The following is a 57,356-nucleotide window of genomic DNA, read 5'->3' as shown; positions in this document are numbered from 1 at the left end:
TTCTGGAAGATCATAAGATTGATGTTATTCCTCCCCCAAATGTTTGATATAATTCACCAATGAAACCATCTGATCCTAGAGATTTTTTATGGGAATATTTTTGTCAAATTCAAATTATGGAATAAATATAGGACTATTTCAATTTTTAATTTCATCTTGGCTTACGTTTTAAGTAACATCTTTATTGAGACATCACTCACATATCAAAAAGTGTACAGTTTTGAAGTGTATAATTCACTAGAGTTTTTTTGTTGTTGTTATTACATTCACAAAATTATGTAACTATCACCAAAATCTAATTCTAGAATGAAGTTAGTTCCCATTGAGTTTCTTGCTTTACTCTGCACTGCCCTCTGCTGTCTTCATCCTCTGGGGTGAGCCTCACCTAGTTCCACCTCAGTTGGGGATGGTTGCATCGGATGACTCAAAATTTTCACCATGGTTTGTCTGAGAATGACCAGGAAATTAAGTATTGGTTTGAGGGTTCCAAATCAGTTTTATTATGTGAGTGAATTTGGAAACACGGAGTATAATGAGGATCGACTCTTTTCAATGGAAGCTCAGGGCTTCCCTTGTGGCTCAGCTGGCAAAGAATCCGCCTGCAACGTAGGTAGACCTGGGTTCGATCCCTGGGTTGGGAAAATCCCCTGGAGAAGGGAACAGCTACCCACTCCAATACTGTGGCCATGGAGAATTCCATGGACTGTATAGTCCATGGGGTCGCAAAGAGTTGGACAGGACTGAGTGACTTTCACTTCACTTCACTTCAAAGAAAGCTCATACGTGTCAGCGGTTCCATCCAATACGCCCTGGCTCTCTCCAGCCTCGAGAGCTGGTTCATTTTGCAGATCATCATTCCTCTGGCATGCAGTGATGTGGGATGGACTGATGCTTAGTAAACAGTTGTCCAAAAAAATGTCAGATGGAGGGCCAAGTACACACAATTTAATTCTGAACCCTAATTACCAAAATTTTAACTTTTTCTGATTATACATAGTATATATGTCTATCATACAACATATTTTGGTATTTGTAAAATATCAAAAAGTAGGAAGAGAAAACAAGTCAACTCTCAAGGAAATCAACACTATTCATTGGAAGGACTGATGCTGAAGTTCCAATACTTTGGCCACCTGATGTGAAGAGCCGACTCATTGGAAAAGATGCTGATGCTGGGAAAGATTGAAGGCAAAGGAGAAGCCGGTGGCAGAGGATGAAACAGATACATCACCAACTTGATGGATGTGAATCTGAGCACACTTTGGGAGACAGTGAAGGACAGGGGAACCTGGCATGCTGGACTGCAGAGTTGGACATGACTGAGCAACTGAACAACGAAGGAAGAAGAAAAAACATTTTTACCAATTTTTCATTTTTTTTTCAGGAACAATCACATATAAACATTTTGTGTGTTTAAGACTTTTTTCTGTCTGAACAATACATGGACCACCCATTCTGGCAGACCATGCTGCAGCCTCGGGGTGCCCGCCAGTCCTACCACTCCTTGGAGGTGGTTTGGGGGCTTGGGAGTGACTGTTCCTCTGGACCCGGTAAGAGAGGAGTCTGTACCTCTGAGGTGATCCTGGCCCAGAGATCCAGGCCTGAGGTGGCTCCAGCCAGGGGAGGGACATTTTGGTCCAACTGATGCTGTCCTGGTTCTGTGCTGTGGATGCCCAGTGGACTGGGGTCTGGGGGGCTCAGTGCGTATCTAGGTCTTGAGAGCTGTTACATAGTCCACATCTAGGAACACAATGAGAGGGGTGGGTGGCTGCTGCAGATGGACACTTCCTGGTGACCTGCTGTATACCCCTCTTCAAGGAACCTTGCTTGGCCTGACCACCAGTGCATGCTGACTCCAACCTGCTTACCAGGTGTTGCTGGCCTGCCCTATGCACATACACATACACCTGCCTACATGTACACAGAAATGCGCATTCACACTCAATACACACATTTACACGGCAATTCACAGATACACGCAAGCACACGTGTGGACACCCATGCACACAGGCACATGCACTCATGTATGCTTCTGTGCATGCTGGCACACACACACTAGTTCCACAGTATGCTGAAAAGGTAAGTCTTAACAGGCAGTCTGCCTTCTGGAGCAAGGTTTGTCTTGCTTGTATCATTCCCTGCAGGAACCCCACCTCCACACCCCATATACTCTTCAGCTCACAGTGAAGAGCCCAGTGGGCAGCTTTAGGCTCAGGTGGGCCGGCAAGGCTGTAAGGAACACAGATCTGCCTGGGAGGGAGCTGGTCTCGGGCAGTGCCTTCATGGGAAGGAGCTAGATGCTGTGTGGCCCTGCCTGGAGCTGAGCTGCCAGGTGTCACTGGTTAATTAACACAATGAGCAACAGAGAGTAACAATCAAGCCTTTATTCACTTGTTGCAATAGCAGCGCGAGAGACCAGAAGGCAGGTGCTGGCTCCCCTTGTTCTGTTTCCTCCTCCTGTGGAAAGGCACTGTCAAGGTCAGTGTGGGTCGGCTGGCGGGGATGGGGACGTCTCACTGCAGAGGGGGCCCCAAACAAAAGGCTCCTGTTGATTCATGGACTTGCAGCCCCCGGGAGCAGGGAAGGATGGAAAGTACTGAGCAATGAGTCAGAGTGCAGGAAAAGTGTCTTCGAGATCCCTCAGGAAGGACCTCTCGGCCAAGAGACCCCGAGAAGGTGCCTCTGAATGGAGACAACCTGGCTAGGAGTAAGCTGCACCCAAGAGCACAGCTGTCCAGAGGGTCTTCAGCCTTGCGTGCAGTTCCCCGTGGAGGCAGAGGCCCTGGCTGGGCTCCCGTGGGAAGGGTGGCATCCCAAGAGAACAGCAAGGAAAGCGTCCGGAAGTCACCACTAGGGGGCAGCATCTCACACACCACCCTGGCCTAGAATCCTCTCTCCTGCAGGTGAGGGGAACAGGATGGAGCCCTGGGAGGCGGATGCCAGCCCCCTCCCAGACCCCCAGCACTGTCCTCCTCTCCCACAGCGCCAGGGTCACCCGGGCCCGCCCGGGGCTTTGGGAAGCCCTGCCGGTCAGCTGGAGCGCCTGCTGGGCGCCCGTATCTCCCTGGATGAGGGCCCGGCCGTCGCCGCCTGGAGTAGCCAACTGAGCCCAGGAGGGGGCAGCACTGTTCCAGCACTGTTGGGCCACTTGCATCTGGGGCAGAGCCAGACTTTGGGGTCGGGGATCACCGAGGGGCAAGGTCGCTCTGCTTCTGCACAGGACACCAATCCGTGTCCGGGTAGAGAAGGCAGTGGATGGACTTAAACCTGGGAGGGAAGTGGGGGTCAGGCTGCGGGAGGGGTGGGCTGGCCCTAGCACTCCTCCCCACGGCCGGCTCACCGCGTGGGATCCTGCTGCAGGCTGAAGCCCCCAGCCACGTTCACCACATTCTGTGGGTTCTCAGGTCCCCCGTAGCTCAGGGTGACCTGAGGGAGGAGAGGAGGCAGAGTCACTCAGGGCTGGCACCTCCCACCTTGCTCTCCAACAGAGACGCTGCTTGGCCTCCTGGATTCCAGGGCCCCCGCTGCCCCACCCCAAGTCAGCATTCTTAGGGCAAGCTCAGAACACCACGGAAAGGTGATGGGGCTTGATGGGGGCTGAGAGGTGTGGCCAGCACAGCAGATACCTGGGGGAGGCCGCTGGCACACGTGTAGGGGCGAGAGATCCTGAACCCCCTGCCTGGGCCAGGTCTGTAACACTGGTCATGCCCAGACCACTGTCCCTAGCCCTGCTGCCCAGGGCCACCTTCTGGAAGCTGCAGCAGCTGCTCTTTACAAACAGGCCCTCATGTGAGCCTGGGGGTCTCCATGGCTGGGACTCCAGGTCCCAGTAGCCTGGATTCAGGGTCCACGAAACTTTGCTGCCATGCTGGGACCCACGGTTGTCTCACCAGAATCCCTCCCTGAGCCCTTGCTCAGTTGGGGGGGCCACGGGGGCATGGCCCCCATGTAGGGACGGCCATGGAAGCGGCAGGGGCCCAGCTGGCCTACCTGCTGGAGCAGGGTGTCGGGTGATAGCTTTTGTAGGTTCTCCAGGTGGGAGTGGAACAGCGAGCTGTGCAGCAGGCGAGCGCCCAGCAGCCCCTCCACGATGTAGCCCACCGTGCAGTCGTCTGGCAGCCGTACCCGCTCGGCTGTGCTCATGAAGCCACCCAGGCTGGGGAGCAGAGTGGGGACAGGTCAGCGCCTCTCCAGCCTTGGGGAACCCCAACCCCCAACAGCCAGCACCTGCTTCCCCCCCGCCATGCTTCCATCACCTGGCCCATGGGCTCATCTTGAGAGCAAGGCCTCTACTTAGGCAGAACCCGGCCCCACCGGTAGCGAACCAGAACTTGACCGTGGTCACCTGAAAAGGAGGGAGCCACTAGTCAGGGTCCCTCATCCTAACTCTTCATCTGGACACCCTGAGAATTGTCCTTAAGCTGCCCCTTAACTGCTCCCAGGCCCAGGGGCAGAAGCTTCCCAAGGCATGAGAGGACAGGGGCTTTCACAACTCAGTTGCCTGTGGCTCCAGCCCCTCCTGTCTTGCCCCAGTTCCCAAAACACCCCATCTGGGTGGACTGGGCATCAACCCCAGCCCTTCCTTGCTGGGGTCTCCATACTCTCAGCTGCTCCTCCCCGCTTCGCCCCAGCACGCACGGTTCCACCTCCCTGGATCCTCTCGGTAGCCTCGATGGGGTGGTCCAGGCTGGGCCGCCCCAGGTAGATGTCCTGGCTGGGTGAGAAGGTGGACAGCAGCTGCAGCAGGCCTTTGGGGTTCACATAGTTGTCATCATCCACGTGGCAGAACCACCTGGGAACGTGTAGAAGCCTGGAGCCAGGCTGGGCCCAGAGGGTGGGGGTGGGGAAGCCCCTGACCCAAGTTGGGGCCCAGCCTCCCTTGGCCCTGGGCCACCACATACTTGCGTCCGGACTCAATAAACTTGTCATATTCCACTGACATCTTGCAGCACAGAGCCTGGCGGGTGTGCACGGCAGAGCAATTGGTGTTGATGACATGGCCACCTGCCCATTGGAGAAACGGAAGCACAAGGGCCGGGGTAAGACCTGCTGCCAGCCCACCCCACTAAAGTTGGGCTAAATGCTGCTGGCTGGCCGGCACGAGGCCTGTCCTGTTCAAGACCATGAAGTCGGACCCAATCACAGTCCTGTCTTGGCCTTGCTCATTTGACCCTGTTGCCACCATCCGAGGTCCAGGCAGATGACAACTCTTGGAATCCCATGAAAGCAAACCCACCAGGAAACAGGACTGACAGGCTGGACCATCCCCATCAGGGCAGGCCTGGAAAGCATGGTTCCCTGCTGGCCTTTCTTCAGGGGACGTGGCTCCAGCCAGAGGCCCTGGGAACTCAGCCAGTGACCAAAGCATGGCTGGAAGGGTAGACCCTGGATGCCAGGCTTTCTCTACCAGCTGTATGACCCTAAGCAGGTGCCTTAACTTCTCTGGACCTGTGTACACAGCAGGGGGCTGCGTGGCACTGGATCGAGAGATAGCTGAGGAGACCCCTCAGACACGGCAGCCGGGCTGGGCTGGGGAGGGCACTCACCTCCCTGGAGCTGTAGTTCAGGGTCATCCCCGTCGGTAAAGATAAACGTCTGTAGAGAGATGACCTGTGAGGTTTCAAGGGGCAGCCCTCCACCCCAGGGACTCTGGGCCTGGCAGGGCCTTGACCTGGTGAGCAAGGGTGAATGAAGCTGGACAGGTGAGCCTGGGTTTGGGGATCCAGGAGAAGGGAGGGTGGTGAGCCAGGGACAGCCTGCTCTACCCGCAGCATCCCCAGTGCTGCTAGGACCAGGCTTCCTCTTGCTGGAGGAGTTTCTGGGGTCTCAGCCCAGTGTCATCCGGGAGAACCCACTCAAGACTAGAGCCCGAAAAGGGGCAGGAGCGGGTGGGCACTGGGGGTCCTGGGTCCCTGCATTCTCAGGCCTGGGCCTGACAGCCATGCTGGGGACACATCTGTGGGTAGGGGGTCTTCGGGTGGATCCTGGGTGGGGTCCAGGGCAGGATGCAAGTTTGAGGATGAAGGAGCGGGGATCTCAGGGCGTGCGAGTTGGCCAGAGGCGGGGGCTGGGGTGGTGGTGGGGGTGTCCCGAGTCAGCGGGGATTCCGGAGTCGGCGGGGTCCCCGAGCGGGACCCACTTGCCGTCGGGCCCGGGAGATCCAAGTGCGCAGCAGTAGCCCCAGGCGCGGCCCGTGGTTTTTTCGGGTGGTCTTGACCGCGATGAAGACGTCGTCGGGCCGCAGGCGGGGGGCGGTGGCGGGCCGGGCAGGGGGCGCGCGCGGGCCGGAGCCGGGGGCCAGGGCCCGGCTCGGGGCTGGCGCGGGCGCAGGCGCGCGGGGCAACGGCAAAAGCAGCAGCGCACCCAGGGCCGCGGCCAGCGCGAGGCAGGCCCGGCAAAGCGCCCCCCGCGCGCGGCTCATGCGGCCGCGGGACCCGCGGGCACCGCCCGGCCAGGCGCGCCGCGGCCCCTTTAAGAGCCGCCCCGCCCACGCCGCGACCCGGAAGTCGCGGCCGCGCTGCCCCGGAAGTGGACGGTGCGCCGCGGCGGGGTGGGCGAAGATGCCGCTGCCGGTTCAGGTGTTTAACTTGCAGGTAACGAGCCGCGGCCGGCGGCCCCTCCGCGTCCCCGCCGCCGGGCCGGAGCGGAGCCGGCCGTGCGCGCCCCTCGCGCGGCGTCCTTCTCGCGCCCGGGCTCCGGCCGCAGCGTCCCGCCCGTCGGCCCCGGCAGGCCCGGCGCGCTAACGCTCTCTCTCCTTCAGCAGCCAGCCAGCTCTGTGTCAGGGTCGGGGGGTGCAGAGAGTCAGGACAGAATGCAGGGTGGCCCGGCCCCCAACGCGGCCGCGTCGTCAGTGGCAGATGTGCACTGCACCCCTCCCAGCGGTAGGTCAGAGCTCTTCCTGCCGGGCACGGCCGGGGACTTCAGCCTGAGCGCCAGCCTGTCGGCCTGTACGCTGCTTTATGAGGTACCTTTCAGGACAGGGGCCAGGACCAGCCCGCCCGCCCGCCCGCCGGGCCTCGCAGGGCGCCCAGGTGCCCCACTCCCGCCTCCCGGCCGCGACTGCGGCCCGGTCCAGCCGCGGGACTCGCCCGGCGCTGCGGCTCCGGCTGCTTGGCCGCACCGGGGTCGAGGCCGCCCATGTCTTCCCCGTGGCTTGGAGGAGGCTGCTGTCAGGATGGCGGCTGGGAGCGCGTAGCGACCCTTGGGGGTCCCTGGGCAGTGGTCCTCCGGCGTCTGGTTCCCGCCCCAGAGATGGGCCATCATGGTCCGGCCGAGCGTTCAGCTCTTGAGCCAACAGTCTGGCCAGGAGCCCCATCCCTGGTGTGGCGGCGCGGGACTTGGTGGGCAGTGGGGAAGGTCTTGGGACAGAATCCCGCCCGCCTGGGAGATGGCGGGCAGAGCTGAGCTGGGCACAGTGAGGGCCTCTCGCCCTCCTTGGGCTTCTCCCTCTCAAGGTGCCAAGGTGACCCCCCGTGTTGCAGGGGGCCGTGGAGCCCATGCAGATTGACGTGGACCCCCAGGAGGACCCGCAGAATGCGCCCGATGTCAACTACGTGGTGGAGAACCCCACCCTGGTATGGAGTCTGACAGGCTCTCTTCGGGGTGGGTCAGGGGCTGGTTGAGTGTCAGTCCTGCCGGGAAGGCCAGGCTAGGCTCTCTGACCACGTGTTTTTCTAACTCAGAAACCTTTAGACTTCCTTTGTTGTTGTCCGGTTGCTCAGTCGTGTCTGACTCTGCCACCAAATGGACTAAAATATCTAGTTGCCCGTTTTTAATGGGTTGCTGGCCTCCTCCAGACCCTGCAGCTTCTTCTCCCCCACATGGAGAAGCGCCTTGTGCCAGGCCCCCTGAAGGTCAAGTCTCACTGTGAGGACAGGTCTTCCTTGGGGCCCACCTTGGGAAGCCCTGCCTCCTCATTGCTCAGCCTGGTGACTGGCTGCCTACATGGCTGTGACCATTCATCCCCAGGGCAGAGCTTTACTCCAGGCCCGTGCACTGGCCCATCCTGAGTGGTCTTTCCTCAGACCCCAGACAGTGGTTGATTTGGTGCCCACGTGTCCCGGCTCCTGATCCACTGGTGGGGGCTTGGGGTCCAGGGTTCCAGCTTGCACAATCCACCTCTGCCCCCAGGATCTGGAGCAATATGCGGCCAGCTATAGCGGCCTGATGCGTATCGAGCGACTGCAGTTCATTGCTGACCACTGCCCGCCGCTGCGAGTGGAGGCCCTGAAGATGGCCCTGTCCTTTGTGCAGAGGACTTTCAATGTGGACATGTACGAGGAGATCCACCGCAAGCTCTCGGAGGCTGCCAGGTGAGGCCAGGGCTCAGCAAGGTGGGGCAGGGACAGGGTGTAGTGTATGGCCAGCCCAGGCAGGGGTCTTTCTTGTGCTCCTGCAGCATTTGGCTCCAGAACACAGTGATCTGGCTTTCTTGTTGAAAAGCCAGGAGGGGGTGGGGAACGGCTCAATGGGCGAGATTCTCACTCTCCTTGCTGAGCGTTCAGGCTCTCTCCACATCTGCACGCGTGTGTGCGCGTGTGCAGTTCTGACACCGGGCAGAGCCTGTGGAGACGGCAACTTCTTGCTTCTCGGCACAGCTGTGTGACTTATTTCTTGCTGGGCTTTCCCGCCAGGCTGCGGGCTCCTGCTGTCACAGCTGCCCCTGTGCCAACTGGGCGCTCTCCCGATGGGGGTGAGGGCCGCTGGGAGGCACCCGCCCCCCCTGCACGTGGGCCCCTGATGGCCAGGTCCTCCCTCAGGGAGCTGCAGAATGCACCTGATGCCATCCCTGAGAGTGGCGTGGAGCCCCCACCCTTGGACACAGCTTGGGTGGAGGCCACGAGAAAGAAGGCCTTGCTGAAGCTGGAGAAGTTGGACACAGATCTGAAGAACTACAAGGGCAATTCTATCAAGGAGAGCATCAGGTATGTCCAGGGGGCTGGGGGGTGGGCTTCATCAAGAGAGCTTCAGGTGTCCCCTTGGAGTCAGGGGTTGGACAGCTGGCCAATGACCACTTGTGCCTGGACCCACAGGCGTGGACACGATGACCTGGGTGACCACTACCTGGACTGTGGGGATCTCAGCAACGCCCTCAAGTGTTACTCCCGGGCCCGGGACTACTGCACCAGCGCCAAGCACGTCATTAACATGTGCCTCAACGTCATCAAGGTGGGCCCGGTTGGGTGGCCACAGGGCAGCAGTGCCAGTGGACCGGGAGGGGCGCCCAGGCTGAGGGCATCCCGTCTGCCTGCCAGGTCAGCGTCTACTTGCAGAACTGGTCTCATGTGCTGAGCTACGTCAGCAAGGCAGAGTCCACCCCGGAAATCGCCGAGGTAAAACAGTAGCTCTCCGCCCCTCAAACCCTGATCCAGGAGCCCTGACCACTACTGACCCCGGTGGGCCCCGTCCTCCTGGAGTCTGCCTCTGCTCCTTTTAGGCTGGAGCTGGATGCCTGGGAGTTGATGCGGGTATGGAGGGCATGGGTCGCTCACTTGTGCCACCTTCTCCTGCAGCAGCGTGGGGAGCGTGACACCCAGACTCAGGCCATCCTCACCAAGCTCAAGTGTGCGGCAGGTAAGGACCCTGGGGCATAGGGGCAGGAGGGCACCCCAGATGACCCCAGCCCAGGAAGCACACAAGCCCCAAACCTGTGCTGCACACCCCTGACACTTGCCCGACTCACGTCCCTCTCAGGGAGGTCATGGGGTAGTAACCTGTGGTTGGGGGTAGAGGCATTGCCTTCTGATAGCTGCCATCCTGGCTGGTTACCCCCACTTCCATCCCCGTCCCCCCCTTCACCGCTATCCCACCCCGTCAGCTGAACAGCTCGGGTGCCCTTTGCAGTAGTAACAGCAGCTGCTCGGCCTCCTTGGGTGCCTTGCTCTCCCAGAAAGCTGCTGATGCTGGCCGACGAGGTCACCTCTCCCTCGCCAGCATTTCTGTCCCAGGTGCGCCTGTTGATGGGCAGCTTCCTCTGGGCTTCATCCTTCCTCCCCCTGCTGCCCCCCAGGCTTGGCTGAGTTGGCAGCACGCAAGTACAAGCAGGCTGCCAAGTGCTTTCTGCTGGCTTCCTTCGACCACTGCGACTTCCCCGAGGTGAGGGGCATAAGGGTCTCTGGGGAGACCTCACTGGAACTTGGGAAGCAGGCTGAGGGCTCAAGAGGTGGGCTTTCTGTTGGGGGCTCATCCTCATGAGGTCCTAGGCATTCTGACGGGGTGATGGGTGAGATAGGGTGGGCCTGGCCCAGACTTCTGTGCTGCCTGGCATTGACCCCAGGACTCTGATCACCTCCTTGCCCCTCAGCTGCTCTCCCCCAGCAATGTGGCCGTGTACGGCGGCTTGTGCGCTTTGGCCACCTTTGACCGGCAGGAGCTGCAGCGCAACGTCATCTCTAGCAGGTGGGTGGAGGCTGGGTGCTGGGCCCTGTCGCCCTGCTCCTGTGGCCCTGGCTGCCTCCAGGGCGGGTGGGCGGGCAGGGCCAGCTCTGAGGAATCTGGCATCTGCAGCTCCTTCAAGTTGTTCTTGGAGCTGGAGCCACAGGTTCGGGACATTATCTTCAAATTCTACGAGTCCAAGTATGCCTCGTGCCTGAAAATGCTGGATGAGATGAAGGTGAGAGGCCTGGCCTGGCCTGGCTGGGAGGGCGGGCAAGTTCAGAAGGCCTGGGGCAAGCTGTCCCTGACTGGCTGTCCTCACCAGGACAACCTGCTGCTAGACATGTATTTGGCTCCCCACGTCAGGACCCTGTACACGCAGATTCGCAACCGGGCCCTCATTCAGGTAAGCGTTCTGGTGGAGGCTGAGGCCACGGCAGGGCACTACAAAGGCACCTTCGGGGAACTCATGTCCCTCTGCTCTGCAGTATTTTAGCCCCTACGTGTCAGCTGACATGCGCAAGATGGCCACAGCCTTCAACACCACAGTAGCGGCGCTAGAGGATGAGTTGACGCAGCTCATCCTGGAGGGGCTCATCAACGCCCGCATCGACTCCCACAGCAAGGTGGCTGGATTCAGGGCCGTGGGGTGCAGGAGGGGGACCTTGGGCCCCACTGAACCTTGCACCTCCACAGATCCTGTATGCCCGGGACGTAGATCAACGCAGCACCACCTTTGAGAAGTCTCTGCTCATGGGCAAGGAGTTCCAGCGCCGTGCCAAAGCCATGATCCTACGGGCAGCTGTTCTGCGCAACCAGATCCACGTCAAGGTGTGGGCGGGGACAGCCCTGGGACTGGGGGTTGGGATGGGCGCACACACCTTCCTGGTCTGAGCCTTTGTCTCCACTGCAGTCCCCTCCCCGGGAAGGGAGCCAAGGGGAGCTGACACCGGCCAACAGCCAGTCCCGGATGAGCACCAACATGTAAGAGCAACCTCCGTCTCCAGGATGGTCTGCGCACCCCCACCCTGCCCACCCCCCACCCTCGGACTCCTGGGCCTCTCACCTGCTCCAGCGGCACTTCCGGAGGTGTTGCCTGTGGCCCACTTGCAGGGGTCTGGCTGCTGACTGACGCTAGTCCTCGGCGCCCCCGCCTGGGCTTCCATGTGCCCAGATTCTTGTGCCCCGCCCCCCCGCTGCACCTTGTGCCGGGGCCCTGGGGAGGTGGGCCTTCCTTGAAGGAGAAGCCGACAGGGCTCACCAACATGGCATCTGGGGCCCCCACCTGGCAGCACTGCCTCCCAGCCTCCACGTTGACGCATCGTTTGAGGTTGCAGCGTTATTGAATCTTAGTCCATTAAAGGGCAGCCTGAGAACAGCCCCTGGCACCACTCCTTCCTGTCTCTGTGGGGCCCCCTTCCTCATGCTCTACTCGGCTTTGCAGGGCTGAGGCCAGCGCGTGGCCCTCCGTTAGGCAGGTCTCCATGGCTGAGAAGATGAAGGCAGGTGGTGCCTTGCCCGCTTCCCCTGTCCTAAGGTTGGTCCCTGTTGGCCCCAATAATACTCAGGGATCAAAAGGCCTGGGAACGTCCCATCTTTGAAATGGTTTATTGTTCATCTCGAACACACGCGGGCTGTGAGGATGGGCAGGTCCAGCCTGGGAGCCTGCTCCTCGGTGCAGCATCTCCGGGCCCCCAGCATGGGCCGAAGGGAAGACCAGCTTGTCCTTCCGTGTGAAGTAGCAGGAGGTTCCCTGAGTAAAGGCGTTTCCTTAACTGGGACGTGGGTTGAGGCTTCAGCAGCAGGCCTGGGGGGTGGCACATGGGGCTGTAGCTGCCCTTTAGGCCAGGGCACTGCCCACAACCTCAGGGAAGCCACCTGGTTCTCCAGGCCCGGCCTGCTGTGGTTCCTGCAGCCGCGGCTGGGCACCCTTCCAGGCCAGAGACCTCTCCAATTTGGTTTTAAAAAGCAGTCCGTGACCTGGCAGAGGGGCAGGAGGAGGGAAATGGGGCTCAGGAGGCTGAGGCTCCACTGCCCACTGGGGAATGGGGTGGTGCTGATGGCGGCAGGCGCTCCTCACCTGGGCAGTCAGCGGTCTCTTTGAAAGCTCGCTTCTTGCAGCAGCCCCGGCATAGGTTAAACACACACCTGTTGCCCTGGACACAGAAAAGCTTGTGAGCCAGGGGCTAATACCCATTCCTTAGCCACCCTGTAGCCTGAGTGAGTAGCCAGGAACATGGAAGAACTGTCCTGAGGCCAGGCAGAGCTACTTTACAGGAAAGAAGCCCCCCTACCATGCGCTGTGGCCCGACTGCCACCAGCAGATAGAAAAAGGACTGCCCATTCAGGTCCCCATCCCTCCTGGGGCTGAGCCCTGCCCTAGGTGTTAACAGCCAAGACGGACGGACTCACCTTTGGGTTTCCACACTGATCACACTTTGCGTATTTTGCTGAGAAAAGAGCAAAAGGACACGCTGTTTGAACTAGGTGAGGCCACCCACCACTGCCATCTCTCACATGTAGCCCTGGGTAGGCCTCCCTGCTCTCTTGGGGCGGGCAGAGGACACAGCATACATGGTCCTGCTGGGAAACCTCATCCCACCCGCCCAAGACCCACGGTTCCAGGCCCTGTGCTGTGCGCCTCCCACCTGAAGGTCCTTCCTGGGCACGGCAGCCCCTAGTGCTACTCCTGCCTCTCTAGCTGCCCTAGGGCAACAGCTGAGGGACTGGCAGGCAGGACGGCTGGCTGGCTGTGGCCTCGGGGAACCTGCCAGTCTCCTTGGGGGCTGCAGGGCCCTTCCTGCTGTACTGCCCACAGCTTAGGAAGCAGCAGAGCCACCCGACCCTGGGGAACCCGTTAGGGGCTGGCCTTTTCCCTAGACTCCAGTGGTGGGAGCCACTTACGCTTCAGCAAGGGGTCAAAGGTCTTGTGGGGGTTCCTTAGCTGCTTCTTCTGCTTGTTCTTGGATAAGACATCCGTGGTGCCCTCCTCCTCCTCCAGGGCCCGCTTGCTGCGGGCACCCCCATTCTCCTTGCTCCCCTCCTTGGGCCTGAAAGCGGGGATGATGGGCAGAGCTGAGGGACACCCATAAGAGGCAGCCCACTGGCCACACTCACTAAATGAAGACGTATGTGCAACTCTGCTGAGGCCCCAGCAGCTGGCACGGAGGCTGGGACACCAGTGTCTGAACCCTGGGTAGGGCTGTGGCTACAGATGACAGCCCAGCCTCACTTCAGAAAGTCCAGAGGAAGCTAGAGAGGGTCTAGCTGATCCCAGGACAAATCCACTCAGGGTCAGAGGACCTAAGAGAAGCATCACATGGAAAAAGTGATTTAAATAAAACAGCACAGGCTGACAAGGAAGGAGGCCCCTAGTCACCAAGGGACAGAGCTGAGCCTCCAGCACACCTGCCAAGGCTGGGCAGCAGGCAGAAGAATCCCCTCTGTGTAACACCTCCCACCCAGGTCAGCCCATGTGCAGGAGGCTCACCCTGGCCGGAAGTAGGGCTGGCAGATCCAGTGAAAGAAAGGCAAGCCTCCTGAAGGCTTCTCTCCCTCCTCCTGCCTGGATATATCCTCCTGGAAAAGCCCAGAGGGCCCTCAGTAAAAGGCCCGAGACCAAGTCTCTCTCACCACACAGTGGCCCAGCACCTACCTGACACCGCAGTTTTAGCTCCTGGCTCACTGCAGCAATGCCCTCCAGGGTCTTCACTTTGGCGAGCTCCTCTCGAAGCTGCTGATGCACCTGCAGCCTGATACAGACGCCCCATCAGAGAGCTGGCTCAGCCCCCACCTCCCAACTGCTGACCTTGGGCATAGAAGGGCACAACCCCTCCTCCCACCCAACCTCAGCACGTCACTGTGGTCCTCCCAGATCTGACTTGGTGGCAGGTAGGGGTTTTGTGAATGTCTGTGGAGAGCTCATCTCAAAAACGACGAAGGCCCCAGACAAGGCTCAGATCAGACAGCATCTGCCATGGGGGTTGACTCACGTGTGGTGCCACAGCTTAAAGAGATGGGCCCGGACGTACGAGAGGGGGCAGGGGTGCTGCCGCACAATGTCCAGGTACTCCTCGGCCAGCTCCCACACAGCAGGGCTGCGGCCCTCGAACAGGGCAGGGTTGTGCAGGTTTCCCTCTGCAGGGGAAGGTGACGCAAGGCTCAGGGGCCCCTGTGCCTGGCCATCCCCAAGGCAAGGCTGGCCACTGGCCTGAGAGTGCTGGCCAGTCAGGCAGATGGGGACTTCAGTGGTGACCGCGTGAAGCCTGAGGCTCTTCAGCTGGGCCAGTGGTGCCACGGTGTGGACGGACCCCTCCAGCACCCGACGGTGGACCAGCTGCAGGCGAGGGCACAGCCTCACCTGCACTCATGACCCCCTGCACCCCCGTGTCCTGGATGCAGCGTTCCACGTCCCGCAGGCACTGGATGTTCCCGTTGGCGAACACAGGTATAGTCACCGCCTTCCTGTCGGAACAGGACGAGCAGATGCTCAGAAGGATGCTGCTTCCCCCAACCCTGGGGGGCAGTACCAGGCCCCAAACTCCATCCTCCCACTGTGCTGCTCACCCTCAGGCCCTGCGCCCTCATCTCGTGCCAAGGGCTGAGGGCCTGGCCTGGGGGCTGGGCCGTCTCCCCGCCCTGGGCTCACCCTGCGTCCACTCACCGCACAGCCTTGATGTGCTCCCAGGACGCGGTGCCTGACAGGGGCCCCTTCTGCTCCTTGGTGCGCCCGTGGACAGTCAGCAACTAGCACACAGGAGCACCTGGTTCAGCTCCACTTTCAGCTGCAGCCCCCAACACTCCAGGGTACCCTCTGCCTTTGGCTTTTCGGGCATCAGCTTCCCTCACTCCTCTGGGCCACACTTGGGCCAGTTGACACCCTGGGAGTGCTGCCTAGGACTCCCATGTCAGAGCTGTCCCTCTATCCTTTCAAGGGCCAGTCTTCTCCGCAGTGGCAACACTCCTGCTGCCAAGGTTAAAGGTGTGAGGGAGGAGCAAGCACCAGCCTGACCCCAGGACTGGTGGGGGTGGGTGGGGAGGTGATTTAGGCCCAGCACTACCCCTAGGCAATACTGGCCTCTTGGACGCAAGCATGGGACTTCGCTGCCTGCATCAGGCCTCACCTAAAGGTCACTGATTCCTGCCCATCCCAGGGGCAAGCCCTCAAGAGGTGTTTCTGGAGGTTCGGAAGCAGTATGGAGCCCTGGAAGCCCACAGTCCTCACCTGGCAGCCAGCCTTTTCCAGCATCTGGGCATATCTCACGGTCTTGTCAATCTCTGGGAAGACGCGGATCTTGCAGGTGACAGGAACAGAAAGCTTTTCGTGGGCTAGCAGAACTGGGGAAGGGCAGAGTCGGCTCCTGACAAAACTGTGCTGCCACCTTCAAGCAGGCTGTGGGGACCCATGGCTAAGCCCCCAAAAGAACACAGGCTCCGCAGATGTCCCGCACTGGTAACAGGGAGCTGTGAGTTGTGCCTCGGACCACACTGGAAGAGGTGGTCCAGGCAAGGATGCCTTCCTCCAGTACAGTCTATTTGGTTCGAAGGAGGGCAGCAGGTACGGGACAGGCGACTTCACAGCCGCCCTCTACAGCAGGAAGGGGGAGGGCACAGCAAGGCCAGGAGGACCCTGCCAGCTACTGTTCTCTCCTGAGCCCTGCTAGGCTGTCTTGGGCTTGCCACCCAACCACCATGTGGCCCCAAGTCCCTGAGGGCAGCACAGGGCCAACTCACTCATTCTCTGGAGCAGGTCCCACTCCTCCTGCAGGAAGGCGCCATAGTGACCTGCAGAGAACAGGCACAGCCTCTGCACCCTCCCACTGCGTCCACGCTGGCCTCGACCTGCCTGGCCACGTTCGTTTAGTTCGGCGGCCTGAGCTCAAGGGTGCTGAGCTGAGTGCCCACCCCACGTGGTCTCTAAGCAACCAGGAACTCCTCAGGCCAGTGAGGAAGGTTGAGATGCCAGGGTAGTGGCCACTGGTGCCCGAGGCAGCACAAGGGTGGAGGAGGAACTCTTCAGCAAAACACGTTTATCCAGAGGGAGCCCCACAACTCCCTGAGCATGGAGGAAGTGACAAGCCCCTGACAGCCAGGTGAATGTCGTCCCCTACCCCCAGTGACCAAGGGCCGCCTTGCAGAGGGAGAAGCAAAGAAAGGCCCAACATCAGAAAGCTGCCAGAGGAAGGGCCAGGCCCTCAGCCAGCTCACCCACACACCTGGCATCTCTGCACTCCAAGCCTTGCCCTAGCCAAAAGCCAGTACTCAACACAGAACCCCAGAACAGGAACTCTTACCTCGTTTGGCGATCATCTGTGGGCAGCCCAAATTCAGGTCAATGGCATCACAGTAGTCCTGAGCCAAGAGAGCTGCCTGGACAAACACCTCTGGGTCATTGGCACAGAACTGGAAGAGACATGAAAGTTGCCACAAGCCCCAGCCAGGCCCTGGTACCGAGGCTGCCCAGGGCTTCATACGTGACCCAGTGAGGGTGTGGCCCCAGCGGATGACTGCAGGATGGTACCCTATCTTAGATGTTTACAATATGACCAAGCTAGAGACTTCCCTGGTGGTCTGGTGGTTAAGACGCCATGCTTCCACTGCATGGGACATGAGTTCACATCTCTGGTTGGGAAACTAAGACCCCACATGCCACACAGTGTGGCCAAAAAAAAAAGCAACATGACCGAGCTAGGATGCACCCCCATACCACCAGCAGGGCAAGCTACAGATTCACACAGTCCTCCCAGATGTAGCAGAAAGCTGGTATCACTGACTTTGCCAAGAGCTGAGCTGTTCTGTCTGTCTGATAAAGACGGGGCACTTGGGGTGATGTCAAGGTTCGGGGAGGGAGGGGCTGCAAATCTTCCACGGCACCCAAGCCATCCATTTGCCACAAGTCTGAGGCAGCTACTGGGGAGAGGTCAACCTCTGCAAGAACCAGCCTGCCCTTGCCCCTCTGATCTCGGAAAGCCGGGAAGCCTTTTCTGGAAAGGCCCAGGAAAAGGTTCTCGGCCAGCGTTGGAGGCTGGGCCGCTAACCTGAACAATGAGAGGCCGGTCCTCGGGGCACACATCGCAGTACAGGTTCTCCTTGCGGTAGTTGGCATCGCGGACAAAAACTTGGGCATGCAGCATGGGTGTGTAGCACAGATGGGCCCCGTGTCGGCGGCTCAGCAGCCTCCAGGCCAGCTCGCTTTGGTCCACCATGGGGGCCACCACGTGGCGGGCCCCCCCCAGGGTGCGGCTCCAGAACTCGAAGCCTTCCAGCTTTGGCATTGCCTCCACACTGAAGGGCAAGACCACGGGCTCAGCCGCAGCCAGTGGAGCACAGGTGCAGGTGACCCCCTCAGGGCTGCTCTAGCGCTGCCTGGCGGCCACAAACGCGGGCGCTAAGGGTGTCGGCTGATGCAGGCCAGGAACCGACGCCTCATGGCCGTCGCCTTCCAGTGGAGACTGTGGACAGGTTACTCAAACTTTCTGAGCTTTAACCTCTCACTTCTTAGCGGGAATAGGATGTCTGCCTGGCAAGACTGGCATGAAGAGTAAATGGAACAGTGAATGAGGTCCTGTCAGCGCTTTGCCCAGGGGAGGCCATCACAAAAGGCAGCTACACCCCACAAGACCTGGAGACCCCACCAAGGCAGGACCACCCTGTGGCGACACTGCCCTCCGGGCCCACCAAGGGGCCCAGGGCAGTCACCTGGACACTCTGCCCTCCGCTGGGTGTCAGATGTATAAACGCACTACCAGGACGTTCCCTCTGGCTTATCTTACCCATGCCTGGCCAACCTTATCAGAGCCACCGTTCCCTACAGTGACTTAACAGGTGGTAGGTAGCCTGAGGACTACAACTGAAACCCCAAAGGAACAGATCGTGACGAGAGGCTCACTGTCAGAGAACACCCACCTCCTGTACTACTTTGGGAATTATTAAGCAGGGTCATCGGCTTAACAACTGCCTAAGCGCCCAGCTGTGGGTTTATTTTCGGGAACTGTGAAGCCACAGGTAAAAATCAGTATGATGCCCACAGAGGCCTGGACACGAGGCGCCGAGCGCGGGGTCCTCCACCTCCAGCCGAAGGAAGAGCCCCGGGGCCCCAGAGAACCGTGGGTCAAACCTGAAGGGAATCTACCTACCTGGGCGGAGCCGAGACACCTGGGCGCCCGAGTCGGTTCGCGGCTCCTCTCTACGCAGCTGGGCCCTTCGGAACCGGGGGGGAGAGCCAGGGGCCCCACCGGGAGCTCCGGGGATGCGGCTAGGGTACCGCGGAGTGAGGCTCCTGGGCTCGCGCCGCGACTTGACACCGCCACGCTGGGGCCGCCACCCGGCCGCCGCCGGGCCCAGGGCTCCGCGCTGGGGCCGCCGGGAGGTGCTCCTCCAGGCCGTTCCGGGCGGCCCGCGGTGCTGCAAGAAACGCATTCCCGGGAAACCGCGCCCGGCTGCTGAAGGGCCCGTCGCGCGGCGGAGGGGCGGTGTGCGGAGTGGGGGTCGTAGGCTAGAAGTCGACTTCTCCTGGCGCGGCGGGGCAGTTTCGCAGCGGTAGGGCCGGACAGGGGCCGCCGGGACTCTCCCCTCGCTTGCGGGGGCTGGTTATCGCCCGGGTGCCAACATACCCGAGCTCCCGCCCTCCCCAGCAGAGGCTCGGGGCTAAAGTCCTCGGCCCCCACGCGGAATCTTATAAAAATCTTCGAAGGACCAAAAATCTCTCTTTTATTTCGGAAAGCAAACACCGCGTGAAATTCCTGTCCCGCGGCCCCCAAAGCGCCGCGCTCGGCCCCCCAGACCCACAGGATTCTTCACTGTAAACTTGAGACGTGCGAGAGTCACCGTCTTAACGAATATAACAACCTTACCTCCTGCTCGTTCTCCTAAATACTCGCTTCCCTGTCTAAAAGAAACCGATTGGTCCTCGTTTTCCCCTTCTCTCTTCCTTTCTCCTATTACCTTTGGTACTGAAACCTCTACCTCTGATTACTTGGTGTCGGTTCTCTGTATCCGCCAGAGAGTGTGAATATACTTTCTTCCTGTTCACCTGTCTTTTGTCAATTTAATTTGCAGGACCCCTAAACACAGTCCCAAAAGGGAAGAGGGAAAGTTTTTCCTCTAGCAGAACCAAGTTTCATTTTACCATTTCATCCTTAAGTGTCTCTGCTGCTGCTGCTAAGTCGCTTCAGTCGTGTCCGACTCTGTGCGACCCCATAGACAGCAGCCCACCAGGCTCCCCCATCCCTGGGATTCTCCAGGCAAGAACACTGGAGTGGGTTGCCATTTCCTTCTCCAATGCATGAAAGTGAAAAGTGAAAGTGAAGTCGCTCAGTCGTGTCCGACTCTTAGCGACCCCATGGACTGCAGCCTACCAGGCTCCTCCATCCATGGGATTTTCCAGGCAAGAGTACTGGAGTGGGGTGCCATTGCCTCAGTATCCCCCAAAGACAGGAATTTTTAGAGCAATATCATTAACACACCTGAAAAATCTCTATGTCCTAAGATCAAATATCCATCCTCGTGTGTCCAGTATGGCAGCCAGCTGTCACATCTTGAGTGCTGGAATGTGGTCTGAATTAAGACGTGCTATAACAGGAAAAAGACACACCAGGTTTCAAAGACTTAGGGGGAAAAAAAGTAAAAGTTGGTTCATAATTTAAAAAATATTAATGATATGTTGAAATTATATTTTTTATATTACATTAGGTTACATATGAGTGCCTAATATGGCAAATTCCCTAGTGGCTCAGATGGTAAAGAATTTGTCTGCAATGCAGGAGACACCGGTTTGATCCCTGGGTGGATTCCCTGGAGAAGGGAAAGCTGTCCAATCCAGTATTCTCGCCTGGAGAATTCCATGGACAGAGGAGCCTGGTGGGCTACAGTCCATGGGGTCGTAAAAAGTCAGACAGGACCGAAAGACTTTTGCTTTTTTTCTTTTTTCAGGTTAAATATATTATTGCAATTCATTTTATCTTTTTAACTTTCTTGAAATGTGGCTACCGGAAAAAAAAATTTTTTTTTTTTGAAATTTTAAACTTACATATGTGGGTGGGATTTGTGGTACAGTAGATTGAGTAGCTCACCAAATTTCTTCCCAAAAAAGCAAAGATAAAACTGGACAGAATTGTTAAAAGCAACCATTTCAGGACTCTGGAAGTTGATCAAATTTCATACCATATTTGAAAAGCACTTATTTAAAAGAAAGAACTGCACATCTAGGAGAAGACCAGTGGGAGTCTGTGATTTCAGTATTGTACAACTTTTATTTCCTCCCTCCCACGGGTAATTCCACCAGAGCCTGGTAGGCCTTGAGGGCTTCTAGTTCCTACAGACTCTGGAGAGAGCTGACTTGACTGGGAAATAGGGAAAGCCCCAGAGAACAACTGTAATCCCAGTAGCAGACAACGGGGTGAAAGCGTTAGCTGCTCAGCCAAGTCTGACTCTTTTCTACCCCATGCACTGTAGCCTGCCAGGCTCCTCTGTCCATGGGATTCTCCAAGCAAGAATACTGGAGTGGGCAATCTTTCTCTTCTCCAGGAGATTTTACTGACCCAAGGATTGGATTGAACCTGGGTCTCCCACATTGCAGGCCGATTCTTTACTGTCTGAGCTACCAGGGAAGCCCCAAACAACTGGGTAGAAACCTATATCTTGGCTGCCTGATACTGGTTGGAGAAAGCAATAGTCCAGCCATAAATTTAACAAAGAAATTCAGTAGATGAGCTGGCCATGGTGGGCCTTGATAAGATAGTGATTTGCTGGGCTGTGCATATAGCAAGGAAAGACGCGAGTCAGCCACAGCTAAATACTCCTGGCTGACTGAAGAAGGGGCTTTGTGCAAGGAAAAAGGCGGACCCAAACCATAAACTGTTAACTGCAAAGGGTGGAGGCCTTACCGGTTCAGTAGACTTAAGCATAATGGCTAACCAATAACTGGCTGGCCGTTAAACTATAATGGCCCAGGGATAAGTCTTAGGAAACCAGGCTTGCATATAAAAAAAGTTTTATTTTTGGCCTTGCCACATGGCTTGTGGGAGCTAAGTTCCCCAACCAGGGATTGTACCTCAGCCCTCTGCCATGAGAGTGCAGTCCTAATACTGAACCACCAAGGAATTCCCTAAAAAAAAAGATTTTTAAGAAATCTAGTAGAGGACTTACCTGGCAGTCCAGTGGTTGAGACTCTGTGCTTCCAATGCAAGGGGCACAGGTTCCATTCCTGGTAAGGGAATTAAGATCCCACATGCCTCAGTGTGGCCAATAAACCAAAAAAAATCCAGTAGAGATACCAGTGGCGACACACTGTAGGGGAAACAGACTGTGTAGACTTCATCCAGGTCGGGAACTGAGCGAACAAATACCAGCATCAATAAACACATACAGTAAAGGTGGGTGGGGTGGGGGGGCGGTCAGAGTCCAGAGTGACTTACTACAACATATTATAAATGCCTAGTATTTAACAAAATTTTATAAGACAGTCAAAGACATAAAAAATTTAGGACATACACAGGGAAAAAAAAAAGGTTCCTAGAAACTGTCCCTGAGGGGGCTCAGATGATGGAGTTAGCAGGCAAAGAACTAAAGCAGCTATTGTAAATATGTCCAAAGGACCAAAAGAAACCATGTTTAAAGATTTTTTTTTCAAATGTGTTGATGATTCAACAAGTTAAGATTATCAGTATCTTTAGATGATTCTTAAAAAGCCAATGGAAATTATGAGTTGGAAACACAATAACTAAAATGAAAATTTCATCAGAGGGCCTCAACAGCAGATATGAACTAGCAAAAGGAAGAATCAGTGAATTTGAAGATAGGTCAGTAAACATTATCCAATCTGAAGAACAGAAAGAAAAAAAGCATAAAGAAAAATGAACAGCACCTCAGAGACCCATGAGATACCATCAAGAATACACATATAATACATGCACATCCAGGAGAAAGGAAAGAAGAAAAGGAACAGGAAAAAGTTTTTTGAAAAAGTAATGGCCTCAAACTTTCCAGATTTGATGAGAATAACATTAATTTACCAATCCAAGAATCTTAATAGGATATATAGAAAGACATTCACACCTAGACACATGACAGTCGAAAAGCTAAAAGACAAACACAAAATCTTGAAGCAGTAGTCAGCTTCTGATGCATCCAGCCTGGCATTTTGCATGATGTACTCTGCATATAAGTTAAATAAGCAAAAATCACATGGTCGTCTCAATAAATGCAGAGAACAAAATCCAAGAGCTAGTCGTGATTAAAAAAAAAAAAAAACTTGATAAACTAGGAATAGAAGGAAAATTTCAATTTGATAACAAGTATCTACAAAAAACTTACAACTAACATCATGTTCAGTGGTGACAGACTGAGCTTTTCCCTTAAGATCAGGAAAAGGGAAGCATGCCAACACTTACCACTCTTATCCAAAATAGTATTAGGAGCTCTAACCAGTGCAATAAGACAAGAAAAAGAAATAAAAGGCCTTGTGCTGCCTTCCCTGGTGGCTCACGGGTAAAGAATCCCCCTGCCAATGCAGGAGACATAGGTTTGATCCCTGATCCTGGAAGACCCCACATGTCACGGTGAAGCTAAGCCTGTGTACCACAACTACTGAACCTGTGCTCTAGAGCCCCAGAACCTCAATAAGGAGAGCCTTCGCATGACGACTAGAGAGCAGCCCCAGCTCTCCTCAACTGGAGAAAAGCCTGTGCAGTAACCGAGGCCCATCACAGCCAAAAATAAAATCAATATTTAAAAAAGGCATTGTGGTTTCAGTTTTTATTTCCCTGATGACTAAAGATATTGAGCCTATATTCATATGTTTATTGGGATGTTTGTGTATCTTATTTTGTGAAGTGATTGTTCAATTCTTTTGTCATTAAAAACATTGGACTATTTGTCTCATTGTGCTGCACTGCGTATGTACTGTGCTCAGTTGCACAGTTATGTCTGACTCTTTGCCACCCCATGGACTGTAGCCCACCAGGCTCCTCTGTCCATGGGATTTTCCAGGCAAGCATACTGGAGTGGGAGGCCATTTCCTACTCTCCAGGAGATCTTTCTGACCCAGGGATCGAAACTGTGTCTCTTGCATCTCCTGCATTGGCAGCTGGATTCGTCATCACTGTGCCACTTGGGAAGCCTCATTTGTCTCATTCAGTTCAGTTCAGTTCAGTCGCTCAGTCGTGTCTGACTCTCTGCGACCCCATGAATCACAGCACATCAGGCCTCCCTGTCCATCACCAACTCCCGGAGTTCACTCAGACTCACGTCCATCTAGTCGGTGATGCCATCCAGCCATCTCATCGTCTGTCGTCCCTTTTTCCTCCTGCCCCCAATCCCTCCCAGCATCAGAGTCTTTTCCAATGAGTCAACTCTTCGCATGAGGTGGCCAAAGTACTGGAGTTTCAGCTTTAGCATCATTCCTTCCAAAGAAATCCCAGGGCTGATCTCCTTCAGAATGGACTGGTTGGATCTCCTTGCAGTCCAAGGGACTCTCAAGAGTCTTCTCCAACACCACAGTTCAAAAGCATCAATTCTTCGGCGCTCAGCTTTCTTCACAGTCCAGCTCTCACATCCATACATGACCACTGGAAAAACCATAGCCTTGACTAGACGGACCTTTGTTGGCAAAGTAATGGCTCTGCTTTTGAATATGCTATCTAGGTTGGTCATAACTTTCCTTCCAAGGAGTAAGTGTCTTTTAATTTCATGGCTGCAATCACCATCTGCAGTGATTTTGGAGCCCCCAAAAATAAAATCTGACACTGTTTCCACTGTTTCCCCATCTATTTCCCATGAAGTGATGGGACCAGATGCCATGATCTTCGTTTTCTGAATGTTGAGCTTTAAGCCAACTTTTTCACTCTCCTCTTTCACTTTCATCAAGAGGCTTTTTAGTTCCTCTTCACTTTCTGCCATGAGAGTGGTGTCATCTGCATATCTGAGGTTATTGATATTTCTCCTGGCAATTCCAGCTTGTGCTTCTTCCAGCCCAGCGTTTCTCATGATGTACTCTGCATAGAAGTTAAATAAGCAGGGTGACAGTATACAGCCTTGACGTACTCCTTTTCCTATTGGAAACCAGTCTGTTGTTCCATTTGTCTCATTACTGCATCCTAAAGGTTAAAGCAGAGATATTACTTTGCCAACAAAGGTCCGTCTAGTCAAGGCTATGGTTTTTCCAGTGGTCATGTATGGATGTGAGAGCTGGACTGTGAAGAAAGCTGAGCACCGAAGAATTGATGCTTTTGAACTGTGGTGTTGGAGAAGACTCTTGAGAGTCCCTTGGACTGCAAGGAGATCCAACCAGTCCATTCTGAAGGAGATCAGCCCTGGGATTTCTTTGGAAGGAATGATGCTAAAGCTGAAACTCCAGTACTTTGGCCACCTCATGCGAAGAGTTGACTCATTGGAAAAGACTCTGATGCTGGGAGGGATTGGGGGCAGGAGGAAAAAGGGACGACAGACGATGAGATGGCTGGATGGCATCACCGACTAGATGGACGTGAGTCTGAGTGAACTCCGGGAGTTGGTGATGGACAGGGAGGCCTGGCGTGCTGTGATTCATGGGGTCGCAAAGAGCTGGACATGACTGAGTGACTGAACTGAACTGAATGGTTCTTTATATAATTTTGGATATAAATCTAACAAAGATATCAGATCAGATCAGGTCACTCAGTCGTGTCGACTCTTTGCGACCCCATGAATCACAGCACACCGGGCCTCCCTGTCCATCACCAACTCCTGGAGTTCACTCAGACTCATGTCCATCGAGTCAGCGATACCATCCAGCCATCTTATCCTCTGTTGTCCCCTTCTCCTCCTGCCCCCAATCCCTCCCAGCATCAGAGTCTTTTCCAATGAGTCAACTCTTCGCATGAGGTGGCCAAAGTACTGAATGGTAAATAGTTCCTCCTAGTGTGATGGTTGGTTCTAGTTTTGTTTTCCAAACAGGATCTTTTAAGGAGCAGATGAATTTGATGATAACCAGTTAAGCATATGTTTAGGCCTTTTTATGGCCTAAAAGATCTTTGCCTCTGCAGAGATCTTGAAGATTTCCTATTCTATTTTCTTGTAGAAATTTTATAGTTTTAGATTTCATTTCCAGGATCTAATCCATTTTGAATTAGTTTTTGTACAGGATGTGCTTCTGGTTGTGTTTCCTCCCCTCCCCAACATGTACCCTAGTTGTTCCAGCACTGGTTAAAGGACTCTTTACCCCATAAATCATCAGTATGGTGGATACCTTTTTAAAAAGCAACTGTATATATGAGTGTGTTTTTGTGGAGTCTCTCTCCTGTTTCATTCATCCATATGTCTAGCTTTACACCCATAGCACACTGTTTTAGTTAATATAACTTTATCGTAAGTCTTAAAATCAAAGGTGTAATTCCTCCAGCTTTGTACTTTCTGAAATTTATTTCGTCCATGTTAGGTTCTTTGCATTTCCACTTGAATGGATAAGAAAGCTGTGGTACATATACACAATGGAATATTACTCAGCCATTGAAAAGAATACATTTGAATCAGTTCTAATGAGGTGGATGAAACTGGAGTCTATTATACAGAGTGAAGGAAGTCAGAAAGAAAAGCACCAGTAAATTAACGCATATATATGGAATTTAGAAAGATGGCAACGATGACCCTATATGTGACACAGCAACAGACACACAGATGTAAAAACAGTCTTTTGGACTCTGTGGGAGAAGGCAAGGGTGGGATGATTTGAGAGAAAAGCCTTGAAACATGTACATAATCATATGTGAAATAGATCGCCAGTCCAGGTTTGATGCATGAGACAGGGTGCTCAGGGCTGATGCACTGGGATGACCCCAAGGGATGGGATGGGGAGGGAGGTGGGAGGGAGGGTCAGGATGGGGAACACATGTACACCCATGGCTGATTCATGTGAATGTATGGCAAAAACCACCACAATATTGTAAAGTAATTAGCCTCCAATTAAAATAAATTACAAAATAAAAATTAAAAAAAAAAATTTTAGCATCAGTTTTTCAATTTTCACGTTAAAACAAACAAACAAACAAACAAAAAAACACCTGTGGGACTTTTATTCGGATTACACTGGATTTATAGATCAAGTTGGGGAGAGCAGAAATAGGAACAATACCGACTCTTTGAATACATGAACTAGGCACATTTCTCCCTTTTATTTAGATTTTCTTTAATTCCCCTCAGCAAGGTTTTGTAACGTTCTTTCAAGTCATTGCAGATTTTCCTGAATAATTGTTCTGCCCTGTGCTTTGTGCCCTCAGGGACTTAAAAAAATTGCTTATTTATGACTGTGCTGGGTCTTAATCGCTTCACGGCGCTTTCTCTAACTGTGGTGGGTGAGTGTTCCTCTCCAGTTGTGGTGAATGGACGGCTTCTCGCGTTGCAGAGCTCAGGCCCTAGAGGGATGCGCTTCAGCAGCTGCAGCACATGGGCTCAGTGGCTGTGCCTCGTGGGCTTGGTTGCTCTGTGGCATGTGGCATTGTCCTGGATCAGAGGTCGAACGAACGCATGTCTCCTGAACTGGCAGGTGGATTCTTTACCACTGAGCCACCAGGGGAGCCTCAATTTTCCTCTTGAATATATAAAATATTAATGTAATCCCCCAAATCAAAGCCATATGGAAAGACTTGCTCAGAAAAATGTCCTACCAACCCTTTCTCAACTGCCCCTGGGTTTCCTTCATCCTTCTTGCTCCTTTCTGAAAAAATAAGCATAGGTGCACATACACATTCCTATTTCTCCTTCTCAAATATACAGAGATATCATTCTTTAACACTTTTTCACATAATACTGTGTCCAGAATATCATAATGGTCTTCCTCATTCTTAGTGGGAAGGGGCTGCCACTTAGTATGTCAATCAGCCGTTCAGTTCAGTTCGGTTCAGTCGCTCAGTCGAGTCCTACTCTTTGTGACCCCATGAACCACAGCACGCCAGGCCTCCCTGTCCATCATCAACTCCCGGAATTTACCCAAACCCATGTCCATTGAGTCGGTGATGCCTCTGTCATCTCACCCTCTCATCCTCTGCTGTCCCCTTCTCTCTTGCCCTTAATCTTTCCCAGCATCAGGGTCTTTTCAAATGAGTCAGCTCTTCGCACCAGGTGGCCAAAGTAGGAGTTTCAGCTTCAACATCAGTCCTTCCAGTGAACGTCAGGACTGATCTTTAGGATGGACTGGCTGGATCTCCTTGCAGTCCAAGGGACTCTCAAGAGTCTTCACACCACAGTTCAAAAGTATCAATGCTTTGGCGCTCAGCTTTCTTTATAGTTCCACTCTCACATCCATACATGACCACTGGAAAAACCATAGCCTTGACTAGACAGACCTTGTTGACAAAATAATGTCTCTGCTTTTTAAAATGCTGTCTACGTTGGTCATAACTTTCCTTCCAAGGAGTAAGCATCTTTTAATTTCATGGCTGCAATCACCATCTGCAGTGATTTTGGAGCCCCCCAAAATAAAACCAGCCACTGTTTCCCCATCTATTTGCCATGAAGTGATGGGACCAGATATCATGATCTTAGTTTTCTGAATGTTGAGCTTTAAGCCAACTTTTTCACTCTCCTCTTTCACTTTCATCAAGAGGCTTTTTAGTTCCTCTTCACTTTCATAAGGGTGGTGTCATCTGCATATCTGAGGTTATTGATATTTCTCCCAGCAGTCTTGATTCCAGCTTGTGCTTCTTCCAGTCCAGCGTTTCTCATGATGTACTCTGCATATAAGTTAAATAAACAGGGTGACAATATACAGCCTTGACGTACTCCTTTCCCGATTTGGAGCCAGTCTGTTGTTCCATGTCCAGTTCTAACTGTTGCTTCCTGACCTACATACAAGTTTCTCAAGAGGTAGGTCAGGTGGTCTGGTATTCCCATCTCTTGAAGAATTTGCCATAGTTTGTGGTGATCCACACAGTCAAAGTCTTTGGCATAGTCAATAAAGCAGAAATAGATGTTTTTCTGGAACTCTCCTGCTTTTTCGATGATCCAGCAAATGTCGGCAATTTGACTTGTGGTTCCTCTGCCTTTTCTAAAACCATCATGAACACCTGGAATTTCACGGTTCACGTATTGCTGAAGCCTGGCTTGGAGAATTTTGAGCATTACTTTACTAGCGTGTGAGATGAGTGCAATTGTGTGGTAGTTTGAGCATTCTTTGGCATTGCCTTTCTTTGGGATTGGAATGAAAACTGACATTTTCTAGTCCTGTGCCCACCGCTGAGTTTTCCAAATTTGCTGGCATATTGAGTGCAGCACTTTCACAGCATCATCTTTCAGGATTTGGAATAGCTCAACTGGAATTCCATCACCTCCACTAGCTTTGTTCATAGTGATGCTTTCTAAGGCCCACTTGACTTCACATTCCAGGATGTCTGGCTCTGGGTCAGTGATCACATCATCATGATTATCTGGGTCGTGAAGATCTTTTTTGTACAGTTTTCTGTGTATTCTTGCCACCTCTTCTTAATATCTTCTGCTTCTGTTAGGTCCATACCATTTCTGTCCTTTATCGAGCCCATCTTTGCATGAAATGTTCCCTTGGTATCTCTAATTTTCTTGAAGAGATCTCTAGTCTTTCCCATTCTGTTGTTTTCCTCTATTTCTTTGCATTGATCGCTGAGGAAGGCTTATCTCTTCTTCCTATTCTTTGGAACTCTGCATTCAGATGTTTATATCTTTCCTTTTCTCCTTTGCTTTTCGCTTCTCTTCTTTTCACAGCTATTTGTAAGGCCTCCCCAGACAGCCGTCTTGCTTTTGTGCATTTCTTTTCCATGGGGATGGTCTTGATCCCTGTCTCCTGTACAATGTCATGAACCTCATTCCATAGTTCATCAGGCACTCTATCTATCAGGTCTAGGCCCTTAAATCTATTTCTCACTTCCACTGTATAATCATAAGTGATTTGATTTAGGTCATACCTGAATGGTCTAGTGGTTTTCCCTACTTTCTTCAATTTAAGTCTGAATTTGGCAATAAGGAGTTCATGATCTGAGCCACAGTCAGCTCCTGGTCTTGTTTTTGTTGACTGTATAGAGCTTCTCCGTCTTTGGCTGCAAAGAACATAATCAATCTGATTTCGGTGTTGACCATCTGGTGATGTCCATGTGTAGAGTCTTCTCTTGTGTTGTTGGAAGAGGGTGTTTGCTATGACCAGTACATTTTCTTGGCAAAACTCTATTAGTCTTTGCCCTGCTTCATTCCGTATTCCAAGGCCAAATTTTCCTGTTACTCCAGGTGTTTCTTGACTTCCTACTTTTGCATTCCAGTCCCCTATAATGGAAAGGATATTTTTTTTTGAGTGTTAGTTCTAAAAGGTCTTGTAGGTCTTCATAGAACCGTTCAACTTCAGCTTCTTCAGCGTTACTGGTTGGGGCATAGACTTGGATTACTATGATACTGAATGGTTTGCCTTGGAAACGAACAGAGATCATTCTGTCGTTTTTGAGATTGCATCCAAGTACTGCATTACAGACTCTTTTGCTGTAGGTGCACATTTAGGATAAAAGACAAGTCATGGAATTGCATGGATAATCTTTCTATAGATCGCCAAATTCCTTCCAGAGGGTTTGTGCTGTTGTGCATTGTCACCAGGAGTGCATGAGTGCCTGTCTCCTCTTGGCCTCACCAGCCAAGAATGTAGGTGGTGGTCTCTGAATTTTTGTCTGTCTGATGGGTAAGGAATGGAATAGTTCAGTGTGGTTATATTTTGGATTTTTCTTAGAATAAAAGAAGTGAAGTGTCTTATTATATGTTAGGCTTCTAAGAGACTTTTATCTGGTGTCTATGTATATAGATGGGCTTCTCAGGTGGCTCAGTGGGTAAAGAATCCACCTGCCATGCATAAGATGCAGGAGACATGGGTTCGATGCCTGGGTTGGGAAGATGACCTGATGGAGGCCATGGCAACCCAGTATTCTTGCTTGGAGAATCCCATGGACAGAGGAGCCTAGTGGGCTACTGTCCATAGCGTTGCAAAGAGTTGGACATGAGTATGTGCACTCTGATACATACATATATATAATTTTTTAACAGCTTTACTGAGATAGAATAGTTTAAAACTGCATATAAGGTGACAATGAAATAAGTTTTCTAAAATTTTTATTTTTGGTTGCACTGGGTCTTCATTGATGAGCGTGGGCTTTCTCTAGTGGTGGGGTGTGGGGGCTACTCTAGTTGCAGGGGCTCCTCTTGTTGCAGAGCATGGGCACTAGAGTGCACAGGCTTCAGTAGTTGTGGTTTCTGGGCTCCAGAGCACAGGCTCAGTAGATGTGGTGGATTGGCTTAGCTGCTCCATGGCATGAGAGATCCTCCCAGATCAGCAATCAAAACTGTCTCCTGCACTGGCAGGCAGATTCTTTACCACTGAGCCATCAAGGAAGCTCTACAACTGGGTTTTGAATATTGATCTTCTCTCCTGCAATCTTCCTAAATGCACCCATGAGTTCTAGCAGATTTGTAGATGTCATCAGCTTTTCTACAAAAACAATGACGTCATCTGCAAATAGGGGAAGTTTCATTTCTTCCTTTCTAATCCATATGCCTTCGATTTCCTTTCTTGGGTTTACTGAACTGGGCTGAACTTCCAATACAGTGTTGAGTAGAAGCAGTGAGACGGGAAATCTGTTTTGTTCCTGATTTTGGACAATATATCATCTTTCACCATTAAGTATGATATTAGATGTATGCTTTTCATAGAAATCTTTTATCAGGTTGAGGAAGTTTCCTTCTATTCCTAGGTGGCTGCGAGTTTTTCTCATAAATGGTTTTGTATTCTGTACATCTGCATTCAATAGATGTTTTCTACACCCATTGAGATAAAAATTTTTTTAAATTAATATGGTGAGTTATATTGATTGAATTTTGAATGTTAAACCAGCCTTGCATTCTTAGGAAAATCCCATTTTGTCTTAACATTATACTATGATTCTAATTGCTAAAATTATTTTTAGAGTTTTTGCATATATGTTCATGATAGATATTGGTATTTTCTTATATTTTGTCAGGTTTGGGTATCAAAAGTAAATGTTGGCCTTACAGAAGAGTTGTAAATTATCCCCTTGATGTGGGCTGAATTGGGTCCTCCGCTCCCCCACTCAAGTTTAATGTGACTGTCTTTGGAGGTGAGGCCTAGCAGGAAATGAAGAGGTTAAATGAAGTCATAAGAGTGGGGTCCTGCTACGATAGGATGGATGTCCTTACAAGAGGGAATGACACTAGGGCTTGTGCTTACTCTGCCAAAGGACATAGCAGGGCAAAAAGGCAGCGCTCACCAGGAACCAACTTGGCAGGAACCTTAATTTTGGACTTTCCAGTATCTAGAACTGTGAGAAAACAAATTCCCGTTGTGTGAGCCTACGGTATTTTGTTATGGCGCCTGAAAGGCTAGGACACCCCAAAGTGTTTTATATAAGTTGAATTCTTTTGATATTATTGAGGCTGGTTTCCTTTCCAAAATTCTGAAAGTCTGAATAGAACTGGTGGTAGAATTTGTTATTCAGGCCTGGAACTTTCTTTGTGGAAAGATTTCTAAAAACAAATTTATTTTCAATAGATGGAGGATTTTTCAGGTTGTCTATTTCTTCTTGCCTTTGTTTTGCATGGAATTTGTTCATTTTCAAGTTGTCCAGTTATTTGACAAAGTCATTTGTAATATCCATTAGCCTTTTTTTGGCCATATTATGCAGCACATAGGCTCTTAGTTCCCAGACCACGGTTTGAATCCACACGCCTTGCTGTAGCACAGACGCTTAACCTCTGGACCACTGCAAAATCCTTAGCCTTTTAATATATGTATAGTCTTAGTTGAGTCACCTGCCATTTCTGATAGAAGTCTAGCAGGGGGCCTACTTCCCCTGCCCAATTTAGTCCTGGCTCACTGCAGGGCCCATCTCTCTCCCTGTTCCAGCTCACCTCTGTTGGCCCAGAAGCCTCCAGCCCAGCGGGTCCACCTCCTCCCTTGGCTTGGAGGGACTCAAGCCTTCCCCAGGGCCTCCCTGTCCCTCTTACTCCCTTTCATCCAGACGTCATTCCTCCTAAACCTGTGTGGACAGGGAGGCCTGGCGTGCTACAGTTCATGGGGTTGCAGAGTCAGACACAACTGAGCGACTGAACTGAAACCTGTGTGTCAGTGACAGTCAGTCTTCTGCTGGACTTGGCCAGTTAAGCAAACACTCATCTAAGTGTTGCTGTGAAGGTATCCGGTCCATGCGGTGCAAGTCTACAAGCAGGTGACTTCAAGTAAAAATTACTCTCAATAATGTGGGTGGGCATCCTGCACTCAGTTGAGGCCAAGGAAAGAAAACCCAAGGTTTCCCTGAGGGAGAAGGAATTCTGGCAAGGCTACCCTAGGTGGGGGGGTCCTCAATTATGCCAGCCCATCATCAGACTGCCTACCTGTCCCCTCCTGGTCAAGTTTCCTTGATCGAGGGCCCCTTCCCTGGAGGTGTCCAGCCTGTTTTCTGGAGCCAGGTATCACCCCTCCACACACACACACTCCTGCGGGAAGCAGAGGGTGGTACTCCCTGGGGCGCCAGGACAGTGGAGGCTCACAGAGCTGATCAGCAGGCAGGATGAAAGGATGCCCAGACGCCAGAGCGAAGGAGAGATTTAATCATGGGAGACAACATCTTTACCAGGTTCGTGAAAAATGAAACAGAGTACAGACACGGTTGTTTACACAGACAATTACAGTAAATTTCAAAACCCACGCAGCAATTTGAACCTTATTTCTTGAAAAACGAACACAGACAAATAGGGTGGGTGCCCAGCGCCCAGGGCTGCTCCGCGCGACCTCCGGCATCATGGGGCCCTGGGCCCGGCTCCCGCGTGCGCCAGCTTCACAGGTGGACCGACCAGCGTCTCCCCTCCCCACCCCCCGCCCCCCATGGCGACGCAATAAATAGGAGAATCCAAACAGAAAAACGACAACCACACCAGTGCAGCAGAGCCCGTGCGGTTCTGGAAGCTCGGCCCGGCTAGTGGCTCAGCCGACTCTTCACAGACCAGGCAGGTCTCCGAGTCGGCGGCGCGGGTCTCGGCCCTGCGCCCAGGGAAGCCGCGGGGTGGGCTGTGTGCGTGTGCGTGGGGGTGCTGGTCCTATGGGCGCCTGCACGCGGGGTGCGGTGCCAGGGTCGGCAGGTGGGAGGCGGGGGGCGGGCCGGTGGCCTAGCCCTCCCGCACGCTGACGCGCGGCTCGGCCAGGGAGCTGTGAATAATACTAAGGATGGACTCCAGGCCGCTGCCCTCCAGCAGCGTGCGGTGGTTGCCCTCGATGATGTGTACGGACACCTTGCCGTCGCACACCTGGGACAGATTGTAGTCGGCGCCCAGGCCCTCCTGGTAGGCGCTGCCCATCTTGGCGCGCAGCAGCGTCACGTTGCCGTGGTAGGTAGCCCGCGGCGTGTACTCCTCCGCGGCGCGCAGCTTGTGGTAGAAGGAACGCGCAGCAAAGCTGAGCGCGTGCCGGTCCAGGCCCGCGTGGCTCTGCACGATCAGCTCGACGGTGGCTGCCACACGCGCCTCCAGATCCCTGAGGGGCAGGAGGGCCTCCAGCACCTGTAGGACAGGACAGTGAGCGAGCAGCGCCGGGGGCGGGGGCGGGGGCGGGGGCATCGGGAGGCCGGGCCCCACGCCGGGTCGACTCACGCTACTATGCTCCGCCTCCGTGAACTGCTGCATGAAGAAGCACATGGCCTCGGCCTCGGCCTCTGCCTCGCAGCCGGGGTTCAGCTTGGCCCGGTAGCTCTGCAAAGGGAGGAAGAGCTGTTGCAGTGGCAGGTACAAGGGGCTGGGCCTGCGGACTCCCGTCCGCTGCCGCCCTTACCTGAGTGTAGGCCATCACGAAGGTGTGCGAGCCGTCAAACAGGAAGAGGCTGTTGTTCGTGGGGCCAGCGTTCTGCTGGGCCTGCAGCTGTGAGCACATCTCGAAAGCCACGCAGGCCCCGTAGGAGTAGCCAGCGATGCGGTAGGGCCCCTCTGGCTGCACTTGCCTGATGCACTCGATGTAGTAGGTGGCCAGGCTCTGGATGCTGTCCAGGGGTGCCGCTGCGGGCACAGCATGAGGCTTAGCCCTCGTCTGTAGGTGCCTTGCCATCCCCAACTCCCTGGGGGGCAGCCCCGTAGGCCCCTGACATACCTCCTGTACACTGTAGGCCATAGGTGGGGATGCTGAGCTTGGCGGCCAGGCTGTGGAACACGGTGGTGGAGCCCTCGATGGGGTGCACCAGGAACAGGGGCCGCTCGGAGCTCTGCACCGAGTTGAGCCGTGTCAAGGTCGGGCCCTCGGGGTTCACCAGCAGGGTGCTCAGGTTCAGCTGGGTCTGCGACTGGGCAGGGCTGCCGAATTTGGGTGTGGAGTCCGTCAGCTCTGTGAAGAGGGGCAGATACCAGGGATGATACCATAGGGTCCCCTGCCACAAACACACAGACATGCACACCCGTCGGCCACGGGTGGCCAGGGCAGATGGGTGGGGGCGCTGGGCGCCCAAGGAGGCCTCTCAGGAAGGGGCCAGATGGACAAGCCCTGACCTGCTCGGAGGCCAAGAGCCCTGAGGGGACAGTGCTGCTTTGGGGACACCCCCTCCATACCTACCATCAGCTGTGCCAGCCTGCGCAGAAATCTCCTGCAGCTTGTGGATTGTGAGCTGCCGGATTTCCCGCATGGACAGCAGCAGGTTGTGCTCACGCTCCAGCATCTGGCGCACCTCCACGCCCATGAGTGAGTCGAGGCCAAGGTCTGAAAGCGAGCTGTCCAGGTTGACGGTGGCCAAGTCACGGATGCCTGGGGGGTGGGGAGGCAGCTCAGTTGGCAACGCGGGAGGGGTCCTGGGTGGGTATTATACCCTGGACATGAGTTTGAGTAAACTCCAGGAGTTGGTGACGGACAGGGAGGCCTGGCATGCTGCGATTCACGGGGTCGCAAAGAGTCGGACAAGACTGAGCGACTGAACTGAACAGATGGTACCATGGGACCCACAGCCCCCACCCAACTCTGCACAGACCACCTATGCCTCTCCCTCCATGAGCAAGCCCAGCACGCCCCGCTTTGCAGCCTGGGAGACCAGACTCGGGAGACGAGTGTCTACCGGTGGCGAGGGGGCAGGGTGCTGCCTCACCCAGGATGTGAGTCACAGCCTTCACGAGGTCCTGGTGGCTGCCGCTGGGGCCACGGGATGTAGCCTTCTCTGCCAACACCAAGCTGCTCAGGACGGGGTGGGGCTGGTTCAGGAAGAGGTCTAGAACCTCCATGCAGGAGGTGATGCGCTGGGGCAGCGTCCCGCTGATGGCTTTGTCTTTAGTGCCCTTCAGCTCCATGAGGAGGCCCACGTCAGCAATCGCACCCCACTGCACGGCGAGGCCTGTGGGTGGGCAGTGGCGCTGTGGTGAGTCGGGGTAGTTATGAGGGTGGGACCGCACCAATTGGGGACTGGCAGGTGGGCCCACCTGGGAGGCCGTCATGCCGACGCTTCTCACATATGCGCTCCATGGTGGAGTTGGCGAACCCGTAGTTGGTCTGGCCGGCATTGCCACGCCCGCAGCTCACGGAGGAGAAGACCACGAAGTAGTCCAGCTCCGGGCATGCCTCCCGGGTCACCCTGTGGGTTCTTAAGTCACCCCCAGCCGGATTCCCCAGCCCACCGGCTGTCATGCCCAGGACTCCTGCTTACCCGCCAAACCGCCTCCCCTTCCCTGGACCTGTGGTCAGACCCCAGCGGAGGCCCATGGCCAGGTCTCTGGACACCAGTGCAAGGGCTGTGCAGGGAGAAGGCGGGAGAGGAGAAGGGAGGAGCCCACCTGTCCAAGTTCAGGGTGCCATTGTACTTGGGCTTGTTTACGTCCTGGAAGAACTCAGGGGTCTGGTTATCCAGCATGGCATCTCTCAGGACCTGGGGTGAGGGGATCTTAGCACCTGCCTCGGCCCCAGGCCTTTGGAGGGCTTCTTAGGAGGGGCCCTTCCCTGGGCAGCTGGCTCCAGCCCCTCTAAAGCCGTCCTCACCACGGCCAGGTTGAAGATGCCTCCCACGGGCCCAAGCTGGGCGGCCTCAGTGATAAGGCTCCGGGTGCCATCCAGTGAGCTGACGTCGCTGGTGGACACCAGGACCTGCACACCCTGGCGTCTCCACTCGTGGACCTGCCTGGCTTGGTAGCCTATGGGACAGACAGTGGGAGGGGATGGGCAAATGAAGGTCTGGTCCCAAGCCTAGGTGCCCTGAGAGCACCATAAAGGGGTCTGAAGGAGGCTCTTCTCACTGCCCCACCCTCAGGCCACTCACCTGTGCGGATCCCAGAGCGGGAGGTCAGCACCAGCTTCTGGGCCCCTCGCTCCACGAGCCAGTGGGCCAGCTCTAGGCCAAAGCCACCCAGGCCCCCAGTGATGATGTAGCTCTTGTGGGCTGGGCAGAAGGTCTTGCACAAGGCCACCATCTGGGTGGGTTTGGTCCCGTGCAGCACCGCCTCCTGCTCTTCCTCACGTACCTGCAGCCCAAGCAGGGCCCCTGTTCACGCACTGCTGGCAGGGGCCAGGGCTGGGGCCAGAGACCCCCAGGGCCCCCCACTCACCTGAATGACCACTTTGCCGATGTGTTTGCCCTGGGCCATGTAGCGGAAGGCGTCCTCCGCCTGGGTCCTGGGGAACACTGTTCGCTTGAGGGGCTGCACCACACCCTCCCGGATGCCCGCCTTCAGCAGTGTCGACACTTCCTGCCACATGGTGTTGTTTTCTTCAAAGAGAGAGTCCAGTAGGATCCCGTGGAAAGTCACGTTCTTCAGGAAGATGGCCATGCCTGGACAGGTGGGCAGGCGGGGGGCCTCACCACATAGCCCACAGCCTACCACCCTGCAGACCCCCACTCTGCCCAACAGCCCCCTGCCCACCCAGCCACCCACCAGGCCTGCCGCCCCATCTCACCCAGGGGGTGGTTTTTGGAAAGGTCAAATTTGCCAATTTCCAGGAATCGACCGTGCTGGGCCAGGCACCGCACACTGGCCTGAAGCTTCTCTTCCGCCAGGGAGTTGAGGACCAGGTCAGCACCTTGGGATGGGGGGCAAGCCGGGTCCCCATAGTGAAGGTCACAGCCCGGCCAACCTGACATGAGTCTGAAGGTCTAGACCCTGTCCCAGCGTGGGCCAGCGTCTCCTCCAGCTTGGCTGGTGAGTGGGGGATGGGAGGAGGAGGGGGCTGAGGATACAGGCGGATGGTGGGTGGTGGTGATGGGGACCACTCACCCTTCTGAGTGGGGGATGGGAGGAGGAGGGGGCTGAGGATACAGGCGGATGGTGGGTGGTGGTGATGGGGACCACTCACCCTTCTGAGTGGGGGATGGGAGGAGGAGGGGGCTGAGGATACAGGCGGATGGTGGGTGGTGAGTGATGGGGACCACTCACCCTTCCCGGCTGTGTGCCACAGCACATGCTGCTCAAAGGATGTGTCCCGGGAGTTGGCAAAGCTGGTTTCGTTGAGCTGGGGGAACCTGGACTGGAGGTATGCCCGCTTTTCGGCTGACCCTGGCAGAGAGAGGCACACCTGGTGAGTCTGGGCTTTAGCAGCGCTGCCAGGCAGACAATCCTGGGCTCTGGGAAGGGTCGGAGGCTTACCCACAGTGGTGAAAACACGGCAGCCCAGGCTGAGGGCGATGGCGATGGCAGCCTGGCCTACGCCGCCGGAGCCCGAGTGAATGAGCACCGTCTCGCCTGGCTGCATGCGCCCGCGGACCATCAGCGCGTAGTAGGCTGTGCTGTAGACAACGGGCACCGAGGCGGCCTCCTCCAGGGTCCTAAGGGCACAGTGCAGGGGTCACCTCTGGCCTGATGCCCGGCCACGTCCATGTCGGGCCCCAGGTCCCAGCCCTGGTGACTCACCAGTTGGAAGGCACGTCCCACAGGAAGCTCTGAGGCACCAGAGTGGAGGTGGCCAGGCCTTCGGTGGGTACCAGCCCCATCACACGCTTCCCACTGGCATCTCGGCCAGAGAACTCCATGCCTAGCAGGCAGTTCTGAGAGGCCCAATTTCCTGGGGGCAGATGGCGGGTGAGTGAGCCCCTGACCTCACTGGGAGGAGCCTCCCAGGTTCCTGAGCACTGTTGGGTGAGGACCCTTCTCGTCCCAGGCCCCGGCCCCGGGGTGGGGGGGGTCTTTGTTCTGGTCCCCCTACCGTGGGCTGCCTGTACCTGGGATGGTGTCGGGGGACAGCTTGCCCGTGGCCAGCATGATGTCGCGGAAGTTGAGGGAGGCATAATAGATGGTGCAGAGCTGGAAGCCAGGGGCCGTGGGCTGGCTGTGGCGCAGAGGGGAGCAGACCCAGCGGATGGAAGACAGGTCCCCTCGGGTGAGGACATTTATGAAGGCATGCTCTGTCTGCTCCTCGGGCTTGTCTAGGGGGTGACAGAAAGTGGAGCCCCTAGGATCGCATGTGGCCCTGGCCTGGAGCAGGGCTTCCAGCCAGAGTCCTCTTGCCCTCTCCTCAGTCCACCCAGCTGGGAGGCGAGGAACCCGGAGGAGCAGGGCAGTCCCGGGGGGCTCACCTTGTTCCAGTGGGAAGTGGCGGAACGCTCCCCAGGCCCCATCACGGTAGACATTCATCACCAGGTCACTCTGGAGCACCTTCTGCAGCTCCAAGGACTTCGGGTCTGTCTCAGGGATGGGGGACGTGCTGTTGAGGTTAGACACCAGGACGCACCTGTGGGCAGCCAGACAGGTGAGGGGAGGCTGTGGTTGGGTCCCGGGGGCAAGGGGCACGTAGCGCAGTGGGCATCTCACCGAATCCGGTGCCCGTCAGGCTCTTTCCGGAGACAGTTCACCAAGCCCACGACCCCTGAGGTGGTGCAGCCAACAGCCATGAGCCATACGGGCCGGGAGGAGGAATCGGCCAGGATGTTCTGTAGAAGGATGAAGGAAGGGTTGACGAGGGAAGGGTTGCCTGATGGGGGGGATTCCCCCAGGTCCCGACACTGGAGCCGGGTCAGCCTGGCCTGGTAGGGGCTGGGAAGGACTGACCTTCAGGGAGTCAACCCACTGGAAGCTGGTGTCCTCCACGGGCAGGAAGATTGGGCTGTCAAGCGGGGCCAGCCGGCGGCACAGGAAGAGCACCGAGCCGTAGAAGGACTTCTTCAGGGCCACCAGGTGCAGGGACGCACCAGCAAACAGGCGCTCCCACTCATCCTGTGAGTTGAGGGCTCAGGGCTCTGCAGCCTCCCGGCCCCGCCCCCCAGCCCCATCCACCCAGTCCCGGCTCCGCCTGTACCTGGCTCAGCAGGTGCCGTTGGCCTTGTTGTGGCTCAGGGCAAGTGAGGAAGGTGACAGTCTCTCCCAAGGGGTGTCCTCTGAGCAGCGTGTGCAGCAACAGGAAGCCTCCCTCCTTGAGGGCAGCCACCATATTGCCGACAGCCGTGGCCGGGTCACCGAGGCTGGCTAAGGCATAGTTGCACACCACGAGGTTGGCCCCACCCAGGTTGCTGGGGGCCGGGTCCGAGGGGTCCCACTGGCCCTGGGTTATATCGAGCTGCTGCAACTTGGCCTGGGCAGCCTCCAGGGCCTGGGGGTGGCGGTCAGTGGCTGTGTAGTCCAGCTCCAGCAGGGGCTGGGTGTTGAGCAGCGTGGGGATGCGGGAATACAGTTGGCCGTCACCAGCTAGCACCTGGGATGGAATAGCTTCTTGGATCAGCTGCCCCTGGGCAGGCGTCCCCCCACCTCAGCTGGGTGTTTCCCAGAAAGGCCCACCCACCGATTCTGCAGAGGTCATTGGCCAGTGCTGCCCTGCCCACCACACCCCTGGAACCAGTCCCTTCAGTGCCCCCTTCCCCTTCGGTGTCTGGGCAGCCTCAGCTCCATCTTGAGTTGGGCGACCTCACGTCTGAGAGGCCCCAGCCCTCCCTTAGGTTCGGGACTGCCGATATCTGAGTCCTTGAGCACTGGGCCTGCGGCCGCGCGGGACGCCCACCTCCACCACCTTCATCTTGAGGCTGGTCATGTTCTCCAGGGCAGTGTCCACGCACGCCTTGAGTGCTGGGGAGTTGAGGAGCCCACTGAGCAGGGGGTCATCACACAGCAGGGCTCTCTCCTGGGCTAGGATCTGGCCCATCTCCATCTGCAAGTTCCCGTTGAGTTGCAGCTGGCAGGCGGTGGCCAGCAGCCGAGGCAGGCCTTGCTGTGGGGCCTCCTGGGGAGCCTGGGCACCATCCAGCCCAGGAACCACCATCTTTATCCCCTGCTGGGCCACCTTGGTCTGCAGTGCCTGTGCCAGCCCTGGGGAGGGGAGAGTCACATGTCAGGGAAGAGCCTCAGCTGGGCTGGGGTTCCTGAAGCTCCCCCGACCAGGAACTAGTGACTGCTTGGAGCAGAACCCACTACCTGGTTCTGCCCACTGACGGAAGATAGAGGGATGGAGTGGACTGTCCAGTCCTCCAGGGCTGGAAACTGGCACTGACCATTGGTACACTAGGTGGGCAAAGGGCAGCCCTGCCCCCCATGCAGGTGTGAGCCCCAGAGTATGGGTTCCCCAGAGGATGGGTTCCATGCTTTGCCGGCCCTGGCTGCCCCTCCCCAGCTCCCCCCACCATCCTGCACCCCTCAGCTTGGGCATGAGCCCTGGGTAGAGGGTGGTCTCACGCCTGTGCAGCTGGCTGGTGGTACAGACAAGAGGGGCGAAATCTGTCACCTCTCTGCCAAGGCCCCCTCTGAAGACATCAGCTCCAGGTAGGGGGAAGCCAGGGGCACTCACAGGGGAAGGCAGAGGTAGACCCCACACGTAGGAGAGGCTGTGATGGGATAACGGGGCCCGGGAACTGGGAGCTGGGCCCCGGGATGAGGGTGGTGGGTGCAAAAGACTCACCCACACACAGCTGCAGCTCCTCCTGCAGGGCCAGGTTCCCAGCCAGGCACCCAGTCTCCACGTGCGGTGTGAAGCAGAACTTCTCCAGGATGGGCACCAGCTGCTCCTGCTGATGCCGGGGGGCCACCGAGGTGTGGATCCTCGAGATGTAGATGCCGCCAGCCACCGTGGTGTCCAGACACCTGTTTATTACCACGTCGGCCACTGTGGGGACACGCTGGGTGAGGGTGGGCAGGGCCTGGCACGGGGAGGCACGTGTGTGGGGCCAGGGCAGGGCTGACCTTGTGTCTCGTCCTGCAGCGTGTACAGCTTCTGCTGGTGGGTAGCCGGGTGGATGTAGATGGCGGTGATGCGTGTGGGCAGGCGCAGGCTGCGCTTGCTCGGGGCCAGGATAGACATCTGCAGCATGGTGTCCATGAAGGTCACCCAGTTGTCCTTCCAGAGCAGCTGGCCTGTGTTGCCTGGGGAGAAAGGGGGTGTCGGTTTGGCCAGGCTAGGTCTCTTCCTGCCGTGGGCCCTCTCCTCTGTGTGCCCCAACCTGGGGGGACCCCTCGTGGCCCCCTCACACCAGGCAGCAGGGGTTGGCCCCAAAACACAAAGTGGGACCTCCCTTGTACGTACCTTCGGAGCTGGCCTCAAGGATACCTTGGAAGTAGGGGCCGTAGTTGAAGCCCTGCAGCTGCAGCTCCTTGTATACGTCACCACGGCACAGGTGGATGGCAGTTGTGGGGTCCACGGGGGTCGCAGGGTCCGGGCCATACCGGTTGTCAAAGAGCTTGGGGTTGGGATCTTCCCACTGGTATACCTTCCCTGTGGGCAGGGATGGCAGAAGGGCCTGAGTGAGGGCAGGGCTGAGCCGGTAGCTAAGGTCTACCCAGAGACCCCCAGCAGGGACCCTGCAGCCCGGTCCAGGGCCCCTGCTCACCGCTCGCGATCAGGTTGCCATTCTCAGACACCTCAAAGGTACAGGAAGCTTCCAGAAGCCGCACTTCCAGGAGCACAATCCCTGTGGGCAGCAGGGGCAGAGGTCAGCTGCAGGGGTCGGCAGCTGGCCCTCCCACCCCATAGCTTGAGCCACCTTCCTCACCTGTCTTCGGCAGGATGACAGCCTGGTGCAGCGTCACGTCCTCGAATACTACAGGCGTGTGCTCCATGTTCTGGTCCAGGGCTCGGGCCAGTGTCTTCCAGACCAGGCACAGGTAGCCAGTGCCCGGGAAGATGATGCGACCGTCGATGCAGTGATCCACCAGATAGTGGTCAGGGGACTCGGGGTTGATGTCTGTGGGGCCTGGGCCTTAGTGCCACCGCTGCGGAGGAAGCCACCCCGCCCCCCTGCCCGCCTGCATTGCAAGGACTCACCGATCTTATAGATGGTGGCAGAGGAGCTACTGGAGCCACTGGGGAAGTCCTCGGCAGTGGGCACATCCCAGGTCTGGCTGTGGTCCCACTTGATGTGGGGGGAAATGAGGGGGGTGCCCCGGGGAGCTGGGAACTCCACAGGTGGGAACAGCCCGTTGGGGTTGACGTCAATGCTGGAGGGTGCAAAAGGGGAGCTGTGACTGCCCTGTCACACCCACTGCTGACCCACGGTCAACCCATCTCCCCTAAGACCTCGGAGACGCCTGAGACAGGGTGGGGTGGGGGGCATGCCAAGGGTGTGGAAGTGGCCCAGCACCCAGAGGTCTGCTTCCTGGGGACCATCTCAAGGCCGCCCGGTGGCCTGGCTGGGGAGGAGCCTCCCAGGGTTGAGCAGGGAGAGCGGCCGCACCCGGTCAGGTAGAGCTGGCCCACGTTGCTGAGGAAGAACTCTAGGTTGTCCCTGTGGTCCTTCTTCATCAGGGGGATGATGGTGCAGCTGGACTTGAGGCCTCTCTTCAGGACGGCCTGCAGAGGCAGAGGTGGGCTGGGCCTCCCCCTGGCCAGTTCCCACTGGCCCCCCGCTCAGCCCCCCGCGCCCGGCCAGCCCGCCGGCCCTGCAGGACTACGCGTACCTGCAGCAGGGCATGGGGTGCGATCTCCAGCACCACGGCGTCCTCGGGCACGTGCCACAGCGCCTCCTGGAACAGCACAGGGCTCACCAGGTTGTTCACGTTGTACTCGGCCGAGAAGGTGCGGGCCAGGCTCTCCTGCCACTGGGTCTCGGGGATGGAAGTGCTGAGCCAGCGTGGGGAACGCGGCTGGGGCTCCCGGATCACCTAGGCGGAGGGCCGGGCGGGGTCAGCCTGAGGGAGCTGGGGCCTGCCTTCCCCGCCTGTCCTCAGGGAGGGCCCCCGCCACACAGCACGGGGACAGCCACCCACCTTCTTGAGCTGCTGAAGCAGCATGGGGGCGATAGCGTCCATGAAGTAGGAGTGGAACGCCATGCCGCCCGTCCGCACCTCCTTGGCGAACACGCCCTCCTGCTTCAGCTGCTGCACGAACTCCAACATGGAGGCCTGGGGGGAGCACAGACGGGGAGGGACGGGGGCGCTGACGGCAGTCCGGGTCCGGGCCGGTGCCGGGCTCCCCGCGCAGAGCACGCTCTGCGGGGGTGAAAGGGGACTTGGGGACGAGGCCTTGCCTCCCAGGGCCCACCTGAGGTCCCGAGATGGTCACGGTGTCGATGCAGTTGTGGCAGGCAGGCACGATGCCAGGGGGGCAGCGCTGCTTACACTCCTCCCAGGTCAAGCCTGGGAGCAGAAGAGAGCCTCAAAGGGTGGCATGGGGAGCAGGCACCCCCACACAGCCCTCCCCAGGGAGGGGAATGCTGCCCGGGTGGCCCTAATGACAGCTGCCGAGCAGCACCTTTACGAGGCAGTCTCACCCTTGCCGTTGTCTGGTCTCAGGCAGAGGTGTCATTAATACCGTCCTACAGGTGGGAGCCAGTTTCGGGTCCCACGCCTGGCCTACCAGAGAGGGCTTTGGCCTCACTCTCCCAACAGCCCCTCCGGCTCTCTCTGGTCTCCTCCCGTCCCCACCCCTGCCTGTCCCAAGTGTGAGCAGGCCCACTCCGCCTGCAGCATGCCCCCCAGGGGTTCATGTGAAAATCATGCTGGCCTCTACTGACACCCATGGGCAAGTATGCCGGGCTCCAAGGCCATCCGGGGCATAGCGGGGCAGGCTGTCAGGGTTGTTCTCACCCTGCGGTGAGGACAGTGGCTGGTGAGCTGCCCCCAGGCCCTGGCCTCTGCCCAGCGCCAACACAGAAAGGTGCCAGTACAGATGACCACCTCCTATGGAGACCCTCAGGCCCAGGGGTGGAGCGCGACAGGGGAGCAGAGGGCAGTGCCTACCTACAGCCGCCATGGCCCCGGGCGGGATGTTGGCCTCCTTGATGCACTGGCCTCTCCAGTAGGCAGAGAGGATGGCCTCCTCCTGAGAGATGCAGCCGTCGGCATAGCCACAGGCCACCTCACCCAGGGAGTGCCCGATGATGCCGTCGGGCTGAAGGCCCATGGAGGTCAGCAGGTCTATGAGCGCGATCTGGGGGTGGGGTGGGAACAGGATGGGTCATGCCAGTCTCGGGGACCCCAGGCTCACCACCCTGCCAGCCGGCTCACCCCAGACCCCAGGGGCACACCTGGATGGCAGTGAGGCTCACGAAGGAGATGACCATGTCATCAAAGATGGCCTCGTCTGTGCTCAACAACAGCTGTGACACCTGCAGTCCCAGAGGCTTCACGGCCTCATCCGAGCGCAGGATGGAGTCGCGGAAGCGGCTCAGACGCATCAGGCTCAGCCCCATCCCGCGCCACTGTGTGCCCATACCTGTCCCGGAGGGAGATGTCAGGGCAGCACAGTGCAGTCCCAGCCCGTGCGGCCCTCGGGGATGACCTGAGGTGGGGTGGGGTGGGGTCGGGGCTCACCGGAGCAGATGAACCAGAGTGGGCGCTTGCTGGCCAGCACCTGCTGCACCTCCTGGCTGCCCCCCTGGCTGCCCAGCACGGCGTAGCCACGGAAGGGCATGGCTGCTGGGGAGGGGGCCGCGATGTCATTGAGCATGCTCACGAAGGCCAGGTTCTGGCTGTGCTGGAGGCCTAGCTCCAGCAGACCCTGCACACCCTCCAGGGTGCGCCCACTGGCCCGCAGCAGACGGGGCAGGGCGACATGTGGGGCAGGCGGTGGCAGTGGCTGGGAGTTGGGCTGGAGGATGACGTGCACGTTGGAGCCACCGAAGCCAAAGGAGTTGATGCCCACGTTGCCCCCGAGGACGGGCAGGGGCCGGTCCACCACCTGCAGCCGCCCATCCTGCAGTGCTGGGATCTTGGGGTTTGGGTTGTGGAAGTGCAGGTTGGGGGCCCAGAGCCCGTGCTCCAGGGACAGCAGCACCTGTGGGTGCCTCGTGGTCAGCAGGACGGCCGGCCCTGGGCTCCCTGCCCCTGCTGGTCGGGATGGGCTTCAAGTACATCCCCTCCTAAGGACCCTCTGTGTCACCCCAGAGGCCCTGCCCGCTGCAAGCAATTTCGTTCTCCCCCAAAGCTCGCCCTGCCCCAGTGCAGCGGTCTGGTGACCAAGCCACATGCTCTGTCTCCTCTCAGCCCTAGGCCTCACCTGGGGCCCTGCCACCTCCCAGCCTCATTGGCTGTGGATCTAGTCAAAGGCTCCTCAGCCACTCCCCACCCCATCTCCCAAGCTAAGAGCTGCAGACAGGTGGCTATGGTGGCCCAGGGAGCTGAGACCACCAGGAAGCTCCCATCATACCCAGAAGCTCAACCAGTAGTGACCTGGGTCCTCCAAGCTACCAGCTGGTCAGGAGGCCACAGGGAGAGCGAGCCTGGAGACACGGGCTGCCCTGTTGCTTCTGTTCCCTCTGGCTGGCCCCTTGGGGAGCAAGTGCTGGGTGAAATGTCTGGCCCTGTGAAGCCAGGCAGGGGCTGGCCACATGCTGGCGGCCTGCTCTCCGGGCCTCAGTTGACCCATATCCCACAGAACAGCCGGGAGGGACCCTCCCCCAGCAGGCTGTCAGAAGCTGACGGGGCAGGGACAAGATGGCCCTAGACTCGCCTGCCTACCTTGGCCAGCGCCGCGAGCCCTGAGGCGGGCTCCGGGTGTCCCATGTTCGACTTGGTGGACCCAATCCGCAGGGGGCTCTGGCGGGTGCCACACAGGGCTTGCACGATGCCGTTTAGCTCCTGGGGGTCGCCCACCTGTGGGGAACTCAGGGAGGTCAGGACCCCGCCCTGGTGCTTCTCTGACGTGGGACGTGGGATATGAGCAGGGCCAGGCAGGGGTCTCACCTTGGTACCGGTGCCATGGGCTTCGATGTACTCCAGGGTCTCCGGGTCCAGCCCGGCCGGCTTGTACAGGGAGCTGATGAGCTGCTCCTGTGCCTCTCCGGAGGGGTAGGTGACGCCTGGGGGCGGGTCCAGGCCTCAGCACCCCCAGCCCCGCCCGACTACCCGTAGCCCCACCCTCGCCTGCCCCAGGCCAGCTCCCACCTTGCTCTTTGCAGCCATCCGTGTTGGTGCCAGCGTTGAGGATGGTGGCGTACACCCGTCGGGCCAGGGACTTCTTGGTCAGAAGGATGGCCATCACAGCCTCTGCACGGCAGTAGCCATTCCCTGGGGGCAGAGGGCACTTCAGGCTCATGAGCTCAGGGAAGGGCTCAGGGGCTGGTGCCGGATAGAATCGAGGGTGGAGGCACTGCCCGGGGCCCCATGCCCACTGCTCTCACCTGATGCATCGAAGGACTTGCAGGTGCCCTCGGGGCTAAGCATGCCCAGCTTCATGAACTGCACCGAGGTGTTGGGCTTCAGCAGGATGTTCACGCCGCCCACAATGGCCATGGCGCACTCCCCTCTCTGGATGGCCTGGTAGGCCCTCTGCAGGGCCAGCAGGCTGGAGGAGCATGCCGTGTCCAGGGTGATGCTGGGCCCTGCAGGCAAGGACACAATGCAGCCGTGGGACCGCCTCCCCACCCTACACCTTGGGGCTCTGACAGCTCTACTGAGGGCTCTCCACGTGGAACCCACACCACCAGGACCTTGTTCCTGCTGGCCTTCCTAGGGGAGGTGTGGTCAGAGTCTGGAAGGGTCTCAGCTGTCATCCGGCCCCTGCCCGCCTCCCCCCACCCCAGGCCCGAGTTAGAAACAAAAGGGCTGTGTGGGCACCCACCTTTGAAGTCAAAGAAGAAGGAGAGGCGGTTGGCCAACATGGCACGCTGGCAGCCCACCATGCTGTAGCCCACGAGGGTCTCAGGGTCTCGGCTCAGAGCCTCTGAAGCCTCAGAGCCACTCACACCCACCCAGACACCGGTGTTCGTCCCCCGAATGGAAGCTGGGTTGATGCCTGTAGGAGGCAGAAGTCAAACCTGCAGCTGTGCTGTGCCCAGCCTGCTGTTGAGCTCTGGGAGGTGAGGCGTCTCCCCTTGGCCTCTCTGGCTGGGGTGACTGCGTGCATGCTAAGTCGCTTCAGTCATGTCCAACTCTGCAACCCTATGGACTGTAGCCTCCCAGGCTCTTCTGTCCATGGGATTCTCCAGACAAGAATACTGGAGCGGGTTGCCATTCCCATCTCCACAGGATCGAACCCAGGGTTCGATCCTACGTTGCAGGGGAGAGGAGGCTCCACCTCGCCTGACTCTAGAATGGCTGGGGAGTCAGGGAAGAGACAGTGGAGCCAGAGTGGGGTGGCTGGCCCAGGTAGGGTTGACAACAGATAACCAGGTCACAGGAAACTGGGGCCCGGGGGACAGGCAGGGTGCCAGGTGGGGCTCCAGTCTCTGGGTCAGGCAGAGGCCAGAGACAGCCGGAGGTGGGGACAGAGGACAGCACTGTCCCCAGGCTACTCCCCTGGGCACTGGTACTGCTGGCAGGGTCTGATGAGCCCTGAGAGCAGCCTGCCTTGGGCGGGCCAAGATAAGAAGACAGAGAGAGACAAAGGCCGAGTGTCCAGGCTTGGGAAGGAGGGAGGGACACTGGCCAGCCCCTGGAGAGCAGCATCCAAGGTCTCCGGGTGGGGCCTGGGCAGTGGGAAGGCCTCCGCCTCCCCGCCCCTCCCCCCAGGCAGTGCCTGTCCAGGACCCTGTCACACTCAAGGGTCAACCCCAGGGGCTACTTAGCATCTGCTGCAGGACAAGAGACCTGTAAGGCCAGGGTACCCGCCCTGCAAACCACAGGTGGCAGTAGGCAGGTCCTGGGTTCCCCTGTGGCCCACCTGCTGAGGGGCCTCACCCCCATGGCCAGCCTTCCCTCTCCCACTCAGCACAATTTCCATGTTCCCCAGTGTCCCTGGGACAAGTCTGTGCCCTTGAAGCACTTTTCCAAGGCTAGGCACAACCCAGCAGAGGGGAGTGGAGGGTGAGAGTCCTGGGGCCAGATCCTGCCTCCTGCTCTGCCTGGCACCTGGTGTCCTGCCCTTGCCTCCAAGATCAGCCACGCAATGGGGAGTGAGGAAACTGGGGTGACAGGACATGTCTGGGATTCCTCTGGTGTGCAGTTGTGAAACCTGAGCTGCCTGAGGCCCACACCTCCCCACCTCATCGGCCCCAGCCCAGGGCTCCGCTCCCTCCTCAGCACCTTCTGTTCTGGATGTTTTGTTATGAACACACGATGCTTTTAGAAGCAAAAAGGGAGGTTTTCAAGAAGGGCAGCAGGAAACTTGGGGACGGGCCCTCTGCAGCCCCCCAGATGGCCCACCTGCATCCACAATGGCCTCGTAGGTGACCTCCAGCAGCAAGCGGAGCTGGGGGTCCATATTGTGTGCCTGCTTGGGGTGGACCCCGAAGAAGGAAGCGTCAAACCGGGACAGGTCCTTCAGCTTGCCTGACCGCCGAGGCAGGCCATATAGTCCTAGGGAACACACACAGGTGGAGAAATCAGTCATAGGACATCATAGCCCTGAGTGATTGACTGGGGGGGAGTCCCGGCTGCAACAGGGAGCTGAAGCTCCCTGGGATGGGTGGGCCCACTTCTGAAGGGGACCCTTGGGTGGGGGGGAACGTCATGGGTGATGGCCCCAGAGCAGAGCAGAGCACTGTAGCGGGCAGCGCTGCCTCCTCCCACCTGCCACTGTCCTGACCTGGCTGAAGACCTTCTGCCTGGCCCCATCCCGGCCTGGCAGCTAAGGCCAGCCAGGCTCTGCCACACTGACTCACATCCTGTAGATCAGGTGGAGCCTCTCTGCGGGAGAATCTACTGGGTGTGAGGGAGTCAAACCAGCTTCCTGGGGGAGCCTGATGTCTTATCTGACCGCCTGGGACAGCACGTGGGCAGGCAGTGGCTGGCTGGAGGTGTTCACCCACCTGGCCTGGCCCTGGCTCCCCCCTAAGCAATGGCCCTGGTCTGTGAAAGGGGCAAAGGCTATGCCCAGAGAACTCCAGACTCCCACAGGCTGGAGTTCAGTCCCTAGCCCACTGGCCAGAGGTCCCACGTTCCCCTAGCCCAGAGCCTTCTGGTACCGTCTCCAGAAAGAAGCTGTAACACGGCCTCACCTTAGGTGACTGTTGGCTCTGCCAGTGGGACCGGAGTGCAGGCCGGAACAGGCCCTCCCTGGTAACCCGGGAGATTGTGTCCACAGAAGGGGTGAGAAAAGAACCTCTCAAGTAGGCGGGGAGCCCCAGGCTCGCTTACCGGCCTTCCACCGCCTGTCATCATCTGTCACCATGTCCACGCCGCCAATGAGATTGGCCCAGAACTCCTCCAGGTTCTCCGACTCAGGCAGCTTCCCAGACATGCCAGTGATCACCACCTCCTCCATGGCTGGTCTCTCTGCAAGGAGGGTGGCATGGGGCCCGGACCCCAGTCAGCCTGGGCCCCAGCACTGCCAGTCCACAGCCTCACTGGAGACCCAGCTGCTTCCCAACCCTGGCTTCCTGAACCCCCTCCTCCATCTGGCCCACTCAAGGGTCTGAGGACAGCAGCTCAGAAAGCCCTGCAACAAAGATCCACATGGCCAGCTCTGGGGCTGTGCACCCACTGGAACGTTTTGTGAAGGGTATGTATGGTGGTTGGGAAAGGCGAGTCCCCACTCTGGTCCAGCCTGCCAACACCTTGCATTGGGCTCTCTGGGCATTGGCCTTGGCCTGGGGTGACCCCACCACAGCCCTGCTGCAGGAGACTCAGGAGGGGGCCCCATGGTGGCAGGCAGGGCCCAAACCCTTCTGAGGAAGGGACTGCCTGGCCGTCAGCCTGTTAAGAGGTGGCCCAGGGAATTTAGTAGGCGAAGGAGAAAGGGCAAATGTGGGGGTGGGAAGAAGTGCCCACACTGACTAGCTGGCTCTGCGCTCAGCATCTCGAGCTGCCCTCCAGGCCAGAACCACAGCTTGGTCTCCTCAACAGTGCCAAGGCCTGGCGGGGCTCTGGGGAAAAATTGGTCCCTGTCCCACAGTGGGCAGCCCCAGCCTGTACGGCCCCTCCAGCAGGCTCCAACCTGGAGAACCACTCTCTGTCAGCTGCCAGGCAAGCACTACCCAGACCCACACATCTGCACAGGTCGAGGCCTCAGGACTGCGCTTGCCTACTTCTGTGCAGCCTGCCTGTCCATCCAGACCCAGGTCTCCCAGCACCAACGGGGGAACCTAGTCTACCCTGAGCCTGTGGGCCCAGGATGGGGGCTCCTGTCTGAGGAAGGGGGCAAGGCCAAGGTTGGTCCTGCAAACTTCCACCAAGGCTCCAGGGCCTTATGGCGCCGATGACTGGTGAACTCGCCAACTACTGGCCCTTGAGGGTTTCTCTGAGCATGGGAAAGTAGGAGTGGAGAGAGTGTCTTCCTTGGGTGGCCTGATCGCCCCGGCGTCCCGGCAGAGGGAGCCCCCTCCCCCAGCGCTGAATAAAGAGCCCTTTGCCGGCCCAGAAGCACCAGCTCCCGGGGCGGCTGCTTCTCCAGAAAGCGCTCGCTCTGTTCTCCCCCTACTTGCTATTCACGCGGAGTCCGGCGGGACGAGGCAAAAGGGTGGAGACCCCTGCGGCGCTGGCGAAACTGCGCGCGCCGCCGTGAGGTTGCACCCGGCAGGAGTGGCTCTCCCCCCAGAACTCTGGGGGCTCCAAATGGAGCCCACGTGGTGGAGGAGCCGACCTTATACGGCCCTGCGCCTCCTCCATCCACCTCCCTCCCCTCTTCTCAGGCCCTCCGGTCGGCCGAGACGGCTATCCTGCACCCGGAGGCATGGGGATGCCGTGGGTGGAGGGGCTCGGCGGCCAAGCCGGAAAAGGAGGCCCTCGAGGGTGTGGCGGCTGGGGGCTCCAACAGGCCCTCGAGGGTCCGCAGCCGCCCGGCCCAGTCCAAGACCAAAATGGCTGTTCGCGGCGTTCCCGGGCGTCCGCCCCTCGCCATCCGCCCACCTGCCTCGCTGGGCTTAGGCATGGCGCGAGGGCCCTTTGCCGCCTAGCCTCGGGCGTCTCGTGGGGCTCGAACATCCAGACCGGAGGCTCGGACGCCGAGACCAGGGCAGGCTGTGTGAGATGAGCCCTCACCATCAGCGCGCCGAACCATGCGCACCCAAGGCCAGAGGATGCGGGCCGGCGGCGCCCGCTCGAGCCCCGCCGCCTTGCTCCCGCCCCAGCCCCCGATCCAGTCTGGCCCCAGGACCGGGTTCCCGACTCGCAACTTCCGACCCCGGCCCGGCCTGGCCGCTTGTACCTGGTCTGGGCGCGGGCGGCTGTGCGAACGGCTGAGGGAGAGCGAGGATGGAGTGTGCGGTGGAGGGGAGGCCGCTACTGTCTCTCTGGCTCCCTCTAGGCCCGCGCCGGCGCTATTTAACCGCGGCCGTCCCCGTGCGGACACGCCACATGGGCTGACAGCTTGGCTGCGCCGCCCAGGCCAATGAGCGTCGGGGCTGCGCCCCGGGACAAGGCGCGCCGCCGCCAGTGGGGTGATGGGGCGCGCCGCCGCCGGGAGCCGGGACCCTGCGCGGGGGCGCGCCCAGGGGGCGCCGGGTTGGGGGCCCCGGACTCGGGGGGCTCCGGGGCGGGGCACGGTGTCACCCCTGCCCCCCAACTTCCGTTCCGTGCTCCACGCCTCCCGGGGCCGCCCCCACCTCCGGGATCGCGGGGGCCACGTGTGCACAGCGCGCGGTGGAAACGGAACGGGGCGTACTTGGGTCACTCTGGGGGTCATACTGGGGCCACACAGGGGGCTAGACGGACCCCCAGGCGTTCGAATTGACGGCCAGCGTCCGGGCTGAGCGGAGCCGGGCCGGGGGCGTGGCTCTCTGCAGCCGCAGCCAATCGGGGGCCCGAGGCGTGCGCGCTGGCCCAATGGCGCCCCTCGAGTGGGCGTTGCTAGGTGATAGGGTGATGGGCCGGGTGGCCCCGGGCTCTGCGCCGGCTGCGCGCGGTCATTGACCCGGCCGAGGGTGCCCCGTGCGGGGTTACTGTCGGTCACCGCAGCGCAGCGCAGCGCCCCCGGTCCTCCCTGCCTCGCCGCCGAAATTCGCGGGGCGAGTGCGGGAACCCGGGGGACGCTCCGAGGCCTGCAGGGGCCTTCCGCAGACGGCCGCGGGGACGGGGAGCGGCCATCTGGCGAGCGGGTTCTGCACGGACACCTCTTGGCGTGGCTTGAACAAAGGAGTCTTCCTGGGCAGAGGCACTCGCGCTCGCACGTGGCCACTCTCACCCACCGGCACGCACACGAACCGATGGAAGTGCGTCTCTCCTCGCCCGCACACCCTCCTTCTGTAATTCCCGTGCTCAAATGTTTATCCATTTTATACACACACACAAAAATCCTTGACTTTCCAGACTGAAAACAACACGGATCGGGAATCACGTGAGCCCAGGAAGGACTGACTGGTGGCCACGCCCTGCACGGCCCTTACTATCTCCTGGGACCACTGATAGACCCTTGGGAGGTCAGAAAAGCCCCGGCAGAGGTGCCTGGCCGATTCCTCTTGTAATCAAACGCTGCTGCTCTCCTCCCCTGCCTCCGTGCAACCGCTCTTGTCTTGCTCTCAGCAACTGAAGACTGTGGAGCATGGCACTGGCCACAGATGTTCTGGGCAGGACAGAACGGGACTGCTACGTCAAACCAGATAACTTGACTTCAGGTGCCCCTCCCTCAAACCCTACAGTGCTCCCTACACCCCCAGGTAGTCCCAGTGGCAGCTCGTCTCTCTTGCTCTAGTCTTCCTCTTGGCATCATCACTGGGGACTTCTGGTTTGCACACTGTGAAACAAAGGGCAAGACAGGAAAAAAGGAGAGAGGGGAGGGAGATCCCGCAGCTCAACTGCTGTCCCAAATAACTTTGTGGGATTTTCTTTTCCTTCCTACTTAAGAGCTTTTCAGACCCTTGGTATCCTGGATCAGAAGTGGGTAGGCCGTGCTGCACAAACACGCTCAACTCTCGGTGTTGAGCAGGCTCACTTCCTGCTGGTCAGTGGGGCTCTGCTCACTGCAGACTACCAGGGGCCCAGGTGACACGACGATTGCAGGCTGCGTGGCTGAGTTCGAGACCCTTGTTTGCACCACAGAGGGATGAGGACTTACGGGATCTGTTTCTAGCAAAGGGGCTCACTTTTTCAGCTAAAGGAAGTCACGGGGCCACGTCTCACTTACATGGCAATGTGCCAGACAAAACAGAGTATGGAGACCCTGCCACCCGGCAGCAAAGCTGCTCCTGGCATGTTCCTTTCTGGCACATTGGAAGAGACCTGCCATTTTCTCCGCAGCTCCCCAAACACTGTGTGCCCAGGATAAGCAGTGCATCAGTGGTTAGGACGTCAATGTGCTTGTGTAGATTTTTATCTTCCCTCTTTTCACAGAAATCAAAGACTGAAACCTAGATAAACAAGATGACATTAATGAAATGTATGCTTTCAAAGGGGCTTGTGGGGGGCTCTGCACCTCTGTAGGCCAGGCTGAGCACCCCACCGTCCTGTGGAGGGGCTGCCCACCTCTGCACCTAGCCAGGGTGCAGACTGGCAGTACACATGCCTCAAGGGCCTGCCCTCTGCTCCTCTTGGCAGGGGGGACACTGTGAGTGAGGCAACGCTCTTCCTGTCCATAGAAATGTGCCCCTTGGGAGGGCTGCCAATTGGCCCCAAGCACAGTAGCTGCAGGTCTTATTCCAGGCCCCAGGAGATGACCCTGAGGACCCTGTGGGCTACTTTGGGAACCCCCTCCCAATCTCCTCACTCCTTGTCCAGGACAGACATGCACTGCAGGGCAGGCACACAGCACTCAGGGCTGGGAGTGAGCTTTGCACAGACCTACTGTGTGCCCAGTAGTTGCCCACAGCTTCTCTGTTGCTCCCTGTCTGATTTCAGCTCAACTGGGGGGCTTGAGGCTGGCGAGGAGGCCAGGAAGCCTCTCCAGGGGCCTGGGCCCCAGAACAACTGACCATGTGAACACAAGCATGGCATGTGCCAAGTGCTGCCCTGGTGCCAGGCCCAGCTCTTAGCGAAGCTTCCTGGACACACATCCACCTCATGCCCGGGCCCTGCATAAGGGGCCCCGGCCTGACACAGAGGTGGTGCAGCTGGGCTGAGAGCAAAAGGCCAGGATGTCAACCTGCAGCCTCTGGGCTGGAGGTGAGAACGCAGCTCTTGCCCCTCTGTCAGGCCTTGCTCAGGCACTGCCAAGAGCAGGGCTCCCGTGGAGCTCTGAACGCCTGACCTGCGTCCCCAGCCCTGAATCGGGTGCTCCTTCTGTGGATGGCTGGCTTTTCTGCCCACCTACAGGGTTCCCTCAGTCCCCACGTGGACCAGAGAAGGCTCAGCCCTGGTCGCAGAGTGAATCCTGAAACCCGCGTGTTGGTAGCAGGGTCTGCGCAAAGTTGAACAGAATTTTCTGCTACGAGATCTCTTGCTCACTCGTCTGTGACATCTGTAGTTCAGGACTGTAACTGGGTTTCTATTTTAAACTCAGATATAAACGGAGTAGTGTGTGTGATGGTACCAAAAGCACTCACGGTCGAACCTTTGAAACACAAGAAACCAGGCCATGAGAGCCACATATGCAAAGCCCTGGAAATCTTTTACTGTCCTTCCCAAGTTCAAAGAAGAATTTGGGATTCGGTGGTCAGTCTGTGAGGTGCCTTAGTAGTTCACCACCCCCACTGTACACACACACACACACACACACACACACACACACACACACGCGCGCGCGCACAGCCCTGACATGGAGACAAAAGCACCGAGGAGGAGGATGGGAAGAAGGACTGACACATTGGATGGAAGGGAGCAGGAGGGGAAAGGGGAAGGCGGGAGGGTGGGGGAGGAGAAAGGAAGGGATCAGAACAGGGAGGGGGAGGAGTGGGGTGGGTCAGTCCTTGGAGTTGTAGTTCCGAATCTTGGGGGGCCGCTGGCAGCCTTTATGTTTTGGAGGATGAGCCCTGGGGTGTCTAGTAGGCTTGCCCCTTGTCTGGGCTTCCATCTTCATCCCTTCAACGCCAAAGGCTGCCCACGTCACAGTGGGGCTCCCCTCAGGGTGCTGGAGGCTACAGGCTGTCGGTGCTGGGTGCTCTAGCAGGTGAAGAGAAAAGAGAAAGGAGGGTGAGTCATCACGGGGCAGGAGGATGCGGTGCACATGGAGAGCTGGGTTCAGTGAGTGCTGGCCGAGCTTCTCTCCAGCAGGAACCAGAGATCCCACGTCAGCTTCCTTGTGGGAGCCCACGAAGGCCAGTGTCCTCCAGGGCAATGGCTGTATCTGGAGGTCCTGGCCCTGGTGTCCCGCACAGCGGGTCTGTGTGGACATGTGCTCTCCAGGTGTTCTGGGGGCCTGGACCTGCCCCTCCACTGGGCACACAGGATACTTGGCTGTGAAAACATCTCCTGTCCTGATCATTTCATAATGGGTCCCTCGGAGGTTCCGAGGTTAATGGTTGACTCACGGCACTTCCCAGGCTGTCATCTATCCTGTGCCCTCTGGCCATGCTTGCGAGCATCTCCAGCGGCACAGCAGCCCTGATGCGCGTGGCCAGGCCCAGGCCAAGGACCCTGGAGCTATAGCACATGCTCTAAGTGTGGGCAGCCCTCCCTAAATACTGGCAACAACTGTCTTTGCACGAGGGCACTCTAGGTGATGTTTGAAAAGTCCCTTGAGCTTTTCACTGTTTTCCTAGCTTTTAAAACTAAAAATGTATTTCTTTAAAAAAAAAAATGTACCAGGAAGATGTTATTAAAAAGCAACTGTGAGGCTACAAGACTGTATTGTACAACATGTGGAATGTGGACGGTATTTTGTAATAACTGTAAATGGAGCACAACCTTTTAAAACTGTATACAAATAAATAAAAAATGAAAAAAATAAAAAGCAGTGGTGAGATGATGCAAGCTCAGCGGCTGCTCTCCTTCCTGGGCTGGCCCAGCATGCAGGGTTAAGACGCTGTGCTTCCAATGCAAGGGGCATGAGTTCGATCCCTGGTCGGGGTTGCGATCCTGCATGCCATGTGGCTCAGCCAAAAAAATAAAATATAAAAAATAAAAGAACGCTGACACAGGGCGTCAAGTCAGGATAGGTGGGGCCTGGCTGCCTGGTGCTGGCGTCTCACACATGTGAGACACACTTCAGGGATGCACACCGTCTGCCCAGTGTCACCGAGCCCACCACTGTGGGCCTGGTGGTGTGACACGGAGCAGTCTGGAGGGGTCCGCCCAGCACATGGCCACATGCTGCACAGGTGGACGACAGGGACCAAACTGGCTCAGACTCCAATCTGGGGAAAGGCCAGCAGAGCAGCCGCACAGCCTCTGGAGGGAAAGAACAGGGTTGGCATGGAGATGGGTGACAGGAAAGGCCGGGACTTGGAAAGCACACACAGGGCTGTGAGCCAGGCTTCTTGCAGTGACTCCAGCACCATAAGCTGGGCGCTGGCCAGGCGTACCCAGGCCCTGGTCCCCTCTCTCCTTTTGTGCCCTTTCTACTCCTCTGGCCTCTGGAGATGTCTGGAGCTGCTTCTCCTTTCCTGGGGGCTTCGGGGGTCACACCCAGTGGCCTCTCCTTGTGCCCTCAGACCCAAAGCTGAGCCAGGTCCTGCTCTCCCCCTGCCCCCTGCCTGCCAGCGCCAGGTCCTGGAGTAGGGTGAGGATGTGGGTCCCTGGATATCCCCAGGTTTCCCTTTACTTCCTGTGGCCATGGCTGCTCCTCCCTCATTGAGAAAGCGCCCATGTCTTTGGTTCTTCAACCCTGGGTGAATTCTTCCTCTCTACACAGAGACCTTCTCACCCTAGACGTCTTTACAACTGCTTGTAAAGGGATCTCTGGTCAGCCCTGTCCTGCTAACTCGGTTTCCTTCTGGAAGGCCATTGCCATT

The 57,356-nt window shown here is 57.3% G+C and overlaps 4 protein-coding genes across 14 annotated transcripts; 1 reads left to right on the top strand and 3 right to left on the bottom strand.

Moving 5' to 3' along the window:
• Positions 1-2,369: 2,369 nt before the first annotated feature.
• On the bottom strand, positions 2,370-6,453 carry RFNG (RFNG O-fucosylpeptide 3-beta-N-acetylglucosaminyltransferase). Of its 4 annotated transcripts, none has more exons than XM_061392516.1 (8): positions 6,140-6,453; positions 5,547-5,595; positions 4,902-5,004; positions 4,639-4,810; positions 4,257-4,345; positions 3,991-4,156; positions 3,341-3,426; positions 2,370-2,897 (listed from the first exon to the last, which is right to left on the bottom strand). In XM_061392516.1, the coding sequence occupies exons 1-8, from the start codon at positions 6,419-6,421 to the stop codon at positions 2,702-2,704; spliced, it is 1,143 nt and encodes a 380-aa protein (XP_061248500.1). In that variant the 5' UTR covers positions 6,422-6,453; the 3' UTR covers positions 2,370-2,701. The 4 variants fall into 4 exon arrangements, with proteins under 4 accessions (XP_061248500.1, XP_061248502.1, XP_061248501.1 ...); XM_061392518.1 differs by having other exon boundaries at positions 2,370-3,267; positions 6,140-6,452; XM_061392517.1 differs by having other exon boundaries at positions 4,639-4,792; positions 6,140-6,449.
• A 34-nt stretch (positions 6,454-6,487) lies between these two features.
• On the top strand, positions 6,488-11,752 carry GPS1 (G protein pathway suppressor 1). Of its 6 annotated transcripts, none has more exons than XM_061392507.1 (15): positions 6,539-6,593; positions 6,761-6,964; positions 7,482-7,574; positions 8,131-8,312; positions 8,760-8,924; positions 9,033-9,168; positions 9,255-9,332; positions 9,516-9,573; positions 10,010-10,095; positions 10,304-10,398; positions 10,507-10,612; positions 10,700-10,780; positions 10,863-11,000; positions 11,071-11,205; positions 11,288-11,752. In XM_061392507.1, the coding sequence occupies exons 1-15, from the start codon at positions 6,561-6,563 to the stop codon at positions 11,360-11,362; spliced, it is 1,665 nt and encodes a 554-aa protein (XP_061248491.1). In that variant the 5' UTR covers positions 6,539-6,560; the 3' UTR covers positions 11,363-11,752. The 6 variants fall into 6 exon arrangements, with proteins under 6 accessions (XP_061248496.1, XP_061248495.1, XP_061248493.1 ...); XM_061392506.1 differs by having other exon boundaries at positions 6,541-6,593; positions 9,513-9,573; XM_061392508.1 differs by having other exon boundaries at positions 6,546-6,593; positions 6,764-6,964; positions 9,513-9,573.
• A 200-nt stretch (positions 11,753-11,952) lies between these two features.
• On the bottom strand, positions 11,953-18,737 carry DUS1L (dihydrouridine synthase 1 like). 3 transcript variants are annotated; one of them, XM_061392515.1, is made up of 14 exons: positions 18,510-18,737; positions 17,412-17,902; positions 16,668-16,743; positions 16,108-16,158; positions 15,599-15,711; positions 15,038-15,120; positions 14,735-14,838; positions 14,367-14,511; positions 14,030-14,126; positions 13,865-13,953; positions 13,279-13,424; positions 12,787-12,824; positions 12,455-12,530; positions 11,953-12,354 (listed from the first exon to the last, which is right to left on the bottom strand). In XM_061392515.1, the coding sequence occupies exons 2-14, from the start codon at positions 17,646-17,648 to the stop codon at positions 12,215-12,217; spliced, it is 1,395 nt and encodes a 464-aa protein (XP_061248499.1). In that variant the 5' UTR covers positions 17,649-17,902; positions 18,510-18,737; the 3' UTR covers positions 11,953-12,214. The 3 variants fall into 3 exon arrangements, with proteins under 3 accessions (XP_061248499.1, XP_061248497.1, XP_061248498.1); XM_061392513.1 differs by having other exon boundaries at positions 16,668-16,776; positions 18,510-18,736; XM_061392514.1 differs by having other exon boundaries at positions 16,668-16,776; positions 17,412-17,658; positions 18,510-18,736.
• Positions 18,738-32,949: 14,212 nt separating this feature from the next.
• FASN (fatty acid synthase) lies at positions 32,950-51,820 on the bottom strand. Its single transcript, XM_061392505.1, has 42 exons — positions 51,743-51,820; positions 49,735-49,872; positions 48,802-48,954; positions 47,279-47,452; positions 46,839-47,039; positions 46,603-46,725; positions 46,402-46,517; positions 46,177-46,311; positions 45,031-45,493; positions 44,745-44,932; positions 44,458-44,647; positions 43,760-43,854; positions 43,486-43,620; positions 43,177-43,380; positions 42,954-43,069; positions 42,545-42,717; positions 42,273-42,464; positions 42,111-42,191; positions 41,807-41,995; positions 41,467-41,646; positions 41,186-41,389; positions 40,295-40,599; positions 39,599-39,991; positions 39,352-39,516; positions 39,115-39,233; positions 38,880-39,034; positions 38,526-38,729; positions 38,218-38,368; positions 37,954-38,132; positions 37,744-37,863; positions 37,268-37,390; positions 36,919-37,142; positions 36,633-36,834; positions 36,356-36,507; positions 36,154-36,245; positions 35,803-35,954; positions 35,475-35,717; positions 34,952-35,140; positions 34,496-34,726; positions 34,184-34,404; positions 34,006-34,104; positions 32,950-33,915 (listed from the first exon to the last, which is right to left on the bottom strand). The coding sequence occupies exons 2-42, from the start codon at positions 49,859-49,861 to the stop codon at positions 33,526-33,528; spliced, it is 7,548 nt and encodes a 2,515-aa protein (XP_061248489.1). The 5' UTR covers positions 49,862-49,872; positions 51,743-51,820; the 3' UTR covers positions 32,950-33,525.
• Between the last annotated feature and the right edge of the window lie 5,536 nt (positions 51,821-57,356).

Source organism: Bos javanicus, chromosome 19, assembly GCF_032452875.1.
Source record: "Bos javanicus breed banteng chromosome 19, ARS-OSU_banteng_1.0, whole genome shotgun sequence".
Classification (NCBI taxonomy): Eukaryota; Metazoa; Chordata; class Mammalia; order Artiodactyla; family Bovidae; genus Bos; species Bos javanicus.
Note: the sequence above shows the minus strand (reverse complement) of the source record. Positions and strands in the feature narration are given on the sequence as shown.

Bases quoted from the DNA above. Each gene is read 5' to 3' on its own strand.
- GPS1 (XM_061392506.1), top strand. From the start codon at position 6,561: ATGCCGCTGCCGGTTCAGGTGTTTAACTTGCAG. The intron at 9,333-9,512 runs GTAAAACAGTAG...CTTCTCCTGCAG, and splicing joins CCACCCCGGAAATCGCCGAG to CAGCGTGGGGAGCGTGACAC. The intron at 10,399-10,506 runs GTGGGTGGAGGC...TGGCATCTGCAG, and splicing joins CGCAACGTCATCTCTAGCAG to CTCCTTCAAGTTGTTCTTGG.
- FASN (XM_061392505.1), bottom strand. From the start codon at position 49,861: ATGGAGGAGGTGGTGATCACTGGCATGTCTGGGAAGCTGCCTGAGTCG. The intron at 42,465-42,544 runs GTGAGTCCTTGC...CAGGCCCCACAG, and splicing joins TGCCACCATCTATAAGATCG to ACATCAACCCCGAGTCCCCT. The intron at 42,192-42,272 runs GTGAGGAAGGTG...TGCTGCCCACAG, and splicing joins TGTCATCCTGCCGAAGACAG to GGATTGTGCTCCTGGAAGTG.
- DUS1L (XM_061392513.1), bottom strand. From the start codon at position 17,648: ATGCCAAAGCTGGAAGGCTTCGAGTTCTGGAGCCGCACCCTGGGGGGG. The intron at 16,777-17,411 runs GTTAGCGGCCCA...TGTCTCTTCCAG, and splicing joins ACCGGCCTCTCATTGTTCAG to TTCTGTGCCAATGACCCAGA. The intron at 12,825-13,278 runs GTAAGTGGCTCC...CTCTTTTCTCAG, and splicing joins CTTTGACCCCTTGCTGAAGC to CAAAATACGCAAAGTGTGAT.
- RFNG (XM_061392516.1), bottom strand. From the start codon at position 6,421: ATGAGCCGCGCGCGGGGGGCGCTTTGCCGGGCCTGCCTCGCGCTGGCC. The intron at 4,811-4,901 runs GTATGTGGTGGC...GCCTGGCTCCAG, and splicing joins TTTATTGAGTCCGGACGCAA to GCTTCTACACGTTCCCAGGT. The intron at 2,898-3,340 runs GTGAGCCGGCCG...CCTCACCTGCAG, and splicing joins CTGCAGCAGGATCCCACGCG to GAGAGAGGATTCTAGGCCAG.